We start from the raw sequence: 69,729 nt of genomic DNA on the forward strand, positions 1-69,729 counted from the left end.
TTGAGTTATTGGTTGTTACCACTACATGTTTTTCCTTATATTCTGTCAAATTTTGTAGCTTCTCTTTATCTCTAGTCATATGATTAAAGCAACCAGAGTCAACTATCCAATCTTTCTCATAGTTGATTTGATTAGATATTGTTGTTGTAAAGGCTAACTCATCATCTTCTTCTTCTATAATAAATAATGCCTTAACATCCCATTCGTTTTTAATTTAGAAGTAACAGCATTACTCTCCATGAACTTTGTTCGCAACGTACAAAATTTTGCTATATGACCTTTCTTTCCGTAATTGTAACATTTTCCTTTAAATTTCTTATTCTTACCCTGATTTTTCCAACCTCCCATTTCACAACTACATCTTGCACCTTGACAATTTTTAATCTTGTCATTGTGCTTTTTAAATCCACCATTTCCATACTGCTTGAAATTATCGTTGCCTTTGTTGGCGTAGAGTGCTTCCTCTTCACTCTTTAGTGAGGCTCCTCCCATTTGCTTAGCTAAAACTTCTTGATCAGCAAGCAAATTTTCAAACTCAACAAGTGATGGTTGATCTTGCCATCCATGTACTATAGTAATGAAACCCTTGTATTTAGATCTCAAACCATGGATAACAATTCTTTTCATCCTGGTTTCATGAATGGGGAGTTTGTGGATCCAACTCAGAAATTTCATGGCATAACGACTTCACTTTATGAAAATCTTTTTAAACATAACAAAAAATATATAAATCATGAAAAATTATTTAATATTTTCATTAAATTTAACTCATCAACCTTGAACTATTTGATAGGCAACTTTGCTATGATGGTTCGTCAATCTCAATTGCAAGGGGATTTTCAACCATTCATAAAAAATCAAAATTCAAATGGTGAAGTTCTTAATCCCTATGCCTGTCAAATTCGCCAAAGGAAAATTAACCACATTGTCTTAGTTTTCTTCCACGAGTTTGACTTTAACTGCCTAGATCAGCATCCTCCCACTTAATTTACTGTCATGGTAGCTCCCTTAAACTCTCTGTTGGAAGAAATTACCTGGTTGGCTGATAGTGGGGCAAATAGGCATATCACCAATGACATTAGTGATATAGCTTCCCCAGCACCTTATTATGTGAAGGATGTTAAAACTACAACACCAGTCATGCAAAATAACTAACCAAGTCAGCTCTGTTTATCGGTTCTTCTACACATTATTTAGTTTCAATATTGTTTTTCTATTCTTAGAAGTCTGTTTAGGATTTTGTGGCTAGAATAATGAATGTAACTGTTAGTTCCTAGTTTTATGCAACTGACTTGCCTATATAAAGCAACCCAATTCTGCAAAATAATATATCATTTTGTTCTCTATTTTCCTACTTCTCTCATTTTATTCAACAGTTTGATATTAGAGCCTCACAATCATGGGCGTTATATTATTGTGTATTTTTTTTTCTGTTTGTAAAATGGGTGATCTGTAAGTTATTGGCAGAATTAAAAAACCATACTAACTACAACACTTGGTCTACATGTATGATGTCCTACATGCAAGTTCAAGATTTGTAAAAGGTTGTTAATGGAAGTGAAACTTTACAACTAGAAGCAGAAGACACACGTGGTACGTTGAGGAAGTGGAAGATAAAAGTGGGCAAATCATTATTCACTTTGAAGACAACAATTGACGATGATATGCTCGAGCATATAAGGGATGCCAAAAAATCTTGGGATACATTTACCAAGCTATTCTCAAAGAAGAACGATACAAGACTCTAGTTAAAGATCTATGTCAGCCAATAAAGGTAGCAGTTACATTGTATTGTGATAACTAATCAGCAATACATTTGGTTGAAAATCCAGTCTTTCATACAAGAACTAAGCACATAGAAGTGCATTATCATTTTATCAGAGAAGGTTCTGCAAGAAGAAATTGAGTTGAAACATGTTAACACAAAAGATCAAGTTGCAAATTTGTTTACAAAAAGCTTGAGTGGCACTAAGTTTGAAAGTTTTTTGTCATTAGCTCAGGATGGTTAATAGAAAAGACGCTGATGTTGAGAAGGGATGTTAAAACTACAACACTAGGCATGTAAAATAACTGACCAAGTCAGCTCTGTTTATCGATTCTTCTGCAGATTGTTTAGTTTCAATAGTGCTTTCCTATTCTTAGAAGTCTGTTTAGGAGCAAATCTAGGCTAGAATAATAAATGTAATTGTTAGTTCCTATTTTTATTTAACTAACTTGCCTATATATAGCAACTCAGTTCTGCAAAATAATATATCATCTTGTTATCTGTTTTCCTACTTCTCTCATTTTATTCAACAAAAGATCGCAAAACAGAATGCACACTACTAGAAGGGCGAAGTGAAGAAGGACTATATCTCATTTGCGTGTCTTCTAATTTGCAAATAAAACTCGATCCCTTATTTCATTTGTAGGAATTAAAACTTTTATTGATGTGTGACACGCTCATCTTGGCCATCTGTCTCTTCAAGTCACCAAAAGTGTAACCAATTCCTTTAATCTTCCCATCATCGACACTACTCCTTGTGATTTTGTTTGCTCGTCTTACAGGCTAGCTAGACAAGAGTACTCAGTCACCTTTTATTCTCTTAGTCAGAGTCTATGAATTTCCTTTTGATCTTATTCATTCAGACGTATGGATATCACCAGTTGTGTTTAATGATGAGAGTCATTATTATGTTTCTTTCATTGACGATTACTCTAGATTCATTTGAAGTTTTCTCTTGCTTCATTCCTTTTAAACTACTTGCTAAAAACTTACTTTCTTGCAAAATCAAACAAATTCAAACTAAGAATGAGGGAGAGTACATATCTGGGCAATTTGAAGATTTCCTAACATCAAGTGGGATTCATCGTCAACTCATATGTTCACATACTTCCCAACAAAACAGTATTGCAGAAACAAAGCATATATAGACATATAATGGACATGGGGTTTGTCAATGCTAGCTCAATGTAATTTTTCTAAAATCCTGAGGGGTGTAGCTTAATTGGTCAGGCCTTGAGTTTGTTCCCTAGAAGTCATCAGTTCGATCCCCACAAACCTTAGAGCCACTGAAGGCTTACATGGTTGTTAACTTTAGGGCCTGTAGGATTAGTTGAGGTGCGCGCAAGTTGGCCTAAACACTCACGTCAAAAAAAAATCTCATTTCCATGTTCTCTTCAGCAAAACACCCAAAATAAATCTCCTAACATGTATCGAATAAGATTAAGATATAAAAAGGAATTGGAAGCATTAAGTACATGGTCCAAGGAATTTAATAATTCAAACTACTAAAAAAACTATATATATAAAAAAAGGGAGCAAAATAAAAAAAAATATTGTTAGACTTTAACACTCTATGAAGATAAAAGATTTAATGTATATATATTTCGTTTGAAAGAAAAAAATCCTAAAGAATGATTCAAAGCATTTCTTTCAAATTAATTTTTTTATTTTAAATTAATTATTTGAATATATTAATGCTAAAAATAAATTTTTAAAATTTAAAAATTTTAAAAATAAATTCTATCATAATTTTAACTACAAGTAGGTAAACCATAGGTTATAGCTATCATGGGTTCTACAGTTGTGCAAGGGGCATCAACGTGAAGATGCACCAGGTTCTGGACGGTGGAGATATGCCACGAATGTGTTGTTATTTTGTTGCTCTCGTGGCCCAACTAACCACCACAGATCTATGTACAGCACTAGCCCCCCACCCTCGCTGTCCCTCTCCTTGTAAAGTCTGCCGCCACAAATTTAACATTTCACTCGTCTATAAAAAGAACCTATCCTACTTGGCCCACCTGGCTATATAATACAAAGTTACACTTTTTTTCTTCTACACCAAAAGTTGCGCACTATAATCTGTAGCAACAGCCCTTTCTCACTAGAGACAGAATGGGAAGGGCACCTTGTTGTGAAAAAGTGGGCTTGAAGAAAGGGAGGTGGACTGCAGAAGAGGATGAGAAATTGGCCAAGTATATTCAAGCTAATGGAGAAGGGTCTTGGAGGTCAATGCCCAAGAATGCAGGTATACTTGCTTGTTCAAAAGAACGTCGCTCGTTATGGGTTGCGAGCTTGTTTCTTTTGAAATTGAATGCAATGTTACATAGAGCATGTTGTTGACTTTTTTCATGGGATTTGTTTTCATTTTATTTTGTCATTTTGAAGGGTTACTGAGGTGTGGGAAGAGTTGCAGACTGAGATGGATTAACTATTTGAGAGCTGATCTGAAGAGAGGAAACATATCGACTGAGGAGGAAGAGATCATCGTGCAATTGCATTCTTCTTTGGGCAACAGGTAAGTGCATTATTAGGGCAGCATTTTCCTTCATTAGTTATTTCAACTTCTTGGTCCTCCTTCCTCCTTCCTGCTTTTTTTCTTTGCTTTACCTTTCTATTTTTCTTTCACTTCCTCTCCTGACAGCTTTGGAATCTCCCTTCATAAATGTTCAGTGAGTAAATTAGTTGGGAAAGAACTGGAATGATGGCCACTAAACAACAACATTTTTTTAACTCTAAATTAAATTGCTGTCAAGAAAAAGAAAAAAAAAAAAAAAGCTTCTTTGGAGAAATAGTCATATGCTACCCGTGCGATATTCATTTCAAAGGCAAAGTGAACTTAAATCAAACCTCTAATATTTTTTGCTATGATACGCAGGCCACCGAGAAAAATGGCCGTGCCTGCCTTGGCGCAGTGAACTAGAAAAAAACAATGTTGTAAATGCCTAATTAGGTGACTGGAATCATCACAGCCTTTGCTACGAAAAAGAAAGAATATATCTAAGAAATATATGTTTTCCACACGTCTTTTTTTTATTTACTCGAGTATTTAAGATTTTTATGACTTTTTTCATAATTCATGTGCTGTAGTAACTATATATTAAACAAAAAAAATGAGATTACGCCAAATCATTTAAGAATTCCCAGTAATGTATATCCATTGGTCATAAAAAAAAGGAAAAAAAGTAGCTAAAGAATTGCATAATTACAAAGTGTATGTTCAAGATGAAAGGGAAACAAACGGTGAGTGAAACAGACTCAGGTAGCTAGATTGAGATCTCTACGGAGTTGGGAACCGAGTCAAGGTTAATTGCAAGACGCTGTGATTTAATTAATAATTAAGAGATGACAGCTAGCAGAAGCTTCACTTAGTGTTATATATATGTATATATATGGGTTAATTAATTACTAATTAGTCAGTGACTATCCCTAGCTAGCTTCGTTCGGGAGGGGTTTGGTGAGTTTAATTAATTAAATGTTAATCTCTTCTGATCGAACTTGTCCTGCCCCTGTTGGCCGATGCTATTTAGCTACCCTCTACTGGTCATAGATGTGTTTAACATGGTTTTAAAGAACAGGCTGTTAACGACGGAGTTTGACCCACCCGCTGTGTGTGTTTAATATGTTCTTAAATCGATATGACATTTTGCAAGCATCTCGATGATATCGACCATTATGCAGCCCGTTACTGATGCTAGCTAGCGTTATCGTTTCTTTTTTATACTTTCATAAGCTATCTATGTCATGTTCATTGCAGGTTAATTACTGTCATGCTCTAAATCTTTTATATATATACTTATATTTTCATCATTTCTTCTCAAGGTATGCTATTTATTTGCAATCCATGGTTATATCAGTTGTTCTATAGAAATATTGATCTTAACATTAATTTAAACATGTTATGTAATTAATAATATATATATATATATATATATATATATATATATAAAAGGGATAGAGATAAGACAACATGCCGATAGAGTTATGGAGACGACTTACTTCTTAAGGGTATATATACGAGGAAACCATGACCAACGGAACTGGGGACGTTTCTCCTGCTCTCTAGTCACTACACATTGGATTTGTTTAGAGAAAATTTTATAAATGAAAGATCCCCAGCTAAATTTTTGGATGATTCGTGATCACACAGTTTTGTTATTTTGATGACGTTGTTTTCTTTCCCACCATAAAGGAGCATGGTGGGTCACCACTTTTTTATTTTATTTTATTTTATTTGTATGGGAATATGGCATTTAATGTTCATCGCTAATTATTTCGATGGCTTCAGATGGTCTTTGATAGCCAGTTACTTACCAGGAAGAACGGACAATGAGATAAAGAACTACTGGAATTCTCATCTGAGCAGAAGGATCCACAGTTTTAGAAGGTCTGCAAGTGAAAGTCTACCATTGATCACGGAAACAGCCAAGGAGAGCGTGTTAACCAAAGGAAAAGGAGGTCGAGCAGGTAGATTTGCAGTAAAGAAAAACAAAAATAGCCACACTCCAAAAGATGTCACCAGGGCGTCGACAAAGAAACCTCTCATGGAAAACAATACCAGTAATTGCCATAATTCAAACATTGAAGACATGCAATTGCTGCAGACACCAGCAATAGAGAAAGAAACCTTGTCAAGTGCAATCAATGATAAGGTAATATGGGATCCATGTGAAGATGATAAGGAACAAATGGACCTCGTTATGCCAAGTCCCTATCCAGAAACTGGAAGTGGAATGGTGGGTTCAAGTGGGGAGAAAGCAACCCTGGTCGTAAGCCAAAGTGACGAAATTACAAGTGGGAATTCAATGTTGTGCCCTAGTGTTGGCAAGATAGATAATGATAGCTCAGGGCCATTCTATCAAGGCATTGACAAAACACTGTGTTTTGATGAGGTTACGGACAAGGAGTGGCTGGATCCAAATGGGGGTTCGACATTAAATGAGGAGCGACAAGATGGTCTCGTGGTTCCCAGTGAAGAGAGAGAAAATGGGGTTTTAAGTCCAAACAAAACACTGTATGACTCCATTGGTTATTTGAGCTCAAATGGAGAGAGTGGTGAGTGGCACTCGTGTTCTTCAATAAGTAGATCAGGTTTTGATGATTGGATCTGGGATGATGTGATGGGAGGACATGTCGAAGGAGGAGGAGATCATTTCATTCAAGAAGACAACGTGCTATCTTGGTTGTGGGAGAGCGATCAGGTGGAGTGGGGAGGAAGAGGCACTGGACTATGAGAAGCAAAATGCCATGGCTGCGTGGCTTCTCTCTTGATTTCCTGTTAGTCTACCGAAAAGATTGATTATACTATATAGCTAGCTAGCAGACAGCATTAATTCTCGGTTGGTTTGATTTCCTATTTCTGTTTGCAAAATATCAGGATGCAAGAGCAGCAGCTAGCTCTTAGGAAACCGAGCTCTTGGTTGATTAGTTGTTAACTAGAGAAAAAAAAACATTTGTTTTAAGATATATATATATATATATATATATATATATATATATATATATATATATATGTATGTATGTATATTTTCGGCCGGAACTAATTAAAAATAAGAACCGGTATAATTTACTTAGATTAATAAACATATCGGCTTCAATTAAATAAATTCAATTTTTTTATTTAATTTTGGAAAAATATATTGAATATTCTGACTTAAATCCTACAAGACTTTTATGCATTTGATTGTATTATTAGCTAGCCTTCTTCTTCTTTCAATTTTTCTATCAGTTTTATCGCACTCACATATCGATCTGTAATTTATCTGTATGATAATAACTATATATATATATATATATATATATATATATTCATCTTAACTAATTATACGAGTTTTAAAATTAATAATTATGTAAATTTCTAGTGATTTTAAAATTTACAAAACTCGAATCAATAATCTTTAAAAAATAAATCTAAAACCTAATCAATTAACTTAAATACCTCAAAGTTAACACCGCATATGAAAGATGGGTACTTAATAATAATAATAAAAAAATAAAGAAGAAAAAAGAAAAAAATCCTCCAATAGAAGAGAAATCAGAATAGACCACATACAGTATAGCTACGGAAAATTGGCTGCAAAATTAAATAAACCTTGTCTCCCAAGAGATATTGAAGTGATTTTTTTCCCCATATAAAAGCTATTAAGTTTTTTTCCTCAAAAATCAAGGAATATAACATATTTCTTTAACTAACTAACTAACTATATATATATATATATATATATATATATATATATATATATATATTAAATCAACTTCTTGAAGTCGATATTGAAATCATAAACCTCGCAAGGCTGACATTGAAGTGATCTTCGACTCAAATTTAATGCGAGCAAATTAAAGTAGTTAGGCAAATACTTAGTCATTAATACAAATTGTCTTTTCCTAATTTTTTTGGTCAACCTCCAGCAATAAATTAAGCTGAGAGCTTAATTTTGACTTTTGAGAGCGATTGTAACGAAAGTACCCACATAACACAATTAAGCTCACCACCCTATCAATCCCCTTTCTTAATTTTCGTGAATTCTTTTGTAAGGATGATATTTCTCTTGTCTTTTTGTTTATTAATTTCTTATAATCAAATATCACTTAAATATATTATTAGATCTGATTATTGTAGGTATGATTTTCCTTTTATATGAAAGTTTTATATTTTTAGATTTGAGAGATTAGATAATTAATTTGAATAAATGTTCGGGGATTTGTCTACCTGTATACGTAATTTGAGAAGAGAAAATCCTTGATGAAAATTAATGGCTGGATATATATATATATATATATATATATATATATATAAAAGAAGTTCTTTGTTTTTTCTATAACTATATATAATGCTATTGTTTAATTATACATTTTTAAAGTAAGTTAATGATATACGACATGCTTTGGAAACTTTGACTATATCTTAATTAATTTAGAGTGGTGGATTTGCCAAATTCACCTAATAAGTTAACATGGATATAGCTGCGTTCGGCAAGACTTTGCTAGATATACAGTGCTTGCTAGCCTTCACAAATTCACCAAGGGAGCGTAGGAGATAAAATATATGTATTTTTTGGACGAATAATTTGATGGCTGAACATCAACTTAAGAGAATCACCCCTGTAACTGTTTCATTAATATATATAGTTGTTGTTTTTTAAAGTTTTTTTTACTTAAAAATATATTAAAATAATATATTTTTTATTTTTTTAAATTATTTTTTATATTAGTACATCAAAACAATTCAAAAATATAAAAATATATAATTTTAAACAAAAAAGTTTTAAAATTTACCCAACCCCCATTTAAAATGCAATACCAAACAAGAAAAATCATAATTTGCACATTCCATGAGTATTTGAAAGTATGATTTCGGTTTCTTTTTAAAGTATTTCTTATTCGAAAGTTATTAAAATAATATTTTTTATTTTTTTAAAATTATTTTTTATATCAACGCATCAAAATGATCCAAAATATATCAAAAATTATTAATTTTAAAAAAAATATTTAAATTTTTTAAATATAAAAATAAATAAATAGAATTGACCCAGAGGATAAGAAGCTATCTGGGGTCATCGATAAGGTGACTATGCTCCCACCATTTGTTAGAACATTAATTCCAAAATCATGATGTGCAATATCAATATGTGACAAGAATCTCGAATTTATAAAAAGAATTTCCTTGTGACAAGAATACTTTAATTTCTATAATCCACATGATTTGTAAAATGATCAAGCATGTTACGATAGTTGATTTCTTTCTATTTGTTTTTATATTTTAAAAATATTTAAAAAAAATTTAAATTTTTTTTATTTTTTTTATTTCAAATTAATATATTTTTAATATTTTTATATTATTTTAATGCACTGATATTAAAAATAGTTTTTTAAAAAATAAAAATTATTATTTTAATATATTTTTAAATAAAAAATATTTTAAAAAATAATCACTAGTGTTTAAATATCTACCAACCATTCGAGCCAAAAAAAAAATTTAACATTAAAAAAAAAATTTCCTTGTGACAAGAATACTCTAATTTCTATAATCCACATGATTTGTAAAATGATCAAGCATGTTAGCATAGTTGATTTCTTTCTATTTGTTTTTATATTTTAAAAAAAATTTAAAAAATTTATTTTTTTTTTCAAATTAATATATTTTTAATATTTTTATATTATTTTAATGCGCTGATATTAAAAATAATTTTTTAAAAAATAAAAAATATTATTTTAATATATTTTTAAATAAAAAATATTTTCAAAAATAATTACTAGTGTTTAAATATCTACCAACCATTTGATCCAAAAAAAAAAAAAATTAACATCAAGAAATCAGAAAGGAAGATCGGCATATAATGGTCCGTGTACTAAAAGCCTCCAGAGGCACGGCCCATCTTCGTCGACGTTTACTCGATAGACAGTTCCCCTTGCACCAAGCATGCATGCCATTGCTGCGTGAAGAATTATATCAAACCTCCTATAATTTAATTCTATTTTTATTTTGCCTCCGTTCATTACTAGAGATTTAAAAAACTCCAAGGAATTTTCAATAGGAATTTGTTCGTCGTGAGATTTTTTTGATAAAATATCGATAGATAATTCACGTTAAAAAATCAAATTTTATAAAAAATACCCAAATCTTTTGTATCTTTACTAATAAATAAGTGTGAAATTGCTGATATAATAAACATATTCATCGGTAATTTCATCAGTGTTTTCACTATTTTATTTTTGTTTAATTGTTAAATCTCATGATCAATTTAGACATACAACAACATAAATGCAGAGTAGATAGTTAAATATATAGTTTAACTCTATGATACCCATGAACGACTGTAAGAATAGCAAAAACTACATCTTTCTTACATCCCATAGCACACACATTATTATGAATGATCAAATAATACTTACCAAACGATTTTCATGAACATTGTACTGTAGTAAATTGCAATGTCTTAATTAACTGCATGCTCTATGTTCCACTTCCACTTCCCTTCCCATAGCTACCTATTTTACCAAACGAAGGTATCAAAGTGCAAGCAACAGGGGCCGGGGGAGACATCACTGCTCAAATGGTCGGTTGGGCATCCGCATGAAGAACTAATCTTATCAATATTACAGCTACTAGCTAGCTATAAAATATAGAAGACCAAGTGATGAAGGAAACAACTACAAGAGAGATCATCTTTAAGAACCTCGATTTATTTGATCAATCATGAAAGAAAAAACGGAAAAGTCATTTTAGCTCTTCCGAGCAGCAAGATCAGGAAAGAAAAACTAAAAAAATACTTTTTTTTTTTAATTTTATTTTATTTTTAGTTCTCCCATTGGAGATGCCCTGAGTATGCTGTAGCATGAGTTTGTCTTTAAAAAACAAAATGGGCAAGAGGTCCGGTCCTTTCCTCTTTGTGTGCTGAATGAAGTGTACATGTAAAAAAACAGCAATAAAAGAACACAAACCAGTTGGTCTGTGGGTGTAGTTATGTAAGAAAGAAGACGAATCTCTTTCGCTCTTTGGTTTCGGTCATGGCATTAACTATTGGGTTTGCTATGAAGCTTTGATCTTTGGCTCTTTGCCATGTTCTTTTGTTTGAAATCATGTGAAAACATTGCTCAGTTAACGAGGTTCGTTTCCTGTTTTAGCTTTCAAGCAGGAAAACAGGGGGCTGTTGTTGCCAGAATGAGAGGAACTTTAGCTTCTGCTGTGTTTTGAAAGAACAAGAGTCCCTGGGAATGCCCGTAGTATGGCCTTAATGTGTTTAGATTCTGAATGTAGGTTGTCTGAATGTTCACAATGCCAAAACTGCAACTCCCGTTTTTACCCTCAACAAAGTTTTTTATATGCATGCTTAGGACTTAGTTCCTTCGGCTTTATTTCCTTTGTGTATAAATCACATAGCATGCCGCTTTCATGACGTATCTTCAAGCTATGCACATGCACAGACTTCTTATTTGTCATTTGTATGCATAAAGTCAAGTTTTGAGTGTGAAGTTGGTGCTTGTCCGAATGGTTGTTCAAAAATTGACAAAATCTCTTATTCGTGAGGATTAACATAAAGATTTTATTGAAAATTCAAATCGGTAAAATCTTTAATTTTTGGGATTAACATCAATTTTCTATGAGTCTTTTTTTCTTAAGGATTGATGTCAAGTTTTAAATGAATAAATTATAAATAAATTCAAAATTTTATAACATTGAATAATTTTAAAAAAACACGGACAACGATAGCATTTTATATAAAAAAATATATTAGGGTGGTGTCTATCTTTCTTTAAATATAACTAACTCAGTACTCAAATTTTTTAATAAATCAGTATCTATTTTAAAATCCTTAGTTTTCTTAATAATTAGTTAGAAACTCCAAAATAATTAACCTTTTCTCAATCAGTAAGAGACGATCCTATAAAAAAAATTCAGTCATTCACTAAGATTTTGAATTTTGTCTTGAATTCAAGTTGATTATGTCTTCCCTTTTCCTATGTCTTCCCTTTTCCTTGAAGAAAAATGATCAAACAATTCTTAATCATAGTTCTCACTGATGGATCATCTATAAAATATATATAAAAAAAACTCTAGATATCTTTCTTTCTGAATTGTATCTCAATTCTAATTATGTTTCTTTATATATTTTATAACTAGAATCTCCTATTTAGGGAGATTAACTTGCCTCTTGTTATTCTGCACAAAAAAATCTTTCCTCTAATTTACTAATTCAGGGGATGATACTGACCTTTTGCATTTGAAAAATATATTCTTTCAAGTGTAGTATGGACCGGCTAATGGTGCAATGAGATCATATTGGAATTGGGATTCAAGAGAAATTTGGACATTTATTACTTACTTGTACTATATTTATAAATTATTTTCATACTCAACAAATAAAAATTTAAAAAATTTAAATTTTTTTATTATTTATTTTATTTCAAATAATTTATAAAATTTTAATTTTAATTTTATCTACAATTTTAATCCCTATTCTTTTAATAAACTTAAAAATAAAATTTAAAAATTAAAAAGTTATTTTTAATTTATTTTTTATAATATAGTGAAAAAATTATTTTTCAATTTATTTTTTATGATATTATTAAATATCATAAAATAATTTATTTTAAAAAATTTATTTTGCTAAAATAAAACCTATTCTCAGAGCAACTCCAACTCACGAACTAAATGAGAAGGCAAATGCACTTTAGCTTTTATTCTTTCACTTTTTACATTCCAACGGAGCAACTAAACAAATAACTATTTTGGCTATTTGTTTACTTGGCAATTATTTCTACATTTCATTGTAGAAATGTTCAAAATAATAATTGTTGGCCAACGGCTATTTTTATAGCCGTTGGCCAACAACTTTTTTTTTTCTTTAAATATAGAAGAAATTTTCTCTAAATGCATGAAGAAAAAACTTGTAGTTTTAAAATTTTGTATTGTATTTCACCCTTCTCTCAAATTTAGAAAAACAAGAATCAATTATTCTTCAGTTAATTATTAACATCGGTTGTGTTAATTAACTGAAATTAAAAGGTATGCTTGTTTAAAAGCTTTTTCTATTTTCTCTTTTATATCTCTTGATTTTTTAGACTTTTTGTTGTTAATTTAATATTTGTGATGATTTTTATTTCTTTATTATTTTATGTTTTTAATATGGGTTAAGGAAGACAATTTTTATTTATGTTGTTATCTTTGATAAAATTGAGAGGAATTAATAATGGTAGTTGATATTGATAAAAAGAGAGAGTGACATATTTAAAATTTATTTTTGATTGTCTGTTTTAATTTAAGGTCAATTATATTTTGTCTTGTTGAAAATGCAATTAAACCAGTAAATTGATTCTCTTTTAGTTCCAAAAAATGGTCAAATTGTTATGTTAGAACAGGTAGGAGGCAATGCTTATTATTAATTCGCATGTATGAAAACTATAAAATTGCTAGACATTGAATGTGAGCTTCTTTTACACTCTCTTATAAGATTTTAACTTGAGTTTTTTTTTTGTAATGTAGATGGATTCAAATTTTTCAAGCTCTTTTACCAACTTTCTTATGAGTGAGTCAGAAGATATTTTCTCTCAACCAAGTGATTCTAATCAATTAATTGATGACTTAACATGCTCGAATTTAAATGTCCATTCGGCAAAAAAATCACAAAGAAGTAAAAATTTCTCACTAGAGGAGGATTGTTTACTTGTCTCTGCATGGCTAAATACAAGCAATGATCCAATTACAGGAGTTGAACAACAAACAAAACAGTTCTGGGCTCGCATACATGCTTACTTTGTAGAGAATGGAGGAAACTTGAATAATCGTTCACAAATAAACATCTCAAGTAGATGGCAAGAAATAAATAGAGAAGTCGGTAAATTTGTTACTCAAATTAAAAATCATCAGCAAAGTGCAATGACCGAAGAATCAAGGGTAATGTTAATATTCATTTCTATGTTAAATTGTTTAACACATATTTTAACATTATTTAATTTATTTATTTTTTTACCAGATTAATGATGCTCGGCAAATGTATGCTTCTTGCGTTGACAAACGATTTCAACTAGAACATTGTTAGGTTATCTTAAGAAAAGAACCCAAATGGCAATTTGAGCGTGCAAGTCAACATCAAAAGTCAAACAAGAAACAAAAAAAGTCATGTCAATGCAAGTCCGACTTCATCAACTCCATCTACCCCTGATTCTGTTAGTTTAGGAGAAGATGGTAAACCATTGATTTATCAAGATAGACCAATCGGTTAGAAGGCTGCAAAGGAACGACTTAAACGTAGACAAGGAAAAGATAAAGTTGGGGATGTAACTATAACGAATCTCTTACAACAATTCAGGGATGCTTTAGTTGAAATTGAGGATCAGAAGAAACAAGACAGGAAAATTATGTTAGAGCAACAAGCCATGATGATTCAACAAAGTCAAGAGAAACAAGAATTGGACATGATTGAGAAAGAAGAACAAATTATGAAAATGGATATTTCTAATTCGGATCCAATTTCTGCAACGTATTTTCAAAATAGAAAGTTAGAAATTATGCAAAAGATGGGTTTTAATTTTTAATTAACTTTGATTGATTTATTGTAATGTAATGTATTTTTAATTAAATATGTAGAAAATTCTTGGTTATTTTAAATATATTGTTATGAAATTGATATCAATTCATAATACTTTTTTGAAGTTCCTCTAACACTTAACAATAATAAGTAGGATTAATTAACTTAAAAGATAACAACCATAATGAAAAAAAAAACATAAAAAACTTGAAAATTATGAAAACATAAGAAGTTCAAATCTAAAGATTCTACTTGTTGCCATATTGTTCCTATAAATATTCAATCAAATCTTCTTGTAGTTGAGAGCTAGTTGCTCTATCCCTAATTTGATTATGAGTTTGAAGAAAATCATGTAGTTTTGGTATTTCATCATGTGACACTGATATAAAGGAATTGACTTCATGTTCATGGTCAAATTCAAGGTTTATTGCTCCTTCATCCTCAATAATCATGTTATGCATTATTATGTAAGCTTTCATAATATATGCAAGCGTTTTTTCATCCCAGTATCAAACAGGTCCACGTACAATTGCAAAAAGAGATTAGAGCACCCCAAATGCCCGCTGCACATCTTTTCTTGCAGACTCTTGCTTACTTGCAAAATATTTTCTCTTTGCTCCTAATGGTATTGGGATTGTCTTAACAAAGGTTGACCAATTAGGATAAATCTCATCTGCTAAATAGTATCTCATTATATATTCATGCCCATTAATTGTATAATTGACAGGAACAGTACGACCTTCAGCAAGTGCAGCAAAGATAGGTGACCGATCAAAAACATTAGTATCATTTAATGATCCAGACATTCCAAAAAAGGCATGCCATATCCAAAGATCTTGTGAAGCCATCGCCTCTAGAATTATAGTTGGTTCACGACAATGACCAGTATACATCTCATGTCATGCAATTGAGCATTTCTCCCATTTTCACTGCATACAGTTAATACTCCCTAACATCCCTGGAAATCTACGTTGTTCTCCAATTGATAATAATCGACAAATATCGGCCTCATTTGGTGCCCTTAGATATCAATCACCAAAAACTTCTACAATTGCTTTGACGAAAGCTCTAAAACTTTCTATCGCAGTGGTTTCTCCAATTCGAAGATATTCATCAGTAAGATCTGCAGGAATACCATATGCAAGTATTCTGTGAGCTGCAGTTACCTTTTGAAGGCAAGATATACCAAGAACACCAAGAGCATCTATCCTTTGTTTGAAATATGGATTATGAGCTTTCACTGCATTTGCAATCCGAAGAAAAAGACGACGACTCATCCTAAATCTTCTTCAAAATTGACTTTCAGTGAATTTAGGATTTTTTGCAAAATAATCATTATATAACCTTAACTCACCTTCCTTTCTATTACGATTGACAATATTGTGACCAGGAATAGAGCCACGATACCCTGTTCTCCGCCCTTGATTATTCGATTCTTCTTCAGCAACCACATCAGTAGCAACTTGAAAAGTAAACACAAGAGTGTCATCATCAAAATCAAAAGCATCATAAAAATTAAAATTAGAATGATTCATGATGAATTTTAATGAAATATAACAAAGATTGGAGAGAAGAAAATGATAAGAAAAAATGTTAAGGTATATGAGAATATTTATAGATGGATTATTTTTTCGAATTGTAAAATCTTAGAATGTTAGCGGTTATTTTTTCAAAATTTTAAATTTTAAATTTTAAAATGTTGGCGGTTATGTTAGCGGTTATTTTTTCAAAGTTTGAATTTTTAACAATAACATATAAAACTTAAAATTAAAAATATTCATATAAATAACTTTCATATTACTTCATTAATTTTATAAATTACTCATATTAATTATATAATTAATAACATCATAATTATATTATATATAAAATATCTAAATTAGTTATATAATTATATTAAAATTAATTTAAAATGAAATATATTAAAATATAAATATCTTTTTTAAGTAGTTTTTTACTATTAGAATGTAATAATAAAAAATAACTATATTTATACTATTTATAAAACTATTTTTTTCATTTAGCTATATAGCATTTTCTATCTGAGATGCTCTCAGCAAACAAAAATCCACACGGGGTCGGTTCAAAAGCAAATGCCGATAGAGCTGGGAGAAAGCCAAGACGTTGCCGTTACCTTCATAGTCTAAGCTACCAATCACCGGATCCCTCCTGGTTCCCTCACCAGTCTGTGAAAAATGATGAAGAGTAGATTACGAGCTACTCTACTCCCTTTATTCACTGGTAATAGCTATTCCTTACAAAACCCTAACCCTGTGTTTTGAAATAGGGAGAACAATTACTTGATTTGAATTGAATTTATTTAGCAGGTGAATACGGCTTAAATCCTCTAACAAAAAGCTCCACTTTGCTTGACAGGTAATTTCTCGAAACACATTTTCTACTTGTTTGGTTATAGTGTTACCGAACCCACTCATTCCATCAGGGTTTTAGCTTTCTCAATTGTTTAATTATCAGAATTCTGAACGAATTTGTGTATCTTCGTCGTGGTTGATTCAGCTTCAGTGTTCTGAACCAATCTTTGTATCGATTAGGGCATTTAATGTAGATTCAGCTTAAAGGCAAAATTTCCTCTGTATCTGAGTTGGGACAGTAGCAGCCACTGTATCGCGAGTCTATAGATTTTGGATAACTGAAAATTCATGCTATCTTAGTGATAACTTGGGGCCTGCTTATACTTTGAAATTTATTAGGAGCTCAACTGTGCAGCAGATTGGGCATGGATTTCTGCATACCTGATAATAAGATTGTTCATTATTTAGAGAATTTATAGTGGTCTGTGGATGGTAGATGTTTTGCTGCTCGACCATTCGCCAGTTTTCAGTTAGAGAGGATTGAAAGTCTGACTAGGTCTACACACAGCTGTGCTGGTGAAGAAGATGATTTCTCAGAGTTGGGCCTGCCTGTGGAACAAAGTGTTGGTACATTTCCCATGTTGATGACAGAGAAGCCTGAAACTTTCACGGTATGTTTCTGCAGAACTGACTCTCTTTCTCTCTCTCTATTTGTACTGGATTGAATAATTTCGAGTGTGACTTCACTTGAGCTTAATTCCTCGCTCAAGAAGCAGAGAAGTATCAGTACCAAAAAACCTTCATCTTTGCCACCAGAAAGCATCAAGAAGTTGACGGCCACAGCCTCAAAACAGAATAACTGCGCTTCCAAGGTATGTTTCCATCAGAACTGACTCTCTTTCTCTCTTGGTTTGTACTGAATTGAATAGTTTCAAGTGTGACTTGACTTGAGCTTAATTCCTCGCTTAAGAAGCAGAATAGTGTCAATACCAAAAAAGCTTCATCTTTGCCATCAGAAAGCATCAGGAATTTGGTGAACACATTCTCGAAACAGAATAACTGCGCTTCAACTCCACATCTCAAACCTGAGAACAACACTGATGCCTCTTGTTCTAACCTTGCTAAGAAAAATGCATCCAACTTCAAAAGTTCTACATCAGTTACTATTGAGAATGTACCTTCTCTTATCCATCTTCGCCGGTTGAAAGAGGCAGTGTCAACTTTTGGGAAGATCTCAAATGCTTCCATGAGGGCTGTTCCAAATGGACTCGACTGTTGTGATATTGAATTTGAGGTAGTTAATGAATGTAATATGATTCCAAAGCCTATCCTGTTTCTGTTTCTCGCTCGGTTCTCTTCTCCTTATTACACGAGTGTTTGACCAGGATTGATTTATTGTACTTTTATTTTTTGTTTTGAAGAGTGTGGAATCAAGGAATAGAGCAGTGTCAGTTGGTAGGATTACATTGGAGAACTTCAACCTTCCAATTCTTCCTCTACAGGTCCCACATATTGTTTCATTAAGAATTAGTAACGTTAGCTCAGAAACTGATGATTCTTTGATTCGCTCATTGTGCATGTCATGTGGTCCTTTGGAGGGGATGGTGAGGGATAAAGATATCGTGGATGCCTCATTTAGCATAAGGGACAAATCAGACACAGAGAAGATACAAAAAAGGTAAGAAACACTCACTTTCATGAAGATAAAGCCATGTTTTCTGTTCTGTTTGTTATTTAAACTGGACGTGGTATCTTCTCCCAGAGGGGGCACCAATTCCTTAGTTTCATCTGGCTGAAGTTGAAGTTATTATAAGCATTTCCCCTTTCGTTCAGGGTCCTTCAATATTTTCTCAAGTTTTTCCCTTTTCTGCCTCTCTGTTCCCTTTTTTTTTCCCCTGAAATCCCTATGTTAAAGAGAAAAATTTAGATGATGCTGATACCTTTTGCAGTTGCTGCATCTACCAAACTATTATTGTATAATGGACTTGACAAGAGAAGGGGGGCAATTTCTCCCCTTAGTTTTTCCAAAAAATTCATAACAACCCTTATTTGTTTAGAAGTTAAAATTTGCCCCCTTTTTTAGACATTTGCCCCCATATTTCTTGAAACTTGTGCCTCGGCCCTTAGCTAATCTACTATACAATGGTGTTTTTTTTCCCCCAAAATAGTTGTGTATGAAACTACTGTTTAAATGGACTATATAGTGACTGTTTCATTTAAATGTATGATTTAATTTTGTTGAAGTACAACTTTGCTTTTTAGAGCAATACTATTTTATGTAATAGTGCATAACGAAATAGTCCTTTCGCTTTTCCCTCTCACAGGGAGATTTCCTCTACTCATAAACTTTCTTTTCTGGTGTGTTATAAGAAGTTGAAGTGGAAATGGAAATGGAAAATGCGATTTCAAATTAATAATGGGAAAGAAACTATTTGTTCACTATATATTATCTGATTAGGTTTTTAAATTGAGACCAACTTTCCTGTGTCCTGTGTATGTTATGAAATTTACTTTATCTTGATGTTGTTATGTTCTTTATTAATCAAACAGCTCAAAATAGCATATTTCTTCATTGTGCTGTTAGGTTGAACCAAACAATTGTGGATGCCTGCAAATGGTCAGCTTGTTTGCAAACTGTAATGCCCACTGCTGTGGTCACAAACAACGACAACAATGCTGAACTGCACTTGGGGTTGGAGGTTAGTGGTAAAATACACGAGTTGAAGAGTCAAATTTCACTGACACAAGTGCTTGCAGAAGACCTCGAGTATCTGTATCATGCGCTACTGCACCTTCAAAGTCATCCGAGCACCGGCAATAAACACTAACTAGAGCTTTTACATTCTGGTATATTCATCCTCTAAATTGAAAAGGAGAGAGAAGGGTAGGGTCAGTTAAAAAATCATTATTAGATGGAGGTTCACAAACTAGAGAATTCTTGTTTTGGCTGCTATATCAAAAGCTTATGGTAGCTCCATTTTCTGAGGGCAATATGTGTACCTGAGTGTTTTTTTCCTCTTTCTGTACCTGCAGATTGACCTTTGCTAGCAGAGATGTTGAGAAACAATTTTTCCATCCATATATATATATATATATATATATATATATATATATATTCAGGGCATAAGATTCTATCGACCTGTTGCAGTTAGGGGTGTTTTTTTTTTTTTTACGTTCCAGCATGGGCTAACATATGATTCAGTAAATATGTTTAGAACCTTTGCACCTTGTTTTAACTTCAAGGGGAATGAGCTTGCTGCAATTCAATAATTGCAAAATAAAAAAAGGTTTTTTCAATGATCGGATCAAATACCTCACGAACGGGTGCTATTTGCAAAATTTATTTTATTATGTTCTTGAAAACAAAATCAAGTTGTGATAATAGTTCGTTTATTTTTATCTTTTTAAGGAAAAAAAATGCGAAAGGAGATAAGTTTTCTATCTGTTTCCAAAAATTGAACAGGAAGTGATCTTGAGACCCTTAAGATTAGCCTTTTTCAGAAGATAAGGTGCTTTTTCTTTAAGTTACCTCTGTTATTCATTATAATAATTTTTTATTATTTTTAAATTTTTTTATTAAATCTAAAATTTTTATTTTTTAATATTTGATTTGATGGAGATTGAGTTTAATAATTTATTAGAATTTGCTTTTGATAAGGTTATCTTAGTTTTATAACATATGTTTTGAGTTTAATAAATTAATCTGGTTCAATTAATTTTTTTTAATTGATATATTTTTAACGTCATTTTTTAACATTGGTTGATTAAAAATTAAGTTTGATGATTTATTTTGGTGTAAAGCTATTACGATTTCATAATTCAAGAATCATGAGTTTACTAAAAATTGAGTTTCATAAGTTATTTTAATTTTTTTTATATAGAATTATTTTAATCTCATGACCTAAACTAAGGAGGTTTAACAAGTTAACCTGCGTTGACTCAGATTTATTATTTAATTTACTTTCTATGAGGTTAATTCAATCTCATGATTGTGTGTTAATCAGATCAATTTGAGTTGTTTTTGTTTTTTTTTTAATCTTATTTTTTAATATTAAATTGATTAAAAATTAAATTTTATAATTTATTTTCTATAAAATTGCTTTGATTTTATAATCCAGATTATAAAATTAATAAGTTGAAATAAATTATTTGTTTTTTTTTTATTTTTCCTAATAATCCAAGTTATTTTGATGGCATTCTTCCGTTTGGAGAGCCAATGATCCAGTACTTCTCAAAACAGAATCAACGAGGCATCATTTTTCGTAAAAAGGAAAGAAAAAAAATATTGTACGTGGATTTGAACATTTCGACCTCTCATACCCTGCCATGTAATAAAAAAAGGTCACCCTAGGAAAACAAGAAATTCAACCATGTACGACTCAAAGAAGACATTGCGGTTCGTCATTTCAACAAATCAAATTGTTCCACCTCAGATAAAGCACATGGTAAATAAATGGGGTTCCCTTTCCTCTATCAACTCTCATTTAAAAAATCCTACTGCAGGAATTGGCATATAAATACCTCTTTTAATTCCCTTTGAGCTAAGAGCAAGAAACAAAAAGCAGAGAAAAATAGAAACGAGGAAGAAAATGGGGAGGTATAATCAGATCTGGTATGCCTTTGGCACCATGGCTTTGTTAGCCGTTTCAGCCTTAGCGGACGATGTTGTTGTGTTAACAGAAGATAACTTCGAGAAGGAAGTCGGTCAAGACAGAGGCGCTCTCGTTGAGTTCTACGCTCCTTGGTCAGTGATTCTTAGTTGATCTCTCAAATCATCCTAGTTTTTATTAAGCTGAGATTAGTTCTTTAGATGCTGAAATGATCGTGATTGGTTGATCCATAGATCTGTTTGTGATTTTGTTATTTTAATTAATCTAGTTTTTTCATATTATTACGAATCATGTGATTAGCCATTAGTTAAAGAAATGATTAATGAATTTTAGCGGGATCATTCAAGAATTTGGTGAGAAGGAAGAAATTGTAATTTTGAATGTAATAGGTGTGGGCACTGTAAAAAGCTAGCTCCTGAATATGAGAAGCTTGGAAGCAGCTTTAAGAAGGCAAAGGCTGTTTTGATCGGAAAGGTCAGCCTTATTATTATTCATTGTTTTTTTCTTCATATTGGTCAACGCAAATAACTATTTTGATCCTTGCTGGAAAATAGGAGCTGCTGTTTTTGTCAGAGATTTATTGATACCTCACCTTACTTCGTCACTGTGTAAATTGTTGATGATGTGGTGCAGGTGGACTGTGATGAGCATAAAGGTGTATGCAGCAAATATGGGGTCTCTGGATACCCAACTCTTCAATGGTTTCCTAAAGGATCGCTCGAACCTAAAAAGTGAGAATTTTATTAAACTTCACCGATAGAATGTCCAAATTTAATGCTTTACATGAAATGCGAATTTGTGGTTTATATACAATAGGTATGAAGGACCACGAACCGCAGAAGCACTAGCTGAGTTTGTCAATAATGAAGGAGGTACTGCTTTTTCTTCTTTTTTTTAAATTAATCCCCCCTTCTCCCCTAAGCGTATCTGATAAAACTGGTCTATCTGCTATAGTCTTTGACTTATTGCATCTTCAAGGAATTGTTTTACAAAAGCAATACTTCTGTAATCTCGCCATCAGCATCATGTGAACTGGAAAAAAAACACTAGAGGTTTCTCATGGGCTGTTATTTACAGGGTCAAATGTGAAGATAGCGGCAATTGCATCCAGTGTAGTGGTGCTAACTGCTGATAATTTTAATGATATTGTCTTGGATGAAAACAAAGATGTTTTGGTTGAGTTTTACGCACCCTGGTAAGCTCCCATCCATTTGTATGCTGACCACTGTTAGTAACCATAGTGATCTTGAGTTTTTGTTAAATCTCCCTTTATCTCAGTCTTGAAGGTGTTATATGTCGGTGATTTACAATTTCTACTTCTTACAGGTGTGGCCATTGCAAAAACCTAGCTCCTGTATGTACAGCTCCTTCCTTCCATTCCCTTTATATTTTGTGTGCATGCGTGCGCATGCACATTTGTAGGAATATGTGATTTGCTAACCTGCTTATTATCTGGGCAGGCTAGCATTGTTCCCATTTTTGTTAGATACAAATCATCCCTGAAGTCATTTTTTAAACTTTTTTAAGGGTACAATTCACTAAATAAACAAATAAATAAAAGCCAACTCTCTCCTCTTCACTTATCTTCTCTCTCTCTTGCCTCTTTGCTCTTTGTAGCTTGTGTCTATTTATGTGATTCTTTTGCCTATTGAAAGAGTTTTTTTAATTTTCTGTAAGGTTATATGTGAAAAGCCATAATGTGAGATAAGAAGGATGTGGTGGAGAAAGAGAGAGATGATCGAACACTATACATCTGGGAGAGAGTTTAGGTCTAATTTTTTAGCTTTTAATGGTTTGACACATATAGCCTTGAAGGGTTTTAAGTTAAAGGATGTATTACATCCAACTTAAAAGTGGGCATAATGCTAACTTGCCCAAATACTAGGCAAGTTTGTAAATCACATGAGTGGGTGATTGCGTGCGTGTTCATGCGCCCATTGTTGTTCATGGTTCTATCTGGGTCTTTCCTGCACAATTTGACGATCTGGAATTTGCTGGTTTGTTCCTTCAGACTTATGAAAAGGTAGCCACAGCATTTAAATCTGAGGAAGATGTCGTGGTTGCCAATCTAGATGCTGACAAATATAGGGATCTAGCTGAAAAGTAAGGGCAAACTTTTCCAGTTAGCTAATTATTTTTTTGTGAAAAGGGTTCTCCACATTAGGAGTGGACATTGCTAATGATCTACGCTACATTCAGGTATGGAGTAAGTGGATTCCCTACATTGAAGTTCTTTCCAAAAGGAAACAAAGCTGGGGAAGAGTACGAGGGTGGGAGAGATTTGGATGACTTTGTTGCTTTCATCAATGAAAAGGCTGGAACCAGTCGCGATGGTAAAGGACAACTGACCTCCAAGGTCAGTTATCACAAAATATGGAAGTTTAATCCTTTTGTTGTTGTTGACTGAATCTTTTAATCGTGTTATGTTTATGTACTTGATAGGCTGGTATAGTTGAAAGTTTGGATGCCTTGGTAAAAGAGTTCATAGCTGCTGGTGATGATGAGAAGAAAGCAGTCTTTTCCCGAATTGAAGAGGAAGTTGAGAAACTCAAGGGTTCCACAGCAAGGTACTTCATGGCATGGTCACAGCTAGTGTTTAAAATTCATTTTGGCTTGTATTGATATCCTTACAAGATCACTCAAAGCTGTCATGTCTTTTGCAATTGACTTCCTTTATTCTTGTTAAATCTCTAGTGAATGGAAAACTTAACCACATGTTATTCCATGTTTATAGGCATGGAAAGATTTATTTGAAGGCGGCCAAGGCTTGTATGGTGAAAGGTGCTGATTATGCCAAGAATGAGATTGAGCGGCTGCAGCGAATGCTTGAAAAGGTAAGATTGATAGATTGTCTCTCTTAGTTGAAGCATGCCATGTTTGTAAAAGGAGTCAAACAGCTATATTTTGACATTTTTAGATTGTCTCTCTTAGTTGAAGCATGCCATGTTTGTAAAGGGAGTCGAACAGCTATAGTATGAACAATATTCATAATAAGATCATACATAATCATACCGTAGGGCTTTCATGATATTTTAGAGAACTCCAATTCGGAGGTTTGGATGACAGATCATGATAAGAACTTTTGCATGAGTAGAAAATGAGTTTTGAGTAATTACGTGAAAATTGTGATGACTGTTAATTGATCATATCCTTTCTATTGTTGATGGTGCAGTCAATAAGCCCGGCAAAGGCAGATGAATTCACCCTGAAGAAGAACATTCTATCAACTTTTGCTTGATCTCCTGATCTTTTGTTTCACTCGTCTATATTTTGGGGGTAAACATCATCCAGCTACCCAACCCCAACCTTCACTTTGAAGTAATCTGGGCAAGTCTTCTTCTCGCAGTTAAAATCTGTATCCCTTGGATTTAGACTGAGCAGGTTCATTATAACGAAATGATTTTGAGAAACCTTAACTGGCTCGTGAAGTATATTTAGATGCCTTAATTTTTACTTTCGTACCTTTTATTTTCAGTGGAGAAACTTCTAGTTTTCAAATGAATCTCGCATCAGACAAATGAATATCTGCCTATTGATCTGTTGTGATCGATTGAACGTATGATCAAGAATCTTGAGAAGTTTAGTTATGCTCTGCAAGTTTAGCCTGTATGGATCTTCCTTGTTGGCTATTATATGAATTGTGACTGTTCTGGAATAATTTGGAAGCCCTCGCCATTGTTAACTGGCGATGATCGTATTGATGTTTACACCTAAAATCATCCCTTCTCTGTAGAGAGCTCAACCCAAGTTGCGCTGCGATGTTTGGAGTTGCGGGCTTTGGTGGATTTGAGATCTTGATTCAGTGGAAAGAGGTCGGGCAGATACCATCACCATGGACTGTTCACGCGCAGCGTTTAGCAAGGAACAGGTGTAAATAAATATAAAATAATTTGTTTAATCACAGAGACTAAAATAAAACTTCATCGAAGCCTCCATTACATTAGTAAAAGTTTTGCAACAAAATAAAAACATACGATCCCATTTCATCACACATTTGATTATATCACATCATATTATTGTACCAAACATACCATTAGGGTATGATCTTGACATGGCATAAATGACAAGATTGACTGTATTAACATTGCGTCAAAGAGTAAGGAGAAATTCGGCCTCTACATGTATGTTGTGTAGGGTGTTAAGTGCATGATCACTTAACAAGACAAAAGGTATGCAGGATGATTAAGATTTTTATAAATAGAAAAGAAATCAAGAAATCTTAACGTTTCCCTCCCAAAGAATTTGTGCATGGAAGTTAGCCAAGTTCAAGGTAATCTAGGTCTAATAAACATGCGATCAAGAAACTTGTACTTGACAATCAGTCAAGTCTAAGTCAGTATGGGTATGGGTCTTGATAAAGTATTTGGATCTAAAATATTTAGATTCTACCATTATTAAATTCTAAGACTATGTATCCAATTCTAAATGATCCTCTAAAATAAAAGTATTAAATTTATGATAAACCATCATGTCTTTCCATCTAGAATAACCATTCGTATTGATATAATGATTTTCTTATACTCATATATGTATATAAGATATCTTAAAGGACTTACTATACTTATTGTTTCATTAATATGTAAGAGATATTTGTTTCTCATTAATGCCATCGAAAGCAAAGAACTTTCTAGTCCTTCCTTTCTCTAAAAACAACAAGATTCAGGGGGTATAAATACCCCTTAAACCATTTAGGTAAACGGTTCATAACTTTTTATTTCGTAAATATTAACTTATTTAGAACTCAAGAATAAATATTTTTATTTTTAAATTTAAAACTCTTTTAAGTCATTTATTGTCTTTTCCATATATACTGATTTTATCATTAGAAGATCTTTAAATATCTTTGATTAGAATTGTCTTTGTATGTACTCAAGCTTCTATCATAAACCTAAAATTCCTAAAATTAAAGAGATAAAATCCATATACTTGAACATATTAATTAACCACCATCTCATTCACTATATATCTTAGATATTTATATATATATGTTGGATTTTGAAACATGGACAAATAAATGGACAACGTAACAGTTTAAGCTTCAGTTCTAGCCTGTATGGCCAATGGCATTGCAATTCATCAAAATCTCGAAACTGTTATACAACCAAGACAAAAAGAAGGGAACGCGGAGCAAAGGGTGAGTGTCGCAAATACAAAATGTAAACATCATAAGTTACAGCAGCACTGACCTAAGCTATGGCCAGATTTTGTCAATAGCTTCATGAGTTAAGCTTTGGCCAGATTTTGCCACTAGCAAATATGTATACACCAGATATTACACAGCAATTTATAAGTCAAATCTGAGGCCCCCATTGGAGGAGAGAGGGTGGAGGATAGTGAAACAGCCAGCAGTAAAACCGGAAGTGCTATTCAGCATTGGACCTCATGAGCCTCAAATGCGATCCATGATATGGTTATTAACCAAAATCTGTCATGGCAAGCTAGTCACTGATAAGTAACTCTAAACCACTTCAGTATAGGTGCACAAGATACGGTCGGAGTTGGTGGTTGGGTCTGCAAATACAAATCCGAAAGTATTTAACCTCCAGAGTCATTCCCTTTTATATTCATATTTAAAACCCGACAGGCCTTCTCTTCATTAAATTCAGGTTCTGAGATGCTCATTGAAGAACACTCCTCGAGTGGATACTCCCTCTCTTCAACCAAGGATTTCATATATGAGCATGGCCGCTCTTCAGCTTCCATGTTTGATCCAGGCTCCTGTCCTGAACCAAATGGCAATTCAAAGGATGATGAACCAGTAGGTTGTGTTCTCATCTGCACAGAACGCAGGAGTGCAGCCCTCCTCAGGTCAGCTGAGTGGCATATATCACTAGGTGATGACGGAAACCGACCCTCAGAATCTGAGCCTCGCTGACGATGCTGTGAAGAAGTGACACTGCATCCATGTGAAGAGAAAGAGCTGCTATAAGGAGCAGAAGAGAATCCACAAAGTGGTCTTTGGTACCTATATGGAGAAACTGGACTGCCAGGTAGACTTTCAGATTGAGGCGAGCAAGCATTTATAGGGGTCTCACAAAATCTAGAGTCATCAAAGTCTTCTGACATTGGTGAATATTGCAAGGACATTTCATCCCTGAAATGATAAATGTGAGGAAACAAAGTGAACAAGTATTAAAAACGAAATAAAAATAAAATAGATGGTTTTCCTCTCAATCAGCCAGATCAAAAAATGAAGAGTCTTATCAGCCCATGGCACAATTCAAGGTAGAAGCGAATCTTTCGAATAAATTATCTACCAAAAAAGAACATGAATCAAGCCCTGCTTACCAGTAGTGACAGCAGGCCCCAACAATTTAAATATGAAATCAATTATTTTATCTAGCCAATGGTTTGATCTATCAATCACATTTTTTTCAGATTACGAAAACTTCAAACAGCAATTTCTATGACAATTTGGCTTTTGACCACCCCCTTAAAGACTTCTTTGTTCCCAGGTCAATGAAACAATACTTTCCACTTGGAGCTATTGAACCAAAAGAACAGAATTTGGTGACTCAAATCTATTAAAGTACATGAGAGACATCAACCTCGAGTCCAACTTGAAGGCCAGGATGAAGGGTAATGCCTCTATTGCCATCACAGAGACTGCATAGAGCATACCGCAGCACCTAATCCCCGGGATTTGATTTTGCATAAGCAAATAGTAGATAATATGCAGCCAAATCCCTAGGCAAACTGCAAATTTCATTACCGAAAATTTCCTACCAGTATTTACTTAAAAGGAATCTCTTTACTCTAAGTCACAAAACTGTTATAAACCACGGTCAACAAACATCTCTCAGTATAATGATTTGAGGATAAAAACAGCAGCCTGAGTCCATCAATGATTATTGCCATAATCCACAGATTTGTATAGGATATCTATAAAGAGCTTCAAATTATGAGGCTATCAAATGACAACTTCCTGTTTCTGGAAATATGAACTTATCAAGTTGTAATTTTAGTACAGTGGTTATGCAATCCATCGACTAATATTTAAGGAAACGGCACAGAAGTTCCAAAACCAAAGTATTAGTACTTGAAAACTTTATCATTTTAGTATTACGAGTAGTAAAAAAAAATCACCTGGCAAAAAACATGGTGTCAGACCTGGCAGGAGATTCCATAAGATTGTCCTGGAGTGGGTCTCCGACCGTTAATCCATTCAAACTAGATGCCATTATCTGCAACCAAAAAAGTTCACAATTTTTCAGCCCAAAATTAAACCCCAAAGAAACGATGAAGAAAATTAAAAAAGTATAACGAGAAAGATTAAAATAAAAGCCAATTCAAGAGCCTCAAGGGAAGGGAAAGGGTGGCCGGTTGTCAGCAAAAGAATTAAAGAAAAGAAAACCCATACTGCTAAATATGAGAATTACAGAAAAGAAAGGAACAAACTTCACTGAGGTAACGCTTGTGAGAATGGAGATTGTCAAGGTAGACCTCATCTTCAGGATCTCTACTTCGCTTCCCATTTGGTGTCGATGGTGTTGATGTCGATGTCGATGTCGATGCTGATGCTGATGCTGATGCTGATGCTGATGGGACTGCGTTCGAATCCGAACCCATTAATTTCTGCTATATTATATATATTGTCTTCTAACTCAAATCTCTAACCTCGTTTAAGATGGAAATGTTTCATTTGTTTATGTTACCGTTGGGAGTTAATGTCGAAAGATAAGAGATAAACGAGGAAAGTGAAAAGGTTTGGTCAAGACTCGATGAAAGAAAGACCACGAATAACCTCCCATCGTAAAAGTGTATTCCACATAAGTTATTTTTTAAAATGAATTAAAATAAATTTTTATTTATTTTTAATATCAATATATCAAAATAATTTAAAAAAAATATTCTAAATAAATTATTTAAAAAAGTTTTTATTTATTTTTAAAATTAATATATTAAAAAAACAGCATTTTTATCAAAAAAAAAAAAAAACAAACAAACAAACAAACAAGATTCAAGGTTATGTTAGGCTCGGCACTGAACAACCCAACATGTGAGAATTTTATGACATCAGCGTGTAGAATATATCTATGGAGATCAAATCAGGTCTAGACGTGACTAGATAATTGGCATGCATCATACTGCGAGTAAGATTAAGTTTTTTTAATGTAAAAAAATATTTGGATTTTATTAATGATTTTTTAATAAAAAAAAATAAATAATGAAGAAATTTATCCAATATAACTTAGTTGTCTTGGTAACAGGTAATAATATAATTTGATTCAAAATAAATATTTAAAATGAGATATTTTAATAAACATTGAGACAACAATATATTGGATTAAATTGGGTTAACTTTTTAATTTGCATACTAAGTTATGAGATTATGATAACCTTATAGAAAACAAATTAAAATAAATTATAAAATTTAATTTCTAATAAATCCAATGTTAAAGAATAAAACTGAAAAATATTAAAAAAGACCCAAAAAAGATCCGCATTAACATTGGTTAACCTGTTAAAATCATAATCCGGTCATAAACTAGAATAACCCAATAGAAAGTAAATCAAAAAAATTATGAAGTTCAATTTTCAATAAACTCAATGTTGAAAAATAAAATTTAAAAAAAACACAATTAAAAAAAGACACAAAAAACAACTCGGGTCAATCAGAGTTAACTTGTCAAACTCGTGACCCGAGTCATGAAAAGGAGATAACCTCATAGAAAATAGACTGAAATAAATCATGTAGTCTAATTCTCTATTAACCTAATATTGAAAGATAAAATTGAAAGGAGGGGGGAAGTCAATCAGGAAAAAAAAAACTCGAGTCAACTGAGTTAACTCGTCAAACTCGCGGATTAGATCATGAGTTTGAGATAACCTTATAAAAATAAACTAAAATATTATATAACTCAATCCCCAATAAACTTAATATTGAAGGATGAAATTAATATATATATATATATATATATATATATATATATATATATATATATATATTAGAAAACAAAATGCAAAGAAAGTAAAAATAACAAGTCACACTAGAAAGATAACAAAACAAAACTTCAAAAAAGGGTAAAAAATTAAGAGAAAAAATAAAGATATCATCTTTAAAAATAAATTATTTTTTTTTATGATTGCCTTCTTGCTAGGTAATCCACATCTCATGATCTAGACCCTATTTAAGTTTGGTTTTTTTAAATCATTTATTAAAAAATATTTTTTTTAATTTATCATTTGACATTTAGTTATTATGTTCTTAGCTTCATTGTTTGTTTCATTTTTTTTTTGTTGGGTTAACCTAATCTTATATCCTGGATAACAGATTAGTCGAGTTAATCTGGATTGATTTAGATTTTTTTTCCTTGATGTTTCTTTTTATGAAATTGATTTTTTTTTAATTTTATCATTTAGTATTAAGTTATTAACCCTTGAAAAAAATTTTATTTTTTTTATATTAGGTTATCCTGAGTGCTTATTAGTCAAGTTAGCCTGAGTTATTCGGGTTTTTTTTCTATGTCCTTTTGAAAGACCAATTTTTTTATCTCAATGTTGTGTTGCAAGTGATGATTTAGTCGAGTTAACTCAGATTAACCTGGTATTTTTTTCCCTTGAGTTCTTTTTTTTATATTAATTTATTTTTAGTTTTATCATTTAACATTAAATTATTTACTCTTGAGCTCTTTCATAAAAAGTTGTAACTTTTATACTATTCTTTCTACTAGATTATATTGAAAACAAGTTATTAATATATCAAAACCAAGTTATTAATGTTAGGTTATATTAAGAATAGGTTATTATATTCAACTCAGATTAACTCAAATTTTTTATTAAACTTTTCTGTCATTTTTTTTCTATGTTTTTTTATGATTTTTTTATTTAACTTTTTACTAGCTACATTTGAAATTTTAATTTTTTAAGATAGTTAAGTTAACACTAGAGCTTTTTTCTTCAAGATCATATTTTTTTAAAATTATATTTTTTAATTAGATGCTTTGTAGTTTTTTTTCACTTTCTTTTTTACAAGTTTTTTGATTTCATATAATGGATCGTATGTTACTAAAGTTAACCCAAGTTTCATTGCAGGACATCCTATTTTTAGGTTAGGAAAAATCAGCTCGCTAGAATAAATCGAAAACCTAATGCTTCATCAATTGCACATTGAATTCGTCCAACAAAATATGCCAATAGGGTCTAATACAATTCTGAACGTGCTATAAGTGTATTAGAACTCTTCATCATGGGCATGTGATGTTATATCTTGTAAACAGGTTTAATACCAAGAAGGAAAAAACATTTCCTCATCACCACAGCCGTTGCTTCACATAACAAGAGCCTACTAGTTTCTTCTGCTGAACCAACAACCTGCACAATTTTCCAACAAAGATTTTTTAAATCTCCAGAGATTGTATTTTCCATTAGTATCATGTATTAGAACCTTTAACTTAGCAAGCAATACTGCTAGTGTTTTTATGTGAGAAATGAAGACAAAACATAGGATATGGTATACTAGTACAAGCATTGAGATGGCTAACTCATCCCATGTCATCCATCCAATTGAACAGCAAGCAAGTGCATGTCAGAAGCGTTGACAATCATAGTTCTAACATTGGTATAAAGACCAATCATTGTTCAATCATACCTGGCAATTGGAATAAAATCTTGTGTAGTTTTCAGATAAATTATAGAGGTATTCACACAGCACATTTGGCAGTAGGTTAGTACAGGCCTCCTCAACAACCTGCAAAGGACATTATAAATGAATTGATACACTCAAAACTTGCAAGATAATCAATATAATGCAAGCAAGTTAAAAAGGGTAAAGGACAGATTGGTTCTATAAAAACTTGTCTCACCTCAGCAAATTGTAGCAAATGAAGCCCCAGCGCACGTTCATCAGAATGATCCAACACTATCTTCCCAGTCTGCATAATCAGAACAGATATGAGAACCAAAACAGAACATCAAACTCCACAAGTTGAGATTGTTAACCACCACTTCTCTCATGGCAAGAATTATCTAGTTGCATCATCCCATGTGATGAAAAACTTTTAAGAAAGCAACAAAATAAGAAACACAAGGCCACCTAATTGTTGGTTTTGCAAGAAATTTGGGTGAACAGATTAAGCAGAAAACTAGCAAGCAGCACAACCATTGAAATATATTCTCAATCAGAAGATTCAATATTGCACTAGTAGCGCCGAAACACCCAAGATCAAAAATGATTACAACAAGTAGCTTCTAAAATAAGTCTTGTGACAGACTCCAAGTGAGCATTAATCATGGACTGTCACGTCACAGAAAGAAAAAAAAGATGTTTACATGTCTTATGAATATTGAAATGCAACAGTAACAGGAACAGTGAGACAGTTTTCAACTAAACTGAATACTTACCTTCTTCAGCTCCCCCGTGTCTTTACCAGATTTCCTGATAATTGAACAGATCCGAGCATGTGCATACAACAAATAAACAGCAGTATTGCCCTGCATAAATTTTCAAAGGTAAGAAACAGGTACTGGTAGGGGTGATCATAAATAATATACAATGACAATGAGAGAGACAGGAGTGGTCCTCATTCCTCAATAACAACAGGCAGTCATCCCTATAATAACCAACTCACAAAGTAACAAGCAAGCAAGAAATGGCATATTCACCTTATCGTTGAGCATTTGATCAAAATCAAATGTGTAATTGGTCAATCTGTTGTTCTTAAGGTCAGCATACCTGCCATGAAATGTTAAAGATTTAACGTTGTCAAAAGAGGCATTGATATTCTAGTTCTGAAATATAATCAAACCACAAAATAATGGTGTAAATGGAAATGGAACAAATAGCAATCCAGTTCAGTTCCAGAGACTAAAACCATCCGAGCAGGTACTGATAATAACTATTCTTCATGAGATTATGGATGATGCAGCCTCATAAAAACATAGAGCTGGCCAGTTTCACCTAATTTTCAGATTTGGCAACTTAATTTTTTCTTGGGTCGGAAACTCATGATACACCTAATAAAACTAAGCTCTAATCATTTGAAAGTCAAGTCACAAGCTAATCAGGCCTAATAATTATGATATCATTTTGTCAGTGATGATAGCTTATAGGTGTTACATGCCAAAACCCTCAAATAATCAAAGTGAAACATAGTTTCCTTCGAACTATTATAACTCTCAATTCGTCCCATTGATTCACATTCAAAACCCCATATCATCATAATTATCTGAACTTTAAATGCGCCTTTCCTCCAGCCAGAGCTCCTTCAGCATGTTATAACTCTCAATTCGTCCCATTGATTCTCATTCATATATTTATCTTTTTCCCATCAAATCTAATTATTCTCAACCACAACTCCTGAACTCTCTCTCCAATAGCCCCCAACCCTTATTTCTCCAAGTTTCTCAATCACATCACATGTAAGAAAACAGACACCAACAAATCAACCAGTGATGATGATTCTGATGACAAAATAGACTTCTAAAGAAAAGTCAAGCCAAGGTAGAATATACAGCTTACTTCACAGCACCATAACCAACTGCTTCGGCAGTTTGCTCAAGCTCCTCTTCAGTCCATTCTGCAGCCTTACCTGTCAAGGATATAGAGCACATCTTCAAACTCTCAAAGTTAAGAAAAAGGCCAAGTGGAAGCAATTCATCATGAAACGAGGTGAACCACTCCATGTACAAATATAAGGAAGATAAAGAGACCTGTGTTACAAGGCAGCATATAAATTTGACACATGTTCATCAAAGATCATTCAAGTTATCATACCACGCTCGATAAGTGCTGCTTTGCTGCGAGTCTTGGCTTCATCAAGTAAATCAGCTAACCGAACCACTTCAGTAGAGCGAGTTCTAAATCGTTTCCCATCTTCTCCAAGAACAAGACCAAAACCAACATGGCTAACTTTAGGGTACTGCCTATCATCAGCTGGGAGCCAACCTGCACGTTTGGCAGCCTGCATTAGGTAGCCAAAAGAATGTTAGACCTCCTACATCCAATCACAAATTAAAAATAGCACTACCCTGAATATTTAAAGAAGCATCACATGGAAAATTTGAAATGAATAAGCAGTTATGAAAATTGACATTTAGAGGTAACAGATGAAAAGGGAAAAAAGAACTTGCATAAGGTAAATAAAAAGTAACGCAAAGAAATTAAGAGCAAAATCAAACATGATACACCAGAAAAGATATGCAAATGATACATACTTTGAACACCATATCAAAGTGTTGCTGTTGGCCAACATCAGTAACATAAATAATCCACTCAGCTTTCTCTTCATTAAGGCGATACCTATATACATGCAACATTTCCAATGATTAATAAATTGAATTGGTTATCTAAAAAGATGTACGAAGTTCATAAGCAAAGTAGGAAATACTAACCATAGAGCAGTCATATCAGTAGAAGCATAATTGTAACCACCATCACTCTTCACCACAATAAGGGGTATGTTAATCCCTTCAATAAATATCACACGAGCACCTTTGCTTTCTTCAACTAATCCTTGATTGGTTAGTGTTTCAATAACTCCAGGAATATATGGATTGTAAAAGCTTTCTCCCTGCAAACAAGGAAGAGTGTGCAAATGGTATATGTTACATCAAATCTTGATAGAGATTAAATAAGTAGGATGAACAGCAACTAGATAATCCCAAATCACCCTGTGCTAAATGTTCATGCAGTTAAAAATGTTTCATGTTGGTGATCGTTCTCTTAATGGACTTTCTTTCCCTCAGAAGCATTACACAAAAAGCTAAAATATACCTTTTCCTCTAGGTAAACTCCAAGTCGTTGATAGACCTGATCAAACTCCCTCCTGCTAATGTCACAGATCTGTGTCCATGCTTTTCGGTACATTTGTTCTCCACTCTGTGTACAAATGGATGTAATTCAATGCTTAAACATCAGGAAGTTTCAGATTCCAAAGATAAAACACAAGATGTCAAACTTATGAATCCCTCAAGCCAATTTTGATCAATTTACCTGAAGGCGAACCACTGCCTTTTGTGCCCTATCCTTAAATTCTGCATCAACATCGAACCTCTGTTTTGATTCCTTATAGAAAGCCTAAACATGACATCAGTCAGGTTACTATCACATCAACTCCTAGCATGGGATTTATTGTTCTATAAATCATTGGTATCTAGAGGCAAGGTAGGGAAACCCCACTTCAACTCTCTAATTTTCATAATTGATAGATCTATAGTGTTTTGAATCACCTGTAAATCACCAATGGCTGTTTCATTAACATCTTCAAAGTTTGGAAATTTTTCAAAGAGGAATTCAATCAACATACCAAACTGCAAAGCACATAACAAATTTGTTAGCTAGATGTTGTTGGGAGAGGGGCCAAAACCAGTATACATTAGAAATTGTCGAGTCCTATGGAAACCAAGGAGATAATAAGAATCTTCAAAGCATCAACATCTATTTAAAAAATGTTCTTACAAGAACAGTACCACAAAACATACAGGTCATCCATGTTATTTGCTATGAGATATATCAAAGATAAATGATACAGAGAGTCTATAAGTTAATGAAGTGCACGCAGTTATAGAAAATAGATGAACCACTGAAGCTTTTATAATGCATGGGAAATAAAATTACATTGATTACAAAGTATCAGATATCAGAATTAACCTGTGTCCCCCAATCACCAACATGGTTTCGCCGAAGAACTTCAACGTTTGAAAATTCAAGCATGCTTGCTAGAGTGTCACCAATAATAGTAGACCTCAGATGGCCAACATGCATTTCTTTAGCAATATTGGGTGAGGAAAAGTCAACCACGGCTCTCTTAATGGAAAGTTTTGGTGCCCAAGTCTCAATACCGTCAACTAGCATCTTTTGAATGTTCTGCAGCCACAACAAACTAACCTAAGTAATCTATGCCAGTAATATCAGAACCATTGATACAATATCAACAATGCAGATGTACATTCTAAAAATTAAAATAAAAAGAAAAAAAATTAAATTGAAATTGATCACAAAATGTAAAACAATGAAAACAAAAAAAAAAAATGGACAATTTCCAAACACCTGAGCCATCCAAGTTTTAGACAACACAACATTCACAAATCCAGGACCGGCCACGGAGCATGATTCTATCATTTCAGACTGAGGAAGATTTTTCATGATAGCCTGTCAAAAACAATAAAAAAGAAAATCATTATACAAGAACAGAAAAGCTGTCCGTGTTTATTTTTTCAAAAAAAGTAACAGAAATATTTTACTTAAGGAAAAAAAATCCAAAGCATACCTGTCCAACTGCTGGGGGTCCCCTGAATTCAATTCCTGGGCGGCCTTTGATTTTCGACCAGAGGCCCATCGCATTATTACTGCAGTAAATACCATATCATTTTGGAATTAAAATATTATAACTAATTACAGCAAAAGAATAATTCTAGAGAATTGTTTGTAGTACCATTGGTAGTCCCCAAATTTGGCAGTGCAAGCAGCAACCAGCGGCTCGATATCAGGCTCACCTGGGACTGTTGCTTCAAGTGATAACTGAAATAATTTTGCTAATTTCCGCTTTAAATTTCCAGCATTCTCTTGTTCCTGAGCATTTTCTTCTAAAAATATTAGACACTGTAAGAAATATTCACCGCTCTAGGTTAAAGAAATTACAAAATAGACTTACAGCTGCCATGGTTGAAATTGATGGCGCCTTTGTTGCTGCAAAAGCAAGTCTTCTAGATTTCGCTGTCTTTGTTTCACAATAAATAAAAAATTAAAGAAAAAATAAAACGAAGTAAAATAAAAAGGGAATCGAAAGGGAGAGAGAAGGCTAACCAGCAAAGGCAGGGAAAGTAGAAGAGGGTAGCAGAGAGAGTCGATTGACGGAGAGAAATGGGGAGGGAAAGAGTGGAGTTAGCTGTAGGTTTAAGCAGGAGGGTATCATCCCTTATTAATTATTCGCTTCGCTTTTTGCAAGTAGTGCTGTGGCGGCTATGGAGAAATGGAGGTAAGAATCGCTTGGGGACGAAGTCTTGAAACCCTGGAGCCAAACGACAGCGTCTGCCAATGGAACCTCAAAAATTCGGGTCCGTTTTTTTTTTTTTATGGCAACCACATATTATTAGTTAAATTTGCTTTTCAAATTACAATTAAAAAAACAACCTTGCTTTCAAACTATCTGTAATAAATTAATATTTTTTTTATGGTTTTAGTATAATTAAATTAAAAAATTAAAAATTTTATTAGATATATTTTCAATTAAAAAATATTTTTAAAAAACACATATATCATATTATTAAACCTACACTAGATATTTGTTTATCTTAGCTTTTCAATATTTTTTTTTAAAATAAACTTATCAGAATTTCAAAGCAGAGGAGAGAATAATATGCATATTTTTTTATTTTTTATTATTCAAGTATATTTTATTTTCATCACTAACTTTATTTTTTATCTTTACATGTTACATTTTTATTGAGATTTAAAATTAATAATTTATTTCACATAGATTGCTATATTATTTTCACGTCTTTAAAATTATTCTAACATTAAGTTAATACTCTATTAGCAAAAGAAAATGCAATTTTTTATTAAAAAATAATTGAAAATTTGGGACCATATTAAACCTTTAAACAAAAAAGCAACATCTTTTTAGCACATGAAGCATGGATTTTAAAATTTTAGTACCTATTTTATCATGTTTCAATACCTCAATTTAAAAAATAAGAGAGAATGTGTCATTATAAACAATGGAAGAAGAGAAAAGATAACTAATTAGCTACGGTGTAATAACCACAAAAAAATTGAGTTTATTATCAATAATTTTTATTTAATAAGAAAAATTTTATTGAGATATTTTTATCTTTTCATTTTAACAAAATAAAATATATAGATCGAGGCTTAAGATTTTTTTATGAATCAGAGTGTTTTTTTATTATTATTGATTAAAGGTTGGTTTAAGATTAGATATATATTTATTAAGTTTTTCGAATATATTTTCTAAATGTTTTAAGTGAAAAAAAAATTTAATAAGTTTTCTTAGCAAAAAGAAATAGAGGTTGACTTTCTAGCCACCTGTGAGTGGAAATTATATTACACTAGTAAACGACACATTATTTGATTTGATTTTTAAAGAGTGGACAACGCGTAGGCCTAGCTTTATTTGTTAGGGTCTCAATCATTATTTTCTTTTCTTTTCTTTGAATTATATTTTATCAAAATTAATTAATAAAAAATATATTAAAGATGATGTTTTATTAAATATCATTAAATTTTGACTTAGTTTTATGGCAATCTTTTTAAAACATTAGCAAGCATTTTTTTTATATAACGTTTTCTTAAATCTTATTCAATGACTTTTTTTGTTCATACTTATTTTATTCTCACATAATTCGATAAAAATAATTTTTAAAACATAAAATTATTAAATCTAATAAAATTTAAAGATAATGAGTTCGTATTATTAAATCTAATAAAATTTATAATAACTCCTAACATAATTTTAAATCTAGATCAAGCAAGTAGCTAGGTTAGAGAATTTTTAAATTGACCTTCCGAGTTAGGTTTAATAATACTATTATACATTCACGAGTTAAAATAATCATTATATTACCATTTCTAGTTAAAACTTGTTTTATGATTACGATGAAATGTTTAAAAAACAAATATTCTTATTATTGAAGTGGGGGAAAAAAGTGAAAAACATTAGTAAAGGGTTTTAATTAGAGATATGTGTTTTTTATTATTATTTCAAATCATCTATTTTTTATATATATTTTTATTGCTTTTGATTGTTATTGAATAATATTTTGTGAAATATTTTTTTTAATGGAATCCAAATTATTTTTCTTCTTATACAAATTTTTACTGCCATTAATTTAATAAAAGAAACTCTAAAAGGCTTCCTGCTACATGAGATTAAATGTTTTAATATATATATATACACACACACACACACACACTTTGTTTTTAGTTAACGTTAACAATTAGTTTTAACATTTATTGATAATATGTTTCTTTTTATTTATTAAATATATTTATTAATTTTTCTTGCTTGTAATTAATTTATTCCCTGGTGATAAAAAACATGTTTATAATGTTTTCACTTTTTTTTTGTTCTAAAAACATTTCTGATCCGACTTGTAACAAAGAGCATACCGATTGTCTTTACGTTCAATTTTTTTTAAAAAAAAATAAATAAACTTGGCAAAAAGAAGAAATAAAATCCCTGTCTCAATGCAACATGGATTAACCGAAAAATCTTACCTGTAAAATAGACTAAAGGGAGAAGGAAAGTTATTGCACACTGAGAAACAAAATATTGTTAATTGAAATATTAAAGTGATAAATTTGCTCCTGATAAAAAAAAAAAAACATTCGAATTAAGCATTGGAGGTAAAATAGTTTTTTCGACCTGAAATAATTATCTTCAGCAACTTATATAGAGGCATGTTAGTCATTTTAACTTTTTTTTTATATGGTAAAATTACTTATTTAACTTTGCAATAAAAAAAATATAATGTTTTTCAATAAGAGGTTTTGTGATCTTTTTTTAAAAAAAATAGTAAAATTGTTTTGTTGTTTTTAGAGGCAAAATCAATATAACTTTTAATTGAAGGTTTTTTTTGTTATTTCACAATTTTTTAAAAAAAATTGAATGTTAGTCATGGACATTATTATAATTAACTATAAAATAAATATTTGTAAAAAATATTCTTGCACGTACCATACACGCACTAGTGAGTGGATTGCTCTCATGTTGTTTAGGTGATATATATGAGGCTATTTAACCATCAAATGTTATCTTTTGCAGTAGCATTTGAAAGGTCTCAGCACCCCCAACTCAATGGGATGACATGTGCTCAAAATGCATCTTAGGTTTTGCATCGATGATAGTGTTTTGTAATTTTTCTCTCTTTTCATTTTGAATTCATTATTAATCCCTTTAAAAATTCAAATCAACCCCTATAATTTAATTTTCCTTCAAATTTGATTAATGTCCTTTTGATTACTATTTTTTAATTTTGAATAATCTATAAAATAGAAATATGTTTCAATTTCATCCCCTACTATTTTTTTTATTTATAAATAATCTATCAATTTACAAATGTTTTCTAATTTTTTTCTCTTGGAATTTTTTAATCTTTTAAATTTGATTCTCATTCTTTTAATTGTTATTTATTTTGTTTGGGAACATTTTTAATTTTCTTTCTTTATAATTTCATCTTCGTTGGGTTTTTTCTATCAAATTGTATCACCATTTTTTGTTGCTATCTTGTTTTACTTTTGCAGGTTTTTTTTTCATAATTTCATCATTTAAAATTAAATTGATTGATAATTATGCTTCTTAATTGAACTCGTATCCAGGATTTCATAAGGTACAAGCTTTAGAGATTAGATTAGGTTTATAAGGTTCATCTAAGTTTTTTTTTTTTTAACTTGATGTTTTCTTATTTTGTATCCTTATTTTTAATTTTTTTTTATTATTGTTTTACATTCTATCTTCTATGGGGTTCTCAGGTTCATGACTATAATCACTTGTTCCAAACACGAATTGATTTTTTTTTTACCTTTTTAAAAATTAATTTATTTCAATTTAATCCTTTAAACTCTTTTAATTGTTTTTTTTCCATGACATTATCTCAATCTTATGCTTATAATCGCGGAGTTTGTGAGTTTATCCAATTTAACAAGGCCTTTTTGTTTTTTTATATTTTTATCCTTCAATATTTGATTGTTTAATATTTTGAATGAGCTTAAATATAATTCTTTTTATTTTTTTCAATTTATTTATTGTTGTTATATTTTTTTATTCATGTTATTTAAATTAATAACTGAATCAATAACTCAAGTCTTGAATTTTTTTATCCTACCACTATTTTTTATGTAGAAAAAATTTATCCAGCCCACAACGTGCATGAGCACCAAATCTAGTATCAAAACTAAAATTATTGAACAAAATAAAATTTACATACACGACGTATAAAAGTCTATATTAAAACTATTAGAAGTAACCTCTAATTTCAATTGAGAGATTCTTCTCTCTTTTTTAACTTTTTTAAACGGTTTGATCCGTTTTCACTATTTCTCTCTTGTATTTTTTTTTATATATATATTTTGATTCTTTATTTAGTATTAGGGTTAAAGATAAAATGCGGAGAGAGCGGAAAAAGGGATCTTTTGCATCAAATATATCACACAAGATATCCATTTAAGACTATATCAAATAAAAAATTAAAGTTTAGATCATGTTTACAAAATTAAACATATCAAATTGTTTGGTAATGAATTGCTATGTTGTGCTGTGAGTGGAATCACTTTAATTGTTTGATAATTTATTACTATGTTATTTGAATTAAAATTACCATTAAAAATGTAATTAAAAATAATTTTTTTTGGTGTTAAAACTAAATAAATTGCTTAATAAATGTGAAAAATAAACATATATCATAAAAAATAAGAAAAAAAATCAAAATATGACTGAATGATTTAGTTAAAATTTATATAAGTTAAGAGCTAATTTATTTAGAATAAAATAATTAATATTATTTAATTTTAAATATTTAAGGTTATTAACTATGCAATTATTACGTACAAATTATGGAGGTTGGTTAATTTTAAAATATATTTTTTTCAAAAAATATAATAAACAACATTCCATTCCAAAAGCATTACTGGTAATACATATTTAATATATTTTATAAAAATTACATTTTATTGTTAGAAACTCAGGCGATTGATTTTTAATTAAGTAAAATAGTAAATTATATATATTTTTTTATTGTAGTCCATCCACATTGAAGTATGTTTAGGGCTGTAGTAAAATTATCCTTTTACCTTTTATTCTTAAATTTTTAAAGTTTTACTTGAGGGGTAAAATAATCTATACACACTGTTAATTTATCATTCTTGATTTGTTTGGGGCAATACTATCTTTTTACTTTTGTAATAAAAATGCAATTATTGTATTGCCCTTAAAAATCAAGCAATAGAACATTTGGTCCATGGATCCCATGATAATTTCAATTTTATCATGAATAGTTGAATTATATAGGTACTCTTACTATGCAAATTTGTTAGCTTTGGTTTCATATGCTTGATTGTAATTTCCTAATGTTTTTTTTTAATGTTATTTAGTCTTATGAACATTTTTGTTTTTTTATATATAATTTTATGAACACTTAAATTACTCAATTACCCTTGTCATTCAAGTATTTTAGCCTTGGCTTCAAGGGTTTGGTTTTAATTTCATGGGTTTTTGTTGTTGTTGTTTAATCATAGGGGCCTTTTCGATTTGTATAGATAAAAAACTCGCTGATATGTACGAATGACAACGGTGGTTGAAATCAAGCTTTAACCACATCATTTTATACATCTCGACATTCCCTTCCTTTCTAAGTAATGCGTCTATAGTAGTGAGGTTTGGTTAGTGCTAATTGGCTTTTCTTTGTTTTTTATTTCTTTTTTTCCCTTCTCTTTCTTCATCAGAATACATATAGGTTATGGAAAAATTTATACCAGCCCTTCAATTTTTGTTTCTTTTGATTCAATTCTTCTTCTCTTAATTGCAATTTTTTATATATTTATATTGATTTTTTCTAATTGAATTTTATTTTCTATTTCATCCCTAGTTGTTTGATTTTGTTAGTTTTTTTTATTAAATTTGGTCCTCATTCTTTTAATTGTTATTTTTTTTGTTTTCAATCTTTCTCTTGATTTACATGTTTTTCTTCAATTTCATCCTTTAACATTTCTTTTCATTGAATTTTTATGTCAAGTTTGATGCCAATTCTTTTAATTGTTATTTTTTAATCATTTTTTTAATCGATTTGTTTTTTTTTTCAATTCCATCCCTAAATATTTAACTTCATTTAAATTTCCCTTAGTATTTAATTTCAGTTGGTTTTTATGTCGAATTTAGTCCTAATTTTTTTAATTGATATTTGTTTTGTTTTGCATTATTTTTTTGATTGATTTTTTCCCTTTAATTTCACCCCTCAATATTTGTTTGGTTAAGAATCTTACTTTTTTGTTTTTCAGATTTGCCTTTAATGAGATCACCCTGGTCTCATGATCCAGGTCATAGATCTAAAAGATTAACTCGAATCGACTTTGATCTTTTTTAAAGTATTTTTTTCAAATATCTTTTTTTCCAGTATTTTTTCGCTTTGTTATTTATGGGGTTGTCCCACTTTCATATCCTAAGTCATGTGTTTGATTTGTTCACTCGGGTTGGTTGCGAGGTTCACTCGAGGCTTTTTTTTATATGTTTCCATCATATTAGCAGATGTCCGTTCCTAATATGTTTTTGATGTGTTCGGCCTTTTATGGTGTGGGTTTATTTAGTCACTTTTGTTTTGTATTTATCGTTTAAGCCATAAGTTTTTAGGGTGTCCTTATCTTTTATTTATTTAAATAAATTTTTTTTAGTAAACATAATCAAGTTATTGTTAATGACTTTTTTTATTATTTACATAAATGATTATCAATTTATTTAGTTAGATTATTGCATAGACTTTTTAAATGTTACTTTTAATTTTTCATGTAAGAAAACACATTGAAGTAGTCTGTATACCTGGTATCTTTTTTAAAAAATTATAACATGCATGCCAAATTCATGATTTTAATGTATTTTTAGTATTTTTTTTCTTTATATTTTTTTGAAATTTTTTTTTATTCTTTACTCTTGGCCTATCTATACCATTCTTTTTGTTTATTTATTATTTTTTTGTAATTTGTTTTTAATATTTTTTTCTTTACACCTTTTGTTTTTGAAAATTTATTCTGCACAAAAATAGTGTTTCATTATAGCAATTGCAATATTATTTTATTTTCTAATTATGTAAAAAATTAACTTGAGATTTTAGATATTTTTATTAATACATATAATTTTTATTATATTTTATTATATGTAAGTATCAACTTTTTGATTTATAATTATGTTTTTTTATTTTATGTAAAAAACATATTAATAAAATCTATATATTAATTCTTTTGTGTTAGAAAAAAATTATTAAACCTTTAACTAAATGAGTTGAATAAACACATTGATATTTTATTTTTTATATTTATTGACACAATTTCAATTTATAATTAATTTTTTAAAATAAATTTTAAAAGCTTAGATATTTATTTATTTATTTATGCTAAAATTACATACCTAGTTAGATACAAAATTATGAAGGAAAAAAAAGTTAAAAGGCCTTATAATGCCCTTACCAGTTACCTCCAAAGAAAAAAAATAAAAAAATAAAATAAAAACAATCCAACATCTGAAAAGCCCTACGTTAACCCCTGCTTTCCCAATTCCCGCGCCTCCTCCACTTCCTATAGCTCCACCAATACAGGTGAGCCTCAACCTCCCCAGTTTAGGTTCTCCCCCCATCATTCCCATGGCTACTACTAGCATAGCATCAAACACTGAGCTATCGCGTGCGATTGCAGCTTCAATCAGACCCTCTTCTAATAAACCCTTGGCCACTCAACAACCCATAGGAAGATGCACATTTAATCGCTTTTCCGATAGATTTCCGCTTCTTTCAGTGAGAGCTACAAGCAATAGTTCGATGTCCAAGGAAAATAGCAGCAAAAGCGGTGATGGGGCTGGTGGAGGACTTACATACAAGGATGCTGGGGTGGATATAGATGCTGGGTCTGAGCTTGTTCGGCGAATTGCAAAGATGGCTCCTGGGATTGGTGGTTTTGGTGGTCTTTTCCCTCTTGGTATGCTTTCTTTTAGATTTCCCCCTTCGCTTATGGCTCTCTCTGGTCTTGGTTGTGAACTTAATTGATTGTGAAAAATCTATGAGGCTACAGATTGTTTTCATGCTAAATTTTTTGTTCTCCTTATAGGCTAGGCCTACGCACTGGGAACTGGGGGGATAGAGTGATGCTAAGACCTTTTTTTTTGTCCTTGTGTGTGTTTTGTTATTGTGCTGATTAAAGTTTTTGCACACAGGGGATTCGTACCTAGTTGCAGGTACGGATGGTGTAGGGACTAAGCTAAAGCTTGCATTTGAAACTGGAATCCATGAAACCATTGGAATTGATCTGGTAAAGTCTGGATAAATCTTGTTATATGCATTTTGCTGCTGTTGATTTGCTTCCTAATTCACTTCTCCTGCTGCAGGTTGCTATGAGTGTAAACGATATTGTTACTTCCGGTGCAAAGCCCTTGTTTTTTCTTGATTACTATGCTACAAGCCGCCTTGATGTTGACCTTGCTGAAAAGGTATTGATAATTGCTTGGTTTACTGAGTTAATATGGTATCTGTGCAAAAAAAAATAAAACTTCAGCTGAATAAGATTTTCCTGCTCTTTTGATTTAGGTCATTAAAGGCATAGTTGATGGTTGTCAACAATCGGACTGCACTCTTTTAGGGGGAGAGGTATTCTTTCTTTATATTTTACTGGTGGATGTCTACCTTTCAGTGCATCGTGTAATGCTGCATCTGAAGATTGACGTTGTTGTAGTCACCGTAGCTTTTATTTTTGCAGTAACAAGGTTATTGCAGTCATTTAACACAATAGTGGCAATTACCAATATGGTGTTGCTGAATCTTTGTATATGAAAGATGGGTTTGCATTGAACTATCCTATTAAGTACATTTGGCCTGTCTTGATCCATCACAAGTTTCTGCCTCATGTGAAATGGTCGTACTCTAGAGAGTTCTTGAAATATTCATCTGAAATAGCAAGTGCCCAATTATCTTTTCATGAACAATCGTCAGCAACAAAGAAATCGTCTACAGTTGAAGGGATAATTTTTGTTTGACAAAATAAGATGCTGGTTTGGAAGAGATTGTCTGTTAGGCTAGGGATGGTCAGAGGCTAGATGTATGTGTGTTGCATCATGTAAGAGGATATGGCATGGTAACTTATATAAGTAGATAATTATGGAAATTCTCTATTCATTTGCTTTATTTTGTCCTATTATGGTCGTGCTATCTGAGGAATAGACCTACCTAATGCATGCTATGAGGTCAAATTTGCTGACACTAAAAGTCTTAGTGGACTCGTATTCCTCCCTCTACATGTGATCATAATTTCACCAACACTTACAACTCTCCTTCGACCTCAATGGTTTTGTTAAATTCCTTCCAGACTGCAGAGATGCCAGGTTTCTATGCAGAAGGTGAGTATGACCTTAGCGGGTTTGCTGTTGGCATTGTAAAAAAGGAATCAGTGATTGATGGGAAAAACATTGTGGCCGGGGATGTTCTCATTGGTTTGCCATCGAGTGGAGTCCATTCCAATGGTTTCTCTCTTGTAAGAAGGTTGGTGTTGGTTTGAGGAATTCTTATTTGTTTCTCCATGCATTAAAACATCATTGATGCCTGTTTACAGCGGTATGATCTTTTTAGTTCCCTGCATTGAATATTCTTATTAATTGATGAATGCTTGTCTATTTTTGTAGGGTTCTAGCTCAGAGTGGCTTGTCTTTGAATGACCAACTTCCTGGTGGAAGTGTTACTTTGGGTGAAGCTCTTATGGCTCCAACTTCTATCTATGTCAAGCAGGTTTCATTCAAGTTTTGTTTCCCTCTCACGTTTATGATTAACATCGTTGAATTGACTACATTTTTATGCTAAAAGAAAATTGTTCCTCTTCAAAAAGGTGCTTGATTTGATTAGCAAGGGCGGTGTAAAGGGCATAGCTCACATCACTGGAGGCGGTTTTACAGATAACATACCAAGAGTTTTCCCGAAAGGCCTTGGAGCTTTTATATACAAGGATTCATGGGAAGTCCCAACCCTTTTCAAATGGATCCAAGAGGTAAATTGTGTTTTACATATAAATGCTGGATTATGATGTTAGATTGACCCAATAACTTGTGAGTATTTAATTTGATTAACTGGTAGATCTTGGAGGTTATGTTTGTTGTAAATAAAAATAGAGATGCGGTGGTATTTATTTCCTTTTCTATTGTTTTCTTATTTCAGGCTGGAAGAATAGAAGATGCTGAGATGAGTCGGACTTTTAACATGGGCATTGGGATGGTTCTGGTCATGACCGAGGAAGCATCTCGCAGAATTCTTGAGGAGGGACAACATAAGGCATATCGCATTGGTGAGGTTGTACATGGTGAAGGAGTGAGCTATCACTAAAATACTACCACATGTTTAAACATGTACGTGCATGCGGAGATGAGAGATATAGAGATTAACGGCTTTTCTTTATTCCTGTCACATGAGCTGCCAAAAATCTTAGTGCCAAGACAGATGGTGGGACAAAAAATCTTACATTTGTAGACTCAATGTAATCCATGGCTGATGACCGCTCCTCACTTGACAATGCCTTTATCATTTGTGCTATTTTATTTTCTGAAAAGTTGCTGGGTATTCTAAAAAAAAGAGAGAATTTCCAGGTCACCTTTTCAAAATCTTAAAATTTAGGTGAGTAATCGAGCCCAAATCAATGGTGGTTTGTAATGCTCTGCTAATAATACAATTGAAGTGCTTTTGTTATTGGGACGATTGATTTATTACTGATAGCAAACACTGAATAATCGAGATTTCCCCTGCTTTTTTCATACCCTTTCTCACAGCTAGTTTCATGTGTTCCTCACTTAGTTCCCCCGCCTTTTTCTTACCTGCACCATCACATTGAATTTTGTTCCGCTTGATCTCTTAGCAACGGATCTTTCCACGCCATTCTTCTGTTTGATGTTTGTACCTCCAGGACAAGAGGATTTTGTCAAATTCTGCCTAACCCCCAGCCTAACTGCATCATTTCCTTGAAGGTTTTTGCCAGGGTTCTCAGTAGCGGAATCTGAATCTAGCTGTAATCTACTAGCTGCTGGTTTCCTCAAGTTCTTGCCACTACCATCCGATTGCCACAGTCTGAAACTTATTTTATCCTCCATCTGGCTCCTTTGCTCAGCTTGCAATATTTGTCGATGATAGTGAGGGTGAGTGTGGCTCCCCTGATTCAAGTTCTGAAAGCAGCGATCCCTCTGTGGCACTTGCTGATGAAATGTATTCTCTTTCCCAGGCTTTAGGGGCATCTTGCTTTGAAAACCTTGCTGCCCTTTGTCTAATTCCTGTAGATAATAATGAAAGCCAGACTCGGACAAACTAGGAATGACATTTTTAGGTGGATATCTTAGAGGAGGTACGACTGTTGCAGGAATCTGGCTCTCTGTGGTCAAAGGAACCCGCAAAATTTCGCTTCTTTTCAGCTCCGAATTTGCATCTTCCAGTTCAGTTTTTAGGCTCTTGCTTGGGGTAACTGAAGGTATCCTGTCGATGCCTGGAGCAGCAAAGGCAGGGATGTTTTTCTTGCATTGCTTCCCATAAGGAGGATCCAGCTGCCTGTATAATAATTATGATTACACTGAATGGTTATCAAGCTACGGGCATTGAAACAGAACTCAAATATTTTAGCCATTAAAATCCCCATATGCAAATCTTACAGATGTCAAAACTAATCGGATCGGTTCTAATCTCCAAATAAGAGAAGAGAAAACAAGAAAAGGTTAAGAGTTTATTTTCCTCCAATCTTTCAAGTCTTGACTTTTGAGTACCAGTAAACAGGAAGACATTAGTACCTTTTGTGAGAAGGTTGTTGAAGATGGATGTCGAGTTTTCTCCAATCAATTCCCTTTTCCAGGAGAACAACTTCTCTGGGCCTGGCAGAGCCAAAAGGGTCTGGCTTCTGCTTGTGGTGCTCCTGAAATCGAGCTTGTTCTTCCTCTTCTCTCTCTACCTCATCTGCCCACGAAAATGCTGCAGAGACATTTTTTATCCTGCTATCCACCATTCTCTCTACGTGTGTTTCTCAACTCCAACGGCTCTTAGCTGTTTCAAATTCAAAAGTTGGAGGCTTTGGAGCTTTCCGATTCAATCGCGCAACCCTAAGGTGCCATTTATGTAAAACCACAAGGGCAATTTATTCGAAATTTCCAGCTAATGCATAATTGTTTTGTTATGTCAAGCACAAGGGTAGCCTTGTAATTTTATAATTTTCTTTATTATGATTGTCATATGTCAAAATCTTCTCATATTTTGTTTTAAAAAATCCACGATTGCTTAATAGTTTATATTTAACAAATATAATCAACCACAAAAAAAGGAATAAGAGAGAATCATAGGGAGTTTTTAGTAATATAGAATGTTTTTTATTTTTCAATTTCAGTTTCCTACTTCTTTTTTTAGTTTTTATTTTCCACAAAAATAATATATTTTAAAATTATTTTTTATATTAACATATCAAAATATTTTTTAAAAAATAAAGAAATTTAAAATTAATTTTAGCTAAACAGATCGCAATATGAGTGAATTTAGTCTCGCAGCATTATTGACTTTACAGAGAGCATAACAACTTAATTACTCCCTTCTTAAAAGGACTAATAAAGCCCAAGGGTGAAGAATTTCAAAGAAATTAACTAGTAATTGTTTCTTAAGGAGTGTTTAGGTTTCGATCTAAATTTTTTTCTAATATCACATGACATTATATTATTAATTAATTTTATTTATAACATCTTATATATATATATATATAATAAAATATTTTAAATATCTGTGTTAATCTTTTACTGCTCAACAAAATTTACACAACAAATTTTGGTTGAAATTGTTTACTTCTACATCTATATTTTTAGCTTTTTTTTCTGCTTGATGAACTCAAGTAACAGACTACGAGCGTGTTTGGCAGTGTGGTTGCGGGTGCTTTTCAAATAACTTTTCGTGCTAAAATGCATGCCAATGATTTTTTTTATTTTTTAAAATTTATTTTTGACATCAGCACATCAAAACGATCCAAAACGTGCAAACCATATTAAATTTTAATAAAAAAAAAAAATTTTAAATTTTTTAAAAACGCAGCCGCAGCCGCGTTCCCAAACGGTGCCTACGTACCATGACAGGAAATCTTATGGTCTCGCGCGTAAGGCCGATTCCAGTAAGTTTAAAAAAGTCTGTCCCTGCGCACTGTCTGTACTTGATCCATATCTCACGATGTATATATTTGCATACATCTTTTCGAATTTCGGAGTCAATGGAGCATCTTCATCTTTTTTTCTTCTTGAAATATCTATTCAAAAATAAAATGCAAGCACGATGATACAAGCATAATTATTCAAAAATCAGTGGAAGTTTAGCAACGCCTCTTTCACAAAAAAGAAAAAAGTCCTGAAACTGCTAAATCCGCTAACAACAAAGGCAACCAAAAACGTTGTAGAGAATTATTCAGAAGACAGTGGATGTCTGAGATCATCCACTTGTTCCTTTTTTGGGTGTTTCATGGTACTGTAGATACGAGATCTGTCTTTGAAGCCTCATTTGCTGGCGGAACTTAGCTATGAACTCCTCCGCTCTCATATCAATCCCTTCTTCCTCTGCTGGAATTTTCTCTTCACAAGTTTCGTATTCTTCTTCATCTCCACCTTTTAATAAGAAACTCCTCCTCATTCCATCATAGCACTCATAAACTGATCCATCTTGCTGAATATCATCTTCGCAAACTTCACCATCAAAATCGTAGTCAAAATCAACCTGTGGGGTTATGCAAGGGATGTTGAATCGCATGGAGGCTGGGCGATGCATCTTGACGTGGAAAATGGGGGTCTTGTCGAAAGAGAGTTCGTGCTCTCCATAATATAGCTGGCGCCTGCGAGGAGTATGTTGTCCCAGGCTTTTAAGAAACCTACGCACAACTCGTAGATGATCCATTATCAAACGCCTCTTGAAAACACCACCTTTTCTTGCCCACAACAATGCTAGGCGCAGGATGTTCCATGCTCTATGAGCAACATCATTGCCATTTTTCTTCAGCATTTTCAGATCTAGTTCAGTAGCAAAAAGTAGCTATATATTGTGCGTGAAAAGAGACTGAGGTCGAGATTGAAGGTTCTGTTGGTAGTGAAAGCTTTCTGATACAAAAAACTGTTTCTATTTGATATTTTCTTTTGCTGAATGAAAATGGCGACGATGGCTCATTTATATGCGTTGGGTGTTTTTTAGACGCGGTGTGCTGAGAGAGAGAGAGTTGTTTATCATTTTCCTTGGAAAGCCGAACGCAGCTGGCGTTGAAATGTGAGCTGTGGGCAACGAAGACATGTGGGAAAGAGGTTGTCCGCGGGGGCTTCAAGCTGGAGTTTTAGTTAATTCCAAATCTAACCCATGCCATTGTCCTAACACTCAACAACCGTCATCGGCCGCTATATTTTTATACGGTTTTGGGAATTTGGAATTTGAAACATTGCTCGTAAGAAATCTTTAACTTTCTTTAGACGAATTTTTTTTTTTTTTTTATTCTCAACAAACATGGTGTTTTTCTCTTGCATCATGATTTCAGTCAAGTTTTAAGTAGTAAATACAATTATGATAAATTATTTTGACAGTTTTTCTAAAGAATTCTTGAAATTCTAAATAATATGTGAAGTACTGTCAATATTGTAATGAATGTTACAGCTAATGTTTTATTTTCTGGTAAAATTAAGTTAATTAGTATCTTTCCAAGTAACTTCGTAGCAGTGGTTAGACTTCACTATGAAAGGGTAAAAAGAAGCGGGCGATGGTTGAGTGTTGGAGGGTCCCATGTAACGTGAAATCAGCACATTTTCTGGTTGGCATGTTTTTGTCTTGCTTCTGTAGTAAGAAAGGAGAAATCTCTCACAAAAGGTTAACGACTTTGTACAAGTAAACGTTTTGCTTAATTTTTGGTTTTAAAAATCCTTAAGAAGCGAGAGAGAGAGAGAGAGAGAGAGAGAGAGAGAGATGTTGATTTGTATTTATTAGCTAACTAATTAATTTCTTTTTCTTCATGGGACCTGCAGCTGAGTACTGCGGCTAAACCGTGTTTAATTTTCTAGCTGTGCTAATCATTTGATATCGTTTTCTAGCGTGTAAATATTGATTAATCACTACCGAACCCGCAAATGATGAGGTTGAAAATGCCAAGTATTTTCTGAAGCACATAACAACAAAGACAGTGCATTTTTATATGAAAAAAATCTTGTAATAATCAACAGGAATTAATTCCAAAGTTCCAAGTTATAAACAACTTGATCGGGTCACTGAAGTTAAGGAACTGACTTGGATACCACTCGGCTTCATGCTGCTCTTGCTTCGTTGGGGCGCGGGTTAATTAGGTCTGATTCGAGCAAATTTAAGCTTAAGGGTTTCTAATCACAGAATTAATGCTGGACAGCCCATTTCATTCATTGTTTGGTCAAATATACCAAATAGTGCAATCCAGTTACTTGTGTAGGTGTGATTTGTCAGGACACAGCAGATCAGTAACCTCTTCTGGGTCAGTATTTTTTGACAATTTGAACTCAATACTGCTGGCTAATTACTAATAAGCGAGGTCCATGGGCAAGACGACATGCATTTTTAAACTGTCACATTCAACAATTTTCGAAAATATTGTTTTCAGTGTCCGAAAGCTCAAACATAAGTGGTTGAGAATTTGGCAACAAGCTAACGTTCAAGCCAAGCAAGTTTAAGCCATTCAAGCTCATCTAAGTCATTCACACCAATTCATTTAACAAACACACTCCCAAAGTTTTTCGCTATATATAATTTTTTTTTTCTATATTTACTAATTTAAACAGTAAAGGATTCTAATTTATAACGATACAAGACTGGTTTTTGTGAGAACAATCAAAACCAAAGACAAAACCTACATCCAAGAACATATATATACCTTAGCTCAATACAATCATGAAAAGCTCAATACAATCATGAATTTTTCATAATTTCACTAGTGGCACTATTTATGGAAAATTGAATAAAACCTAATTCATTCATTCCCTTTTTACATTTTTTTTTCAAAAATTCCTTTCCATGATTGACGACTTAGAAATTATAGGTTATAGGAGAGTGATTGACCTCCCTACCACAGACACTTCAGCTCCTCTAAATATTCAACAAATCACTCTTCCGATGAAAATACATAATGATGCTATTGTAGCTATATAAAAATAACTTCACACTTTTTATTGCACATGTGTGACGTCTCAACGATCGTTCTCTAGGAGCGGGATCACGGTGGTGATGGATGGAAAAAAAATTGAAATATTCTTGTTTCTTATCAATAAAAAAAGAATAGAGTCATCACTTCGTATTTTGATCATTAGAAATCCTAACTGGTCTTAGAGTTCGAATAAGAAGACTGATTGTTTATAGGGATGACGTATCACTCCTAGTACATCTTATTTAAAGTATGCTGTATTATTTGTTTGTCTGATATAAACTAAGGTATTGTTATATTTTCTAACCATTAGTATATGTAAGATTTTAAAAAAGTTCTTCTTGGTAAGAAGATCTTATCTTATCAAGTTAAAACCTAACCATTCTAATGTCAAAAATATATTTTTTGCATTTTTCTTTTAATATTGGAAATACATCTTATGTATAAGTTTGTAATCCTTAATATTCAAACAAACAAGATAATATTTTTTGTTATTTTTAAAATGTAAGCCAAGTTCTCATGGATTTCATAAAATGGTTATTAAATCCAAAAAACATGCAAATATATCAATAAAGTATTTTTCTTGAATTTTTGTATTTAAAGATGCTAAATCATGCCTTGTATATATTTATTATTTAAGTTAATATGATTTTTTTTTGAGAAACTTGGCCATCATAGTTGTCTTAGTTTTTTTGATGGGGTAAGGAAAAATATGGGGAACTTGAAATTAAGTGTAAGATGATCTTTCAAAAACTTGAATTTTTTTTTAAAATTAAACTAAGGTTATGTTCGACAAACACAAATAACATGCTTTTATCAAATTTATTTTAACCACGATTTCAACTTAAGACAAATTATCATTCATCAACTCAAAACTGAACAATGCAAAAAATCAAAATAAATCTTATTAATTTCACGAAATTATATTCAAATTTCATGCCAATTCAAATAAATTAACATCAATCCAAACATAAACCATGAATCAAGAGATCAATAATCGCATGAGCTTCTAAGAATGAACACCACCTTCACCAAGTGAGACATTCTCATTTTTTCATGGAGTGTTACATTTATTTATTAAAAAATTATGTCTTTAAGAAGCTCAACTAAGACAACTATGATTATATTATAAATCCAATAATGCATATATAAAATATGAGAAACATCATATAGCTTATAACATAAAAGAGTAATACTATGTGCAAAATCCTCCAGATAACATTTTATGGATATGCTTGAGTATGGTATTATAGCTTTGAGCATGACTCCATCCTTAGCTTTCATAACCTCTTTGTTAAGATCATCTCCCGCTCCAATACTAGTAACATTTTAACTAAAAAGAGCATTAATGAGCCATTCACCATCATACAATGAGAAAATAAGAGTAACATAGTATATCTCTAGAGGTTTAATAAGGAAATTCTTAACGTGGAGAACCTACTCGAACCATTACCACTAAAGTTTTGATCAGTGGAGTCTATAACTATTTTTTATGGGAACAACTGTATATTTTCCCTAACATAACTCTCATCAACATGAAATAGACCATGAAAAACCATATTCGAGTAGAGAAAACTAGTGTGACCAGATAAGAACGCCCTCGTTTCCAGCCACGAAGAGCAGAATCTCTCCAGTACTATCAATCACCTACTAGGGCATCTAATAAAAGTACCAAATGATCCATTTGTTATTACCTAAAACTCTCTAAGCTCATGACCACATTTCAAATCACCACACATGCTGAGGTATTGGCTGTCATTAAGGAAAAGAAAATTCATATGATACCCACTTTATATAAAGAATGACACGAATACAAGGAACTCTAACAAGTTTTGTCATTTTCACTAAGATCATGGTCATGATACTGAGGAATGTCATGCCTTAAAAAAAAGATAGAAGGGCTAATCATCAATGATCGCCTATAATAATTTGTAAGGAAGGAAGTGCAACCCAAACAAACAAGAAAAGATCTTTATGATGCATTATCCGATATATGATAATTTCCAAAAACTATATCTCTACTTACACGAGAAAATCTTTTAAACTTTTCAATAAAAATAGTAGTGCATCTCTATATCTTCAATGGAATCTCCATATCTCCAAATGGATTATCCATATCTCTAAACAAGTATTTATGTCTTCAATAAAATATTTATTGCAAGATCTTCAATTCTCCAAATCTCTAATAAAATCTATATGATAAGATCTCCATGTCTCTAGATAAATTGTTAATGTCTCTAATAAAATATCCAATATAAGATCTCTTTGTCTCCATTAAAATATCCATATTTCAAACAAAAATATATATATGCATTGTTTCCTTACACAATACTTTAACACAAATCCCATGATCACAAAGCATTCTTCATTTTCTAAATATTAATGCTCTCAACTTCAAGAGAATTAAACACAATCATTGAACTCTCCTCTCTCTTGTAGGAACATTAACAAAACTCACGAGTATTTATATTAATAAAAACCATGAGAAGGTCATATGGCATGCATAAAATAATAAGTGTTTTTTTCCTTCTACTTATGTTGGTTAAGTTTTTCAAACATGATCATTTAAAAGACTTGAGAGGCAAATAATAGTGCACAAAACTAAAAAAAAAGAAGTTTGTCCATGTTTGGATAAAATTATATCCGTTCTTGGACACAATCATCCAAACCAGACAGGTCTCCTACCTTTTTGTTCTTTTGCTCAAGCATACATTTCAATGTATTTTTGAGTTTCTAAGAAGTGAAAGCAGCATCATACACCACCCACAGGTGCACACTTAGACATTTATGTTCACATAAATTCTCTATGTAGAGTAAAAACACTAACCTCTCTACTAATGGTAGAACAAGAACCACAAATCAATGACAGACACTAATCTCTCCACTAATGGTAATAATTTTTGTCCACTAACCATAAGGTCGTTTTCCATCATTATTTCACTCATCATAAGAAACTCGTAACTTCATGCACCACGTGGTATCTACAACACCACCTTTCATACTCCACGAAGTAAGTTGACGTGATCAAGGTCTATAAATACCTCTGGTCATTAGTTAAAATTTAAAGCCAATCCAAGTAAGTTCAAGCCATTTGAGCTAGCTCATCCAAGGATTTCACACCAATTCATTTAACAAACACGTACTCCCTGTTTATTATTTTCTCCTCTTATATTTACTACCTTAAACATCATAGGTTTTTTTATTTTGACATGAGACTTGTTTTTGTAGCGACAACCAAGGCCAAAGATAAAGTCTACATTTTAGCTCACACTTCAACCTAAGAAATAAGCATTGAAAGCCTAATCCAATCCTGAAATTTCAAAGAATTCATCAAACTGCTTTCTAGAGTTTCATATTTTAGGTTTATGTTTGATATGGTCTGACCATGATATCTTGAGCTAATAAATATAGGAGTAGCAGGTAACAAGCAATATTTTATTGTAGCTAGCCACAAGGGGAGTTTTTGTTTTGTTTTTGGATCGAAATGAAAGGACGAGCCACAAGCGAAGTTGGGGTTTGAAATCTGCACTTCGTAGATAATGGCTACATTTTAGCTAGCTGAACTGTTATCATCAGGAAGCTTGTATTCACAAATCACAGGGGCTCACGACAATCACCTAGGTGGATGGTTGGAGAGAACAAGCTGGCTGGACCATTGTTTATAAGCCATGGGTGATGGGCCTTACAAATACTAACCTTCACCTAGAAAAAAAAGAAGAAAAGAGTAACATGTAAAATTAGAGTGACGACGACACTTTTTTTCTTAATGTGTGGTTCCTATATTATAGTTTGTCATACCAGAAGCAAACTAGGCATGTTCAAATGAATTCAAACTTTTAGCTTTTCTCCGCACCATCTTATGTTCAATTTCTCATCTTTATATATATATATATATATATATATATAGACATACACACACACACACACGCCCATTAAAATTATCATAATTAGCCAATTTATTGTACATTATCATGAGGCTTGGATTCTAAAAAGTTGCAAAAAAAAAAAAAAAAAGAGAAGAAAAGAAAAGAAAAGAAGAAGAAGCATTTGATAATCATTCTTTTCTTTTTTAACTAATCATTTGTATACTTGAGATTTACATTTCACTTTGCAAAATTAGTTTGTATAAAAAATTAATATAAATTGTTTGTAAACACTATATTTTATAAAAATCTCTTTAAGTACACTGATAGGATATATGAAAATTCAAATCCAACTAATGAGATATAATCTTAGAAGCACGATTATCATTAAAACCAAAAGCGTAAACATTGATATGAGTATTTGAAGATTAGATTATGAGAGTTTTAATGCCATAATAAGAAAGGGTTAAATAAACTTCCAATAGAAAATGGTTTTGCCTTTTATGCATTTCTTTGTTTTTTTTCCTTTTTAAATTGAAACCCACCACCTTTTCTTTTGTTTTCACCTTACATTCAAAATTGAAAAACATACAGTAGGGAAACCTTAAATCTAAAAAGAAAAAAAATGAAAAGTGCAAAAAAAGACGATTCATTTTTTTTCTTGAATTTAAGGGCACTTTATATAGTATTATTCAATTTTTTCATAACTATGTTTAATTAATTTAAGTTAATGAGATCTACTAATTCTCATATTTTTTCTCTCTACAAAAACCTTCAACACTTCACCCTTTTTACATCTTTTATTCCTTTAATTTTATCCAATTAATATTTTCATTCCCAATTTTCTTCTCATAGCAAATCTAATAATTAGCTAAGTATATGTTAATATTTATCAATCAAATTATACAGATCGTATTCATAACAAAAAAAATGTCATTAATTTGTTGAGGAAAACTGAAGAAACATCCCTTCAAATGATTTTTTCAAGATAGTTATAATGCATGTTTCAAAATTATGCCAACTGTGCATTTTAATATTTTTAAATAAGATCGAGTAATTACGATATTGGTGACATTTTAGTTGGTGTGCTTATAAATTCAAACTTCACCTTAAGTTGTTATGGCTAACTCTATTTAACGAGTATACATGGCGTTGATCATTACATTATGATCCAACGATTATGAGACTAGCTAGCTAGCTACCTATCTCAAGTATTGTTGCTACACATATGTTTGAGACTTTATGCAAAAACAACCATGACAGGGCTTGCCAATGACACTGTATTCAACGATTGTGCTGCATCATTCGTGGTGTCTCTTGCTTGTGTGTTAATTGAATCCTAGAAAGGGACTTTCCATACAAACATTTTGTGTACATTGACAAACGATCAAGCCCATACCTTCATATAGAAATCATATGCTAGATGTATAATGAGTAACAACGTTTATGACTAGCTTTATGTTTCTTTTTTTCTTTTTACAAACAAACCCTTTCTTTCCTTTTACAAATAAACTAGCCAAAATAATCATAAACATATACAAATAACTATTGATGATGTCTCAAAATCTAAGATATGTAAATACGAGGTTATTTAATATTTGAGATAGTGGTTAATTAATATGTTCAAGTGCTTGATTTTCTTCTTCTTAATCTAAGAAACTCCAGATTTATAATGAAAGCTTGAGTACCTACAAAAATAGTCTTAATCGGGGGGACTTAAAGATCCTTCTTAATCTTCTTCATGTTTTATTTTCTTTTGCATTATATGGAGTTATTGTGGTCCCAAATAAATATCCCATCATTTTATTGGTGCTTGATTTTACAAACATTTATTTTTATTATCATTTTTTCTGGTTGTCCAAATTTTCTTTGGATTCACCAAGTCAATCGAGTCACATTAAGTTAAGCTTTGCATGTTTTTGGTTTTTTTACTAGAAAACATGTTAGTAGTATAACTCCAATCATTTATCTGTTTTTTTTCTTTAAAAAAAATGATCTAACCACAACTTAGCGTGCTCTAAAGATCTAGTATAACTCCAAGCAAAAAAAGTAAACAACTAGAAATTAAGATCATGAAATCATTTGTCAATTAACTTTTAAAACTATTGAGCTATATGATTTTTTTTAAAATTATCTCAAAACAATATTTTCTTGAGAATGATCCTAAGGAAGGACATCTTTAGTCAAATCCTAAAAAAAATAAATTTAACTACATCGCTAGGAAATTTAACTCTTTTATCAAGTAAATCTTTTCTCTGCTTTTGTTCTCAGCAAGGCTCTAGCGAGTTTGCATTGAACCCTGCCATCACAAGACTTTCATGTTTGGGTCCTAAAGAGCTCTCATAAAATTTCTCTATACCCATTCAGAACTGTTATCTTGAATCGTTGGATTTTAAACCAATACTAAGAAGTTGGAGTATGTGTCATCGAGATTCAAACCAATACTAGAAGCATTGTATTGAGAGAAAAGATGATATATTTTTTAGAGAAGGGAAGAAACGTAAAAACAAACCCTAGCCACTATTAAGGGAAGAATAAAAATTAGAGAACAAAAAGACAAAAAAAAAACCTATCCAAGGTGCCTACAAAAAGACACCCTAGCCATATGAAAAAATTCCAAAGAGAAAAGGAGGGTGAGTCAAATAAACTCTACCCGCTGCCGTTGATAGAGAGAAAGCATGCAAAAAAAATGAGAGTAAAATTTGAAGAAAAAGTGTAGTAAAAAAAAGAAGAAAAATAAAAGAAAAAAAAATTCAAGTCTTCTTCCTTAAAACTGAGCCACCAAACATCCATCATTAACCATCTTTTCAACCTAAAACCGCCGTAGACTACTACACTATCAACAACATAAACCAATTTTAGCCACCCAACCAAAAAAAGGCTAGGCACCCTCTTTCACTTCACAATAGGCGCCACCGATAACTTCCCTCTCTACACTTATTATCGATAACAACTCCACCCTTCGACCACCAATATCGGCTACCAATAATGCACACCAAGATAACTAGCAAGAACATCTATCATGGCTATAACAAATGAAACAACTTAGTCCATAATTGAAATAAAAACAACTTTTTGCATAAATGATCCATCAAAATCCAGGTTTTATTTTGGTTGATTTTGTATTTGGGGAGAGGAGAGAAAGAAATAATGTTAGAAGATTTTTTTTATTTAACTAATTTTTTGTTTATAGTGTTTTTAATATATTATATATAAAGGTAGTTTAGTCTTTTTGTTTAATTTGAAAAATCTAAATTGATCTAAGATATAAAATATAATTTCTAAACGAAGAGAAGAGAGACAAAGTAAAAAAAGAAGTATATTATAAAAGTAACAATGTAATTAAAAAAAAAAGGGAGTTAAATTTGTATGCACACAAAATGAGATTATTTAACCCATTTTCCAAAAAGTGATGAAATGCGTTCTCTTTTGAGAGGCATTTATGTCGATCAAACGCGCACACATATTTTTTTTATCTTTGTTTTATGGTATTTGATCCTTCGTACTAACTGGTTAGTCTTAATTTAAATTGAATATTCCAAATCATTTACGTGCATGATGATACCCAATATTCCAAATTAAGTAAGCATGAATCATTGCTTCACGTAAACCATGGCTTCTTTCCAGTTATGTATGTCTTCAAGTAAAATATATTTTCAAAAGCAGAAACTTCAAATCAATATATATTAAGATAGAGGGATGGAGAAAATAATGGAAAACCAAATAATTATATGATATTTGCTTTGCATAACATGTTAGGATTATTTAAATATTATATTTACAGGAACAATAACAATAAATGGACTGGAACAACCGGAGAATAATATCTAAAAAAACCTAGCTATGTCAGAGATGAGTTGTATAGTTTCTCCTTCTATGACCATATATATATACACACCCAACAACATAATAAAAGTTGCACCGATTTTATGAACCCATGTTTCAGGGTCACTAATTTTCATGAAAAACGTGTATAGATAATTTTAGTACATGCAAAGCAAAAGCAAAAGCAAAAGCAAAAGCAATTGCTTGTTGGGTATCGGAGAAGACCAGTTCAACCACCGAGAGAAACTGGCGGTGGCAAATGAATGTGAGCCGATGGACTGGTTTTTTAGGTTTGTTTTCTAGAAATAGATCCTGACGACTTGTTTGCCTAAAGTAATGCTTGCACGTCGCCTTGCGCCATGACAGAAGAAGAAGTCGCGCATCTTCCTCTGCTAAGGTCTAATTGACTGAGTTACAGAGATGTGTCTGAGAGATTTCAAAAAAGAAAAGAGAGGCTACTGATCGAACAGGCAGTGATGTGTTTTTTCCATACAAATTTCAGCTAACTACTCCAGTTTCTATGCTGGAACTGGACGGTAATAATGCAAGAGGATTTGAAATAAAAGAAAGAAACGTATATTAGCAAACAGGAGTCCATCACATACAAATTACATGACCGCGAGCACTGCGATTGGAAAAGTTTCTTCTTTTTTCTTTCTTTTTTGATATCTAGGATTCCATTTGGCAAGTTGGTTAGTGGTTAGAACCTCTGCTCGAAGGAGGTTTTATTGTATTTATTTATTGAAATAGTATTTTGTTTTTTTTCTTTTTAAATCAATGTTTTTTTTTTAAAATTTTATTCTTTAATATTTTTTATTGAGTTATCATACTCTTATGACATAAATTGCGGGTTTTGCAAGTTAACCCTATTGATTCAAGTTTTTTTCTTCTTTCTAATTCACTTTTTTCTTTTCAATTTTATTATTTAATATTAGATTGATTATAAATTAGACTTCATGATTTGTTTTGTTTATTTTCTATTATGTTATTTCGATCTCATGACTTGAAAATAGTGTTTAAAAGGTTAACTTAAGTAGACTTGAGTGGTTTTTTGTGCCTTATTTTAATTGATTTTTTTTCAATTTTATTATTCAATACTGGGATGATTGAAAATTAAGCTTCATAATATGTTTTAATTTGCTTAATTTCTATGGGGATATCTTGGTCTCATGATCAAGGTTGTCGGTTTTGGCATTTTAACCACAGTTAAATTGGGTTGTTTTTTTTCTTTCTAAAAGGTTATCTCGGTCTCATGACCCAGGTCATAGGTTCTTCAACATTGGTTTTTCTTTTTATTGGATTGTCCTCGTTTCATGACTCGGGTTACAGGTTTGACTGGTTAACCCAATTGACTTAGTTTTTTTTCATTGACTTTTTTTTTCCAATTTCATCATTTAATAATTAATATTGTATTTGATTGAGAATTACGTTTCATAATTTTTTTTGGTTTGCTTTTTATTAAATTATCTTGGCCTCATGAACCATGAATAATGCTTAACAGGTTAACCCGAGTTCACTTGACTTATTTTTTGTGTTATTTTTTAATTAAGATTTTTATAAATTTAATCATTTAATATTTGGTTCGACAAGAACGATTGAGAATTCAACCTCATAATTTGTTTTGATTTTCTCTCTAAGGGTCTTAGTCTCATGACCAAAGTCATGGATTTAATCGGTTAACCCGAGTTAACTCAGGTTATTTTTTTTTTCTTTCTATGAGATTATCTTAGTCTGATGACCCGGGTCACGGGTTTGGTGGATTGACTCCAGTCTTTTTTTATGTTCTTTTTTAATTGATTGTTTTATTATTGATTTTCTTTTCATGAGGTTATCTCGGTCTTGTGACCCGGGTTGCGTGTTCTGGTTAATTCGGGTCTTTTTATTTTTTCAATTTTATTCTTCAACATTTATTTGATTGAGAATTAGACTTCATAATTTATTTTGATTTTTTTATTGAGTTATCATATTCTCATAATTAACTCGAGTCTTGGATTTGACATGAAAACTCGGGTTAACCCAAGTCAATGCAATATATTGTTATCTTAATATTAAAAAAAATGTTATCTTAAATTTTTTTTAGTTAAACTTTATTTTTAATGGGTTTGCTTTTAAAATCACATATTCAACTGAGTTATATCGAGTCAATTATCAAACAAGTTAAATTTTGTTTGCTAGAAAATAAAAACATTAACAATATCTGAACATTTCTTTTATATTCAAGAAAAATGTAATCCAACCCAAAACGTATCACAAATAAATTACTTAGGGGGTATTTATTTCTCGGAAAGTGGTTTTCGGGAAACCACTTTTCAAACTTTCCTGTGTTTGTTTGCCATTAGGAAAGTTGGTCAACGGAAAACACTTTCCAGTCAAAGAAAAATTTGGCTTGGTTTTCAGGAAAGTGTTTTCCTTTTATTTTGGACGGAAAACAATTTCTGGAAATTGTGAAAAATTTAGTATTGTCATATTATTTGCTGATTATATCAAATTTGGTTCTTAAACTTTTGATTGCTATATATAATTTGTTTTGAATGTTTGTTTTTCAATTTCATCCCTTCGAATTTAATTTTTATATGAAGTTTGGTCCTCATTTTTATAATTGTTATTTGCTTTTTCCTTATCATTTTTTAATTGAAATTTTTTATCTATCAAATTTGGTCCTCATTCTTTTGATTGTTACTTATTTTATTTGAAATAATTTACGAAATGTTAGTTATTATTATTTTAATTTCTTCATCTTTTAATTTTTTTTATTTTTTAGATTTAATCTCTATTATTTTGATTATTATTTATTTTATCTGAGATAATTTATGAAATTATTATTTTTTCAATTTCATTCTCATTCAACTTTTTAATTTGTAAGATTTGTTCCTCATTATTTTAATAAACTTGAAAAAAATAAAACATGAATAAGTTATTTTCCAGCTCAATATTTTTCATGACATAACCAAATACTAGAAAGTGTTTTCCAATTTATTTTTCATCACACCACCAAACATCAGAAAATAATTTACTTTCCTGAAATTCACTTTCTAAAAGGAAATTACTTTTCAGCAAACAAACAGGCCTTAATAATAATCTATTTCTCCACTGTATTCCATTTGGTCAAATACAATGTTAAATGATTGCTCAAATTGAGTAAGATCAGCATGAATAACGCACTAGCTTCACTAATAGGAACATTCCTCCCTTAATGCATGGGAAGGTTGTGGGCTCATTTCCTCAAAAAGGAATGAACCTAAATTCATATTTAAAGGAAAAAAAAATTGGTTAAGATCAACAAGTACCATCGTTCTTTTTGCCCTTATACAGTGAGGAGTCTAAGGAATTAATTACAGCAATCGTATTCTACTACACTAAGCTACTGTTAGATTATGAAAGATAGTATCCATGTAGTAACTATACGAAGGTCAGTTTTTTCTGAAGATTACTCAAAATTAATTCAATCACTTTAAATTCTAATCTTTAAATCTACAAAACAAAACCCCATCTCTCTCTCTCTCTCTCTCTCTCTCTCAAGAAAAAAAAAAGAAAAAAGAAGAAGAAGAAGCAAGTACGTACTTGCAGACCACAAACTCCAACATGCATGTCATTGGTAATTATTAAAAGGGATGGGCGTAGAAAGTAGGGAAATTTAATATATTCTCCGCAGCTAAATTTCAAGATGGAGTTTTTGTAACGGGCAAACTATACTGATTAATGCATCACGAGGGGTATCTGTGAGTTGTATACAACCCATCACACTAATTTTTGTGCATGCATATTATATAATTGTAGAATTCAAACAAGCATTAGGGAGTATTCCGCGCTTAACCTCCCTAAATTCTTGGTTAAATGGCTACCTCCCTAAATTAGTGGCTATATTTAATTATAAATAAATGACCACCTCAGGGTCATAAGAGCACATATAAATGCATGCGTTCCATATTTGCTTTCTTTCTTAAGAGTCACCATTTCTCCCCCTGCTCTTTGCAGGGAAGAGCCCTAGAGATTGGCAGTTACTTTTCGCTTCCTCTAATTAATTAATGGAACATAAATCAGACGCCGTCATTGATATTGTCAGTGCTGTCAACAACCATCAAGATGGTGTCCCAAAGACCAAGAAGAAAAAGCGACGCAGTGCAATGCACATCCTTAGGGTGGCCATGTACATGCTGTCTCTAAGATCTGGCAAATCAAAATCTGTCCAGACAGATGTTGCTTCAAAGTGGAAGAAGTACTTGTCTTTCATGCGTCCTTTGCACGTTCACAGCAACCAACAACGCATCGAGGCCACACCGGCACCTGTAACATCCACGGCGGTTGATGAAGAATCAAAAGTTACACCTCCGGCGGCTTCCGTGGATGTTGTTGAGCAATATTTAGAGGTGTTTACCCCATCTTATTCACCGGCCCCAAAAAGCATAGCGTCATCCTCGTCGGGCCAAACTAGCCAATACGCATCGGCGCAAAATCTTCTAGATCTTCTAATTGATATGAGTGATGAAGATGAGGATGGGGATGAGGATAGTTATTATGATGATAAATATGGGGACGAAACGATAGACATGAAGGCTGAGCAGTTCATTGCTAAATTTTACGACCAAATGAAGCTTCAACACAAGAGTTACTGAGGTCATTAAACTGAAACTACAATTTGTTTGCTTCCATGTATGCTCGTTTCATCTCAGATTCTCAGGTAAAGGGCGAAACAACTGGGTTGTTTAATATTTGAAAAACATTATCTGGTTTTTATGATTTTTACTTTAGTGTTTTTGTATTTTAGATTTTTATTCAATGAAGACAAACAATATTTGTCATGTGTCCTTTTTTTTTTTTACATTTTATTAATTTTTCCGTTTTCCTGTAATTTGGGTATAAGTTAATTATGAATTGGAAGAAGAGGGGATATATAACTGTTGAAATTTTGTTTGAAGCTTAGGCAAGGATCCAGACTTTTCTTTAATGAATAAACATAGTTTTGTTCTAGAGATTCAAATTGCTCAAGAACATGATTTCTTGTCTTACACACACACGTCTTGTTCAATATTCGTTTTATTCTTTTTTGGGCGTGAAACATCAGAGTTTGATACTGAAATTTTTTACTCATAAGAAGTTTTATGCCCGCGATATCAGATCATAGATCTAAAAGCTTAAAAATGCGTACGGCAGCTCCAGAGTTTTCTTAAACCATGTTATTTCAACAATCTTGAAAAACAATATCATTCGGTAAACCTTCTAGGTAAAATAACTAAATAGAAAGAAGATCAAGAAGAAATGTGATTACTCTGGAATCTTGGAAATATGGATTAGCCACCGAGGCTCCTTAATTGGCCCAGATTACTCTGGCGAGAACTAGAGAAAAATGTCAGTTTTTTCGCACCCTGAGCGAGGGCGTTCTTGGTGTGTGTATATTAAGGCTCTAAAACCATAAAAATCAGCGAATACTTTGATGGTTGAACTCCTGGTTTACAAAATTCACTCTAGGTAAAATAAATAAATAGAAAGAAGATCAAGAAGAAATGTGATTTTCCGATCAGAATTGGTTTACAAAATTCACTCTAGGTAAAAATAAATAGAAAGAAAGAAGATCGAGAAGAATTATGATTTTCCTATCAGAATTCTAAGTGCTTCAGATTGAGAAGAGAAAACTATTAATAATATAAAAAAAACCATTTTGCTTCCATTTTATGAATCCCTCTCTGGATTCGGAGATGGTTTTCTTCAAGCAAAAATTCTATGATCACTACTAAAAAATTATCAAATACAAATATAAATACTGATGGAAAAAAACTCATTAGTAAATTATAATGACTTTTACTAACAAAATATATCCTCACTATTTCTTTAGATATACACCGATGAAATTTTTTTGTCAGTAACTACTATGGAAAATACAATTGAAAATGAAGGAATAATAATAAAAAAATAATGTGTCATTATTACAAATTGAATTACCGAGGAAATATACCCGTTGCTAATACCCATCAGTGAATCTCTCATTAAAATTTAAGTTATAACCTGATAGACAACCCCCTCTCTTACCCTCCCATGTTTCTTCTTCTTCTTCTTCCTCTGCTGCTACTACTGAAATCAGCACACAACACCCTCATATTTTATCAAAATTCAAGCTCCCATCATTACAAATCCAGCTACCCGAACACTTAGTCTATCAACATCCCTATTCTGACTAAATTTTTTTGAAGATTCGCCACATCAAGCAATCAAAATTACCTTTTTTTTTTGTTGTAATCCATTTTAAAATGTTAAGTTTTTGGTATTTTGATCTAGTATATGTAGTTTGTTTGTGTATTTACTTGTTTTATAGCCTTTGTTAGAGAATAATATAAATCATATCCTCGGACCTCACCTAACAGCTTAAGCTTTTGGGTTGAATTGGTTCCTTGACATGGTATCAGAGCCTTGATGACCAAGTGGTCTCGAGTTTGAATCTCACCATCCTTATTTATCTGATAAAAAATTAAGCACAAGGTAATGTGGGCCTGTGCAAGTTTCAAGCCCAAAGGGCTTTCACTTGAAGGGGTGTGTTAGAGAATAATATAAATCATATCCTTGGATCTCACCTAACAACTTAAACTTTTGGGTTGAATTGGTTCCTTGAAAGCTTTTTACCATAGAAATTTATTGTATGAATGTATGATTTGTACATGTTAGGGTTTGTTTGAGATTTTGAAAAATTACATTTGTTTGTCATTTGATGAAATTGAGTTTGATTTTGTAACTTAGGTGTTTTATAATGAAACAAAAAATGTCTTATTTAATGGGCATGTTTCACATTTTATCAATTTTACTATTAAGTTGAAAATTTTGATAAATTTAGAGGACTTTGAATTTTTATATAAAATTGATAATGATTTAAGGGTACTATTAAAATAGATTGAATAAGTTTTAGTTAAACCAATGATAACTAATTAGTTGGGCACCGATAATTTATTTTGTTAACATTATTAATTAATACATGTTGTCATCAATATTCTATATAGGTTTTATATAAGTAATGGGTGATTATTTTTATATGATAGTTTCACCTAAAGGGTAGCGCAAAATAGGTTATTGTAATGGAGTTGAGGGTTTTATTAAATACACACTATCTAATTTGAGAAATATTAGTGGAGATAATATTAGATGTCTAAGTAAGAGGTGTAAAAATAAAAACGTTTCTCAATCCAGATATTGTTACAATGCATCTCTACAAAAAAAAAAAAGGTTTATGGAGAAATACTTGTGTCGGTTTACACACAGAGAACCATATGTTCCTTATAAAACCATGGTAAAATTAATGGTTGGGTCAACTTTTAGTTATAGTTAACGTGTATGAAGTTATAGATGATAATAATAATAATTATAAGAGTATGGTTATGGATGCAATGAAAATGAATTGCGGTGATGTAGGTGAATGTTCAATCATAGATGAAGAACCAAATGCAAACATAATCATATTTTTTGATCTTTTGAAAGATTCTGACGAATCATTATGGGATGGGTTCATAAATTACAGTAAATTATTGACCGGTGCATAGGTGTTCACCATTAAGTCAGATCATGAGTTGAGCGAGGCTTGTTATGATAGAATCTTTGAATGAGCGTGAAGAATTTTACTTGAAGGAAATAGGTTAAAAGAGAACTTTTATACTGCTAAATTCATGATAAAACCCCTTTACCTAGGATACCAGAAAACTAACATATGTCCAAACTTGTGCATGTTGTAGTGCATAGAATATACAGATTTAACCGATTACAGAGCATGTGGGCATGCTTAGTATAAACCCAACCCAGAAATGGCATGGAAATGACTCTTGTCACACATAGAAAACTTAGATACTTCACAATCATTTCTAGACTGTAAATGTTATTTATGTCTCCAAATACTGCTAAGCACATGACATGACATCATTTATATGATACTGTAGATGGAGTTATGGTGCGCCCTTTCGATGGTGAAACCTGAAAACAGTTTAATATGGTGCATTTTTAGTTTTCAATAGAACCACAAAACATATGTGTTGGGTTATGTACAGTTAAATTTAATCCATTTGGGTCATTTTTTGCACTATGTTCTTGTTAGCCGGTAATACTCACGATATACAACTTAACAATAAGAATGTGCATCAAGCTAAAGTTCATGTTCTTATCTACGATCATATCTGGTCCTAATAGTCCGAGTATAAATATAGATGTTTGTCATCGATCATTGATTGATGAGTGAAGACAGTTGTAGTCATTCGAGACTTTAATATTTGATGTCTTGATGAAATAAAATTTTCAGATGAAGGTAGCTTTGATGTGGATTATCAATGATTTTCTTGTATATGAGATAGTTTCTGGTTAGAGCACGTATAAAAAATTAGCATGTCCATACTGTATGAAAAATAATAAGGCCTTCACCTAAACAAATAATGATAAAAACATCGTTTTTTGATTGCCACTAAATGTTTTGTCAACTGATCACAAGTACAGAAAGAACATCAATGACTTCTTTATAGGTAGAGTTGAAAGGGATG

At 31.9% G+C, this 69,729-nt stretch overlaps 10 protein-coding genes across 32 annotated transcripts; 5 read left to right on the forward strand and 5 right to left on the reverse strand.

Annotated features, from left to right (window-relative positions):
- The first annotated feature begins 3,782 nt into the window (after positions 1-3,782).
- On the forward strand, positions 3,783-7,100 carry LOC133690506 (myb-related protein 330-like). Its single transcript, XM_062110730.1, has 3 exons — positions 3,783-4,013; positions 4,154-4,283; positions 6,054-7,100. The coding sequence occupies exons 1-3, from the start codon at positions 3,881-3,883 to the stop codon at positions 6,997-6,999; spliced, it is 1,209 nt and encodes a 402-aa protein (XP_061966714.1). The 5' UTR covers positions 3,783-3,880; the 3' UTR covers positions 7,000-7,100.
- Positions 7,101-15,335: 8,235 nt separating this feature from the next.
- Positions 15,336-16,070, reverse strand: LOC133691726 (uncharacterized). The gene is made up of 2 exons (XM_062112332.1): positions 15,830-16,070; positions 15,336-15,646 (listed from the first exon to the last, which is right to left on the reverse strand). The coding sequence occupies exons 1-2, from the start codon at positions 16,068-16,070 to the stop codon at positions 15,336-15,338; spliced, it is 552 nt and encodes a 183-aa protein (XP_061968316.1).
- Positions 16,071-16,838: 768 nt separating this feature from the next.
- Positions 16,839-20,184, forward strand: LOC133691004 (uncharacterized). 15 transcript variants are annotated; one of them, XM_062111296.1, is made up of 7 exons: positions 16,839-17,034; positions 17,118-17,169; positions 17,602-17,776; positions 17,876-17,977; positions 18,076-18,399; positions 18,527-18,783; positions 19,690-20,184. In XM_062111296.1, the coding sequence occupies exons 1-7, from the start codon at positions 16,989-16,991 to the stop codon at positions 19,931-19,933; spliced, it is 1,200 nt and encodes a 399-aa protein (XP_061967280.1). In that variant the 5' UTR covers positions 16,839-16,988; the 3' UTR covers positions 19,934-20,184. The 15 variants fall into 15 exon arrangements, with proteins under 15 accessions (XP_061967280.1, XP_061967283.1, XP_061967285.1 ...); XM_062111299.1 differs by having other exon boundaries at positions 18,079-18,399; XM_062111301.1 differs by having other exon boundaries at positions 18,082-18,399.
- A 1,442-nt stretch (positions 20,185-21,626) lies between these two features.
- LOC133692289 (probable protein disulfide-isomerase A6) lies at positions 21,627-25,302 on the forward strand. The gene is made up of 11 exons (XM_062113125.1): positions 21,627-21,849; positions 22,105-22,189; positions 22,349-22,446; positions 22,532-22,587; positions 22,793-22,910; positions 23,042-23,069; positions 23,727-23,818; positions 23,915-24,071; positions 24,158-24,282; positions 24,450-24,549; positions 24,888-25,302. The coding sequence occupies exons 1-11, from the start codon at positions 21,695-21,697 to the stop codon at positions 24,951-24,953; spliced, it is 1,080 nt and encodes a 359-aa protein (XP_061969109.1). The 5' UTR covers positions 21,627-21,694; the 3' UTR covers positions 24,954-25,302.
- Positions 25,303-26,745: 1,443 nt separating this feature from the next.
- LOC133691145 (uncharacterized) lies at positions 26,746-29,449 on the reverse strand. 8 transcript variants are annotated; one of them, XM_062111500.1, is made up of 3 exons: positions 29,159-29,449; positions 28,826-28,899; positions 26,746-27,809 (listed from the first exon to the last, which is right to left on the reverse strand). In XM_062111500.1, the coding sequence occupies exons 1-3, from the start codon at positions 29,282-29,284 to the stop codon at positions 27,251-27,253; spliced, it is 759 nt and encodes a 252-aa protein (XP_061967484.1). In that variant the 5' UTR covers positions 29,285-29,449; the 3' UTR covers positions 26,746-27,250. The 8 variants fall into 8 exon arrangements, with proteins under 8 accessions (XP_061967484.1, XP_061967482.1, XP_061967483.1 ...); XM_062111498.1 differs by having other exon boundaries at positions 29,114-29,449; XM_062111499.1 differs by having other exon boundaries at positions 28,802-28,899; positions 29,159-29,447.
- Positions 29,450-31,791: 2,342 nt separating this feature from the next.
- On the reverse strand, positions 31,792-37,675 carry LOC133692465 (arginine--tRNA ligase, chloroplastic/mitochondrial-like). Of its 2 annotated transcripts, none has more exons than XM_062113431.1 (18): positions 37,461-37,675; positions 37,309-37,370; positions 37,090-37,226; positions 36,925-37,003; positions 36,705-36,806; positions 36,306-36,521; positions 35,885-35,965; positions 35,649-35,732; positions 35,430-35,534; positions 35,048-35,226; positions 34,871-34,955; positions 34,431-34,617; positions 34,176-34,245; positions 33,320-33,389; positions 33,059-33,148; positions 32,521-32,589; positions 32,307-32,405; positions 31,792-32,029 (listed from the first exon to the last, which is right to left on the reverse strand). In XM_062113431.1, exons 1-18 carry the CDS (start codon positions 37,567-37,569, stop codon positions 31,919-31,921), a joined length of 1,935 nt encoding a protein of 644 aa, XP_061969415.1. In that variant the 5' UTR covers positions 37,570-37,675; the 3' UTR covers positions 31,792-31,918. The 2 variants fall into 2 exon arrangements, with proteins under 2 accessions (XP_061969415.1, XP_061969416.1); XM_062113432.1 differs by having other exon boundaries at positions 37,309-37,374; positions 37,461-37,602.
- Positions 37,676-44,865: 7,190 nt separating this feature from the next.
- On the forward strand, positions 44,866-48,156 carry LOC133692343 (phosphoribosylformylglycinamidine cyclo-ligase, chloroplastic/mitochondrial-like). The gene is made up of 8 exons (XM_062113212.1): positions 44,866-45,347; positions 45,583-45,677; positions 45,754-45,855; positions 45,953-46,012; positions 46,728-46,900; positions 47,041-47,143; positions 47,241-47,399; positions 47,567-48,156. The coding sequence occupies exons 1-8, from the start codon at positions 45,017-45,019 to the stop codon at positions 47,729-47,731; spliced, it is 1,188 nt and encodes a 395-aa protein (XP_061969196.1). The 5' UTR covers positions 44,866-45,016; the 3' UTR covers positions 47,732-48,156.
- LOC133692344 (uncharacterized) lies at positions 48,030-49,763 on the reverse strand. Its single transcript, XM_062113213.1, has 2 exons — positions 49,174-49,763; positions 48,030-48,937 (listed from the first exon to the last, which is right to left on the reverse strand). The coding sequence occupies exons 1-2, from the start codon at positions 49,383-49,385 to the stop codon at positions 48,193-48,195; spliced, it is 957 nt and encodes a 318-aa protein (XP_061969197.1). The 5' UTR covers positions 49,386-49,763; the 3' UTR covers positions 48,030-48,192.
- Positions 49,764-50,610: 847 nt separating this feature from the next.
- Positions 50,611-51,670, reverse strand: LOC133692346 (uncharacterized). Its single transcript, XM_062113214.1, has one exon. The coding sequence runs from the start codon at positions 51,398-51,400 to the stop codon at positions 50,837-50,839; it is 564 nt and encodes a 187-aa protein (XP_061969198.1). The 5' UTR covers positions 51,401-51,670; the 3' UTR covers positions 50,611-50,836.
- A 13,471-nt stretch (positions 51,671-65,141) lies between these two features.
- LOC133690460 (uncharacterized) lies at positions 65,142-66,027 on the forward strand. Its single transcript, XM_062110679.1, has one exon. The coding sequence runs from the start codon at positions 65,254-65,256 to the stop codon at positions 65,839-65,841; it is 588 nt and encodes a 195-aa protein (XP_061966663.1). The 5' UTR covers positions 65,142-65,253; the 3' UTR covers positions 65,842-66,027.
- The last annotated feature ends 3,702 nt before the right edge of the window (positions 66,028-69,729 follow it).

Source organism: Populus nigra, chromosome 4 (genome assembly GCF_951802175.1).
Source record: "Populus nigra chromosome 4, ddPopNigr1.1, whole genome shotgun sequence".
Taxonomy (NCBI): domain Eukaryota; kingdom Viridiplantae; phylum Streptophyta; class Magnoliopsida; order Malpighiales; family Salicaceae; genus Populus; species Populus nigra.

Coding starts and splice junctions, on each gene's coding strand:
- LOC133692465 (XM_062113431.1), bottom strand. CDS start 37,569: ATGATACCCTCCTGCTTAAACCTACAGCTAACTCCACTCTTTCCCTCC. Junction 37,371..37,460: donor TACTTTCCCTGCCTTTGCTG/GTTAGCCTTCTC, acceptor AAACAAAGACAG/CGAAATCTAGAAGACTTGCT. Junction 32,030..32,306: donor GATTTTATTCCAATTGCCAG/GTATGATTGAAC, acceptor AAAATTGTGCAG/GTTGTTGGTTCAGCAGAAGA.
- LOC133691726 (XM_062112332.1), bottom strand. CDS start 16,070: ATGAGTCGTCGTCTTTTTCTTCGGATTGCAAATGCAGTGAAAGCTCAT. Junction 15,647..15,829: donor AGCAATTGTAGAAGTTTTTG/GTGATTGATATC, acceptor CTATAATTCTAG/AGGCGATGGCTTCACAAGAT.
- LOC133692346 (XM_062113214.1), bottom strand. CDS start 51,400: ATGCTGAAGAAAAATGGCAATGATGTTGCTCATAGAGCATGGAACATC.
- LOC133692289 (XM_062113125.1), top strand. CDS start 21,695: ATGGGGAGGTATAATCAGATCTGGTATGCCTTTGGCACCATGGCTTTG. Junction 21,850..22,104: donor GTTGAGTTCTACGCTCCTTG/GTCAGTGATTCT, acceptor TGAATGTAATAG/GTGTGGGCACTGTAAAAAGC. Junction 23,819..23,914: donor TATAGGGATCTAGCTGAAAA/GTAAGGGCAAAC, acceptor CGCTACATTCAG/GTATGGAGTAAGTGGATTCC.
- LOC133691145 (XM_062111497.1), bottom strand. CDS start 29,284: ATGGGTTCGGATTCGAACGCAGTCCCATCAGCATCAGCATCAGCATCA. Junction 28,900..29,113: donor ACAAGCGTTACCTCAGTGAA/GTTTGTTCCTTT, acceptor TTTTGGTTGCAG/ATAATGGCATCTAGTTTGAA. Junction 27,810..28,801: donor GACACCATGTTTTTTGCCAG/GTGATTTTTTTT, acceptor TTATCATTTCAG/GGATGAAATGTCCTTGCAAT.
- LOC133692343 (XM_062113212.1), top strand. CDS start 45,017: ATGGCTACTACTAGCATAGCATCAAACACTGAGCTATCGCGTGCGATT. Junction 45,348..45,582: donor TGGTGGTCTTTTCCCTCTTG/GTATGCTTTCTT, acceptor TTTTGCACACAG/GGGATTCGTACCTAGTTGCA. Junction 46,901..47,040: donor GGTTTCTCTCTTGTAAGAAG/GTTGGTGTTGGT, acceptor CTATTTTTGTAG/GGTTCTAGCTCAGAGTGGCT.
- LOC133692344 (XM_062113213.1), bottom strand. CDS start 49,385: ATGGTGGATAGCAGGATAAAAAATGTCTCTGCAGCATTTTCGTGGGCA. Junction 48,938..49,173: donor CAACAACCTTCTCACAAAAG/GTACTAATGTCT, acceptor ATTATTATACAG/GCAGCTGGATCCTCCTTATG.
- LOC133690506 (XM_062110730.1), top strand. CDS start 3,881: ATGGGAAGGGCACCTTGTTGTGAAAAAGTGGGCTTGAAGAAAGGGAGG. Junction 4,014..4,153: donor GTCAATGCCCAAGAATGCAG/GTATACTTGCTT, acceptor GTCATTTTGAAG/GGTTACTGAGGTGTGGGAAG. Junction 4,284..6,053: donor CATTCTTCTTTGGGCAACAG/GTAAGTGCATTA, acceptor CGATGGCTTCAG/ATGGTCTTTGATAGCCAGTT.
- LOC133691004 (XM_062111296.1), top strand. CDS start 16,989: ATGATGAAGAGTAGATTACGAGCTACTCTACTCCCTTTATTCACTG. Junction 17,035..17,117: donor TCTACTCCCTTTATTCACTG/GTAATAGCTATT, acceptor GAATTTATTTAG/CAGGTGAATACGGCTTAAAT. Junction 18,400..18,526: donor GTTGTGATATTGAATTTGAG/GTAGTTAATGAA, acceptor TTTGTTTTGAAG/AGTGTGGAATCAAGGAATAG.
- LOC133690460 (XM_062110679.1), top strand. CDS start 65,254: ATGGAACATAAATCAGACGCCGTCATTGATATTGTCAGTGCTGTCAAC.